This window comes from Podarcis gaigeae (genome assembly GCF_964106915.1).
Source record: "Podarcis gaigeae genome assembly, chromosome: 14".
NCBI classification, from domain to species: Eukaryota; Metazoa; Chordata; class Lepidosauria; order Squamata; family Lacertidae; genus Podarcis; species Podarcis gaigeae.
The window spans coordinates 50,574,369-50,635,316 of NC_139690.1; the positions used below are offsets into that span (position 1 = coordinate 50,574,369).

At 47.6% G+C, this 60,948-nt stretch overlaps 1 protein-coding gene and 1 long non-coding RNA gene across 2 annotated transcripts; both read left to right on the forward strand.

The window, feature by feature from the left end:
• Positions 1-26,001: 26,001 nt before the first annotated feature.
• On the forward strand, positions 26,002-60,709 carry LFNG (LFNG O-fucosylpeptide 3-beta-N-acetylglucosaminyltransferase). Its single transcript, XM_083711726.1, has 9 exons — positions 26,002-26,633; positions 50,423-50,471; positions 51,292-51,391; positions 53,269-53,422; positions 54,653-54,738; positions 55,466-55,631; positions 57,432-57,517; positions 58,194-59,883; positions 60,022-60,709. Exons 1-8 carry the CDS (start codon positions 26,205-26,207, stop codon positions 58,258-58,260), a joined length of 1,137 nt encoding a protein of 378 aa, XP_083567852.1. The 5' UTR covers positions 26,002-26,204; the 3' UTR covers positions 58,261-59,883; positions 60,022-60,709.
• Positions 39,835-47,657, forward strand: LOC310831387. Its single transcript, XR_014557840.1, has 3 exons — positions 39,835-45,540; positions 45,765-47,329; positions 47,537-47,657. It is a non-coding gene; the product is annotated as an uncharacterized lncRNA (long non-coding RNA).
• Positions 60,710-60,948: the final 239 nt, after the last annotated feature.

Genomic DNA, 60,948 nt, shown 5'->3' on the forward strand with positions numbered 1-60,948 from the left:
AGGGGGGGCCGGCCGCACCAGGCGCAACATCTGGGGGTTAGGGTTAGGGGGCGCAAATCCACGGGTTAGGGGGTGCAAATTACTTGCCTTCCCCTGGGTGCTGACAACCCACGCTACGCCACTGGCTCTGGATGGGGAATAAGGGGATCTCCTAGCAACTCCCAGCATCTTTATCAAACCTCAGCTCCCATAATTCTTTGGGGGGGGGGGGAAGCCATGACTCTTTGAAGTGGCATCGTAGCACGTTAAACGGGTGCTATGCGTGTGACCTCAGATTCAGAACTGGTTTCTGTAATGAGTGCAGAACGGAGGCAGCAGGCAAAGGTTGCTGCAGAGTCCAGAAATGTCTCCTGCCCCATCTTTCCAGCTCACCAGCTCCCTGGATGGAGTTGGATGGAGTTAGCCTCTCTTCCTTCTTCTTCTTCTTCTTCTTCTTCTTCTTCTTCTTCTTCTTCTTCTTCTTCTTCTTCTTCTTCTTCTCTCTCTCTAATTCATCTGTGCTGTCCGTTCCCCCCCCTCTTTTCTCCCCAAGGAGATCCGTGAGTTGTTCGCCTGTTTGTTTTCCTTTTCAGTTTGAGGCTTTGCAGATATTAAAATATAATCCAGGAAGAATTTGCTTTCTGGAGGATTATTTGATGAAGGAGGAGGTCATCTGGGAGCTGGAAGGAGGGGAGCAAGGAGAGGTTTTAATTTCCCCTCCATGTCCCTTTTGGGTTCCGTGTTTACGCTTCCCTAGAAACAATAGCAGCTGTGATGGGAACAAAGTCGGAGCCTTTAAAATATTCCTGGCATTACAGGAGGCTGTGATCAAAGAATTCTGATCTGAAGTAGTAACACTAGACAGGGGTGCATTGGGGTTCAAGGCTAAAATAGTTGACATTGCTCAAACAGTGTGTTTGTCATTATGCAGGGGATTGATAGTTTAGAGGTGGCAAGACAGACGGGTAATTTAGAAGGGCAGGTGATGGGGGAACACAAATAAACATGCACTGCATATGTACAAGTTCCTAGGTCCCACTGCCTTGTCACATTCTGGTGCGACAAAGAGATGGAACCCAGGGTGGAGCTATGCTGAGGTCATGCAACACAGACTCACGTCTGAGCTCAGCCTCTCGTAGGTGAACATAGGAAGCTGTCGCGTACTGAGTCAGACCACTGGTCCATCTAGTCCAGTATTGTCTACACTGACTGGCAGCAGCTCTGCAAGATTTCAGGCAGAAGTCTCTCCGAACACAACCTGGAGATGTTGGGTATCAAACCTGGGACTTTCTTCTTGCAAGGCAGACATTCTGCCTTCTCCCAACCGGGGGCTTTCCAGATGTGTTGGACTACAACTCCCATCCTTCCTGACCATTAGGCATGCTGGCTGGGGCTGAGGGGAGTCTGAGAACATCTGGTGGGCATCAGGCCAGGGGATACTGCCTTAGGGGCTTCCACAGAGATCTAACAGATCAACCCAGTGTGCAGCAGCTGTGAAGAAAAGGCAAATTCCATGCAAGGGATCATTAGGAACGGAATACTGTACAGAACTGGTTGCCTCGCCTCAAAAAGGATATTGCAGATCTGGAAAAGGTTGAGAAGGAGCAACCAAAATCATTCAGGGAATGGAGAAACTTTTTAGTTTAGTGAAAAGACTGAACTGGAGGCAATGTGATATGAGCTTATAAAATTATGCATTGGATACAGAAAAGGTTTTCTCCCACTCTCAGAACACCAGAAACTGTGGACATACAGTACAATGAAGCTGAATGTTGGAAGGTTCCGGTTGGAGGCAGTAACAAATCTTCTTCTTCTTCTTCTTCTTCTTCTTCTTCTTCTTCTTCTTCTTCTTCTTCTTCGAGCCCTCATAGCCGAGTAAGACTGATTTCCATGAACACAATCTTAACAGTGAGGCCTTATGTGACTGTGGAGGCCAATTCTGGATCCACATGTCCTTCATAGAATCATAGAATCATAGAATCATAGAGTTGGAAGAGACCACAAGGGCCATCGAGTCCAACCCCCTGCCAAGCAGGAAACACCATCAGAGCACTCCTGACATATGGTTGTCAAGCCTCTGCTTAAAGACCTCCAAAGAAGGAGACTCCACCACACTCCTTGGCAGAAAATTCCACTGTCGAACAGCTCTTACTGTCAGGAAGTTCTTCCTAATGTTTAGGTGGAATCTTCTTTCTTGTAGTTTGGATCCATTGCTCCGTGTCCGCTTCTCTGGAGCAGCAGAAAACAACCTTTCTCCCTCCTCTATGTGACATCCTTTGATATATTTGAACATGGCTATCATATCAACCCTTAACCTCCTCTTCTCCAGGCTAAACATGCCCAGCTCCCTTAGCCGTTCCTCATAAGGCATCGTTTCCAGGCCTTTGACCATTTTGGTTGCCCTCCTCTGGACACGTTCCAGTTTGTCAGTGTCCTTCTTGAACTGTGGTGCCCAGAACTGGACACAGTACTCCAGGTGAGGTCTGACCAGAGCAGAATACAGTGGCACTATTACTTCCCTTGATCTAGATGCTATACTCCTATTGATGCAGCCCAGAATTGCATTGGCTTTTTTAGCTGCCGCGTCACACTGTTGGCTCATGTCAAGTTTGTGGTCAACCAAGACTCCTAGATCCTTTTCACATGTACTGCTCTCAAGCCAGGTGTCACCCATCTTGTATTTGTGCCTCTCATTTTTTTTGCCCAAGTGCAATACTTTACATTTCTCCCTGTTAAAATTCATCTTGTTTGTTTTGGCCCAGTTCTCTAATCTGTCAAGGTCGTTTTGAAGTGTGATCCTGTCCTCTGGGGTGTTAGCCACCCCTCCCAGTTTGGTGTCATCTGCAAATTTGATCAGGATGCCCTTGAGTCCATCATCCAAGTCGTTGATAAAGATGTTGAATAAGACCGGGCCCAAGACAGAACCCTGTGGCACCCCACTAGTCACTCTTCTCCAGGATGAAGAGGAACCATTGATGAGCACCCTTTGAGTTCGGTCAGTCAGCCAGTTACAAATCCACTGAGTGGTAGCATAGTCAAGTCCGCATTTTACCAGCTTCTTTACAAGAATATCATGGGGCACCTTGTCAAATGCCTTGCTGAAATCAAGGTAGGCTACATCCACTGCGTTCCCTTCATCTACCAGGCTTGTAATTCTTCTTCTTCTTCTTCGATCCCTCATAGCCGAGTAAGACTGATTTCCATGAACACAATCTTAACAGTGAGGCCTTATGTGACTGTGGAGGCCAATTCTGGATCCACACGTCCTTCCCCAGTGAAGACATAGGTTTCTGGGCAGGAGTTGATCACGGTGAAGGTTTGCCAAATGTGCCTTCCTCTTAGCATGTTTCTCCCTTTCGTCCTGAGTTCGAGTGTCTTCAAAGTCTATGACACCTTTGGTAAAGGCTGTTCTCCAATCAGAGCACTCACAGGCCAGGCCAGTGTTTCCCAGTTGTCGGTGTTTATACTACATTTTTAAAGATTTGCCTTGACCACCAGCATTACACTTTCCATTTTTAAGTTTGGAATAGAGTAGTTGCTTTGGAAGACGATCATCAGGCGTCCGCACAACATGACTAGTCCAACGAAGTTGATGTTGAAGAATCATTGCTTCAACATGGGTGATCTTTGCTTCTTCCACTACATGGACCTTAGTTTGCCTGCCTTCCCAGGTCACTTGTAAATTTTTCGGAGACACCATTGATGGAATCTTTTGAGGAGTTGGAGATGGCGTTTGTAAGTGGTCCATGTTTCTCAAGCATACAGTAAGATTGGTAATACAATAGCTTTGTAGACAAGCATATTGGTTTCGCTGCGAATGTCCCTGGACAGTAACGAAGACCATTGGGACATCTTGCTGGCCAATGTGAGAACGGGATTCTGGGCTCAATGGCCCATTGATGTGATCCAGCAAGGTTCTTCTTATGCTCTTTTGCTCTTAAGGAATATATACGAAGCTGAAGAGACTGCTGTGCAGTGGTTAGGGCGTCAGACTAGGATCAAGTCCCCACTTGTCCATAAAGCTTGGTGAAATGTCCTTAGACCTCATAGCATATTCCCAACGGGAAACTAAGCCACAAATTACTGTTCCTTTTTTTTTTTTAAGGGGGGGAAGAATTCCCATCTTTGTTTTCTCCTCTCTTTCTTAGAAACCACTTTCTAGACATTTCTATCCTTTCCCAATACAGACTGATTTCAAAGTGTATATTTGTATGTGGTTAAGCGATTAAATAACTCTTTCCCCAGGGAAAGAGCTGGGAAGGTTAGCTCCCCTTGGTTAGCCACGGGGAAAACATTCCATCATGGTGACAGATTAGAATGACTCAGTTTTTAAGGACTTTTCGGTAAAAAATATAACCCAAGTCCTTGAAAAATTAAAAAAGCCAACCTTTAATTATTATTATTTTTTTACTGCTTCCCCCTCTCTCCCCCCTTTCACTGTTTGGGTGTTTCAGGAATGGAATCTCGTTGCAACTGAAACCCCCAGAGAGGTATAATTAAGGCTCCGTTTAAAATCTGCCTCTCCAGGCTGGTTTGCCCATGTGAGCTTTCGTCACTTGATGACTGCAGCCATCAAGTGATTACATTCACGTGCAAACAGAGCCATTGCAGAGAGCGGGTGTAGAGGTTCTACTCCTCTCCTGACACCCCATATGTCAATAAAACTACTATATATCCTACAGACACCATAGTCTGCATTGATCTGCATTGTAAGGAAACTGAACCCTGGGAAAGCGCAGGCAGCAGGCATGCTATATGTGGGGAGCTCGGGGGTGGAGCCCCCCCAATAAATGTTCAATGAGGGCCCTTGCACGGCTGTGACTAGGCCCCACCAGGCCTTTTGGAGGCCACGCCAGGTCCTGTGGGGCCTCCCCCTGCCATGTGACGTCATGCACACTGCATGTGTGACGTCACATGTGCTGCCCCCCCCAACGTTGCACAGAACCCGGCACGCCAGGCAGGCACCCCTAAAGCCCCTTGCTGCTTGGACGTTGGTGTTGGGCCTGACAATATGTCAAAGCCATCAGAAGCTCATTGTCCAGCACCTCTTGTGGCAGGGAGTTCCGTAAACCATTTACATGGTCGAAAGAAGTCCTTTCTCTGCAGCTCCTTTGCAAAAGCGAGCGTTAATTTGGCTCGAAACCTTCAGAGGTGCTGAGATGTTCGCAAGTTTCACTGGCTCCCTTTTGGGTGGGAAAAACAGTTTGTGTCGTTTCCGGCATGAGCAGGGAGGTGACTTGAAGGAGAAGATTCCACCGAGGATTTTTGCTTCTCAAAAGCCCTTAAAAAACGTTGAAGGTTAGCATGATTAAGGGAGAACGCAAATGTCAGCCCTCCAGTGTAATCAGGGCCCGAGTATCTGCCAGGAACTGACTAAGCCCCTCTTGAAGGCAACAGTTAAAGTGGCCCGTTGCCCACATTCCAGTGTTAATTGCTCCCTTTGCTTAACTGCGCAGGCGAAATGTGCTCCGTGGGCTGGGCTGGGTCCCAAACAAGGGCTTCCTCATGGAACTGGAGAAATGCAATCAGAGCAACAGATCCAGGCTTGGGCAAGGAAGAAGCCAGTAGATCTGAAAATGACCTGGAGGTCCATCCAGCATGGAACACATTCTTAGTCAGTGATGGTGCAGACAACTAAAGGCTGCACCTATCAAATTTCCTGCGTGTTGGAAGTTTGGGTGCAACTCAGATCGTTGAGATGGGTTTGCAGATAGAGCACGGAGCCTTCAGTTTTCCAGATTATCCCTGTACCTTTATTGCTATGCCGACTTCTCTTTATCTCTTTGGTGTTTAGACTGATATGTCTTGCTTCTGAAAAATTGGGGGAGAAATTCATATATACCGTACTTTTCCGTGTATAAGACTAGGTTTTTTAATTTAATGCTAAAAAATGGGGGTCGTCTTATACACGGGTAGTGCATAGGGCGGATGTTTGATTGGTTGCTGCCACAGCTGTTAGCGGCCATTGTGTGTGTGATTGGTTGCTGCGTGAATGGCTGGTGTTGATTGGCTGAAGCTGCAGTAATTGGGTGGTTGGTTGGCAGCTTGTGTTGGCGAGGGAACAGACAAGAGCTGGATTTTGCAACATGTGCGGGTGAGCTCAACAACTCAGGGCAATCCTCCGCAAAAAAAGATCAACAACTCTGTGCCACCTCCCTCCATTTTCTTAAATTTGAGTCCCCCAAAATAGGGGGCGTCTTATACACGGAAAAGTAGGGTAAATATCTGGACAAGAGGAGAGAGGTCATTGTGAATCTGCCTTCTGAAAACAAAGGGGCAAGCATGGAACTCTTTCCTATCAAGAATGACCTTCCTTTAGTCATGTTGTTGTTTAGCCATGTCCGACTCTTCGTGACCCCATGGACACCTAGACACTCCTGTCTTCCACTGCCTTCCGCAATTTGGTCAAACTCATGCTGGTAGCTTCAAGAACACTGTCCAACCACTTCGTCCTCCATCGTCCCCTTCTCCTTCGTCGTCCTCTTTCCCAACGTCAGGGTCTTTTCCAGGGAGTCTTCTCTTCTCATGAGGTGGCCAAAGTATTGGAGCCTCAGCTTCAGGATCTGTCCTTCCAGTGAGCACTCAGGGCTGATTTCCTTCAGAATGGAGAGGTTTGATCTTCTTGCAGTCCATGGGACTCTCAAGAGTCTCCTCCAGCACCGGAATTCAAAAGCATCAATTCTTCGGTGATCAGCCTTCTTTATGGTCCAGCTCTCACTTCCATGCATCACTACTGGGAAAACCATGGCTTTAACTATACGGACCTTTGTCAGCAAGGTGATGTCTCTGCTTTTTAAGATAGAATCATACAATTGTAGAGTTGGAAGGGACCCTGAGGGTCATCTAGTCCAACCCCCTGCAATGAAGGAATCTTTTGCCCAACCTGGGGCTCAAATCCATGTTCCTGATATTAAGAGCCTCCTGCTCTACTGACTGAGCTATCAATGGCTACTAATAAACATATGCTTTATTGTTTTATATTAAGCCTGAGTCTGAATACTTTTCAACTAAAGGTGTGCTCCAAGCATTTAACTGAAGTTAACTTCTGCCCTTGCATTTAAATGCTAACAGTTTGTGTTTTGTGTGATCTGTACTGTAATTCAAGGCTCACCCATTCATCCAACTTTCCGTACTTTGAAGCATCCCCCTGCCCCTCCAGCTTTTTCACCTCATCAACACCTGGAAAAGCGAAAGTTATCCAAAGACTCTTCAGATTAAAGCATTATTACCTCTGGGGAAGATTTTAATCATGCTGTAGTGTATATCAACCTTCTTACTATTTACAGCCTACAAAGATTTGTTTATTTCATTTCTAACATTTCGATCCCTGATAATAGCCTTCAGCCCCCAAAATTAAATAAGATGGAAAGCACTTATATGAAACGTGCTAATTTATGTATTGGAATTATTTTAGCTGTGAAGTACAAATCGCATACCTTTTCATATTAAATATGTTCACTGAACTATATATCATTGTATTATATTAATAACAAGTTGTAAATCAAAGGAAACGTGAAAAGTTAATTGGAGCGGAGGAGGATTTCAAAGAAGCTTGCAACATGTGTGTTGTACAATGCAAACATTCCAAGAACCATTGAAGACCATAAATGTACAGGGAACCCTTTGTTGCTGAAGGTCCGGGGTGTAAATATTTGTTTTGTTTATTTACCGCATATACATACAACCTTTCCTCTGAGGAGCTTGGAGCGGTGCACAAAGTTGTTGGGTCTGCTAATCAGACCTTTTTATTGTCCCAGGCGCTGCTAATGCCAATAAGAGCCTGTAGACAGGAGATCCAATATACTTTTGTTTATTCAATTGAATAAAGCGCACAAACATCTCCAAAGAAAGGGAAGGAAAACACTTGATAGGTCTCCAGCAGGGAAACAGAGACAGCAAGCACAATTTTATACAGAAGTGAATATAGCTGGTTATTATATATAAAAACAGGATCGCTAATAATTTCTGACCCCACATAGTTCTCCTCCTGCCCTGTTTATCCTCACGACAACCCTGTGAAGTAGGTTAGGCTGAGACTGAGTGACTGGCCCCCAAGGTCACCCAGGAAGCTTCAGGGCTGAGTTGTGAATTTGAACCCTGTCCTGCCAGGTCCTAGTCCAACGCTCCAACCAGTAAACAAATCAACAAATTTATAGAGAAACATACATTCACGAAACTCTCAGCAGAACTCACACTCGACTCCTTCCAAGGCACAACAACAAAATCCACACTATACTTTTAAAGCAATATCATTCCACTTTAAAAACTCATGACTTCCCCCAAAGAATCTTGGGAAGTGTAGTTGTTAGGCACACTGAAGGGTGTTCAGGAGACCCCTATTCCCTTCCCAGAGTTCCCTGGGAAGAGGGATTAGTTGTTAAACTAAATCTGAATAGGCATATGTTTAAAGGTTAATTTGCCACCTGAAAGATTTTGAAGAAAGCTTTCTTCCTTTTTTTTAATTGTAAAATTGGCTTGGGGAGATTTCCTGCTGACATCACAGCAGACAGCCAATCGGCACTGGGCACAGCTGGTGGATGCTTCAGACTTGCAGAACTGTGCCTTGTTGTTATTCCAAACTTGAGCCTGGAGAGGTCAGACACATCTGGCTTGACTACAGCTTCTAAGTTCGCCTCCCACCCTATAAAAACATTATACATCTCCTTTCACACTGTGGCAAAATGGAGATAGGAAATCGTCAGGAGAAGGCCGACTATTCTGTCTCTTGGAAACAGAGTGGTATTTGGGCTGCCTATCAAGTGTCGCGGGGAGGCTCTGGATGCAAAAATAAAACCATGAAAGAGCCTTTATCTGCTTGCAAGACAGAAAAAGGAAATATATTTTCTTAAGGAGAAGCAGGCCTAAGGATGAGGCATGTCTTCGCAGATGTTCTGTTCATCCCTGTGAGTGTGATACAGGATTCGGCCCCCTTTGGGAGCCCTTGGATCCATTTGCAACAGAATTAATTAATGGGCTGGGGGCAGGGGACCCTGCGGGTGGCACATTAGCAAATACTGGCATACATCAGCCTAGAGCAAAAGGTTTATTCTGCAAAGTAAATACAGAATTTGAGTGTGTTCTTAAAAAGCCTTTAGGACAGGCTGTTCCAGTGGAAACATTATACAAAGGAGAGTCAGGAAATGGCTTTTGTTGAAAAAGACCTATATTTCCTAATGGGGGAAAAATTCACCTCATTCATTTGCTGGAACAAGGGGGGGGGGTCCATTGAATACTCTGGCAAATGGCATCACCGCTATTGCACTAATTTTTTTTTTAAAAGCCCTGAATCTGCATTCCCTCCTCCTCTACAGCACTGATACTGCGGCTCAATGGACTGGTGATTTGCCAGTATAAAGCAGCTTTGTTGTTCATAAGCAGGCAGCTTCCCCAGAAATCTGAGCTTCCTTTGAAAAGCGCAACTTTCTAGTCCTCATTGATGTTCACTGGAAGCGCTACCGTTTTCTTCTGCTCATATGTTGGGGGAGCCATCGTGCCACAGATGCAAGCTGCATGTGTGGACAAGGCCACCGGTATCTCCCACTTGGCAACAACACAAAGCTGAACAAGTTAATTAAGGCAAAGAATGAAGGACAGAGAGCGTTTCCTTCTAAGCAACGTGCTGCCTTCGGATTTCGCTGCATGTCCCAGCAGGGCTGGGAGCATGCCTTGGGATCATTTCAAGAAGGCGGTCGCTGTTGGCTGAGTTCTTTGCTGTCATCCGAAAAGCTGCTGGGTGAAAACACTCATTTCCAAAAGGAAACTGTTGGCAAAGGGCACAGCTGGATTAACCCCAATAAACATGGGCATGGGGTTCTTAAGAAACTGTGTTACAGCAGTGCTGACTGCAATGGCATCGCCCCTCCACCCAACCCCAGACGGGAAGAGGAATTTGCCTTCTACCAAACGTGGCCCCTGGGAGTCTCTCGAGGTGGCCCTCAGATCTCTCCCTAGCCCACACTACCCCTCACTGGCCCATGTTTTTGCTTAGAGCATGCACCACTCTGGCAAGACAGTCTGTGAGCAGATAGGGTCTCATTCTGTGTACCAGATGGAGCTGGTAAACAGCTGCCCTGGACACAGAATTGACCTGCGCCTCCATAGACAGCTGTGAGCCCAAAATGACTCCCAGGCTGCGCACCTGGTCCTTCAGGGGCACAGTTACCCCATTCCAGTGGCGTAGCGTGGGGGGTGCAGGGGGGCCCGGCCGCACCGGGCACAACATCTGGGGGGGCGCGCTCGCACTCGCAGCTCTCTGCCCCTACTAAAATCCACAAGTTAGGGAGTGCAGATTACTTGCCTTGCCCCGGGTGCTGACAACCCACGCTACACCACTGCCCCATTCAGGACCAGGGAGTCCTCAACACCTGCCCACCCCCTGTCTCCCAAAAACAGTACTTCTGTCTTGTCAGGATTCAGCCTCAATCCATTAGCTGCCATCCATTCTCCAACCGCCTCCAGGACCTTCACTGCCTTCACTGGTTCCAATTTAAAAGAGAGATAGAGCTGGGTATCATCCGCATATTGATGGACACCCAGCCAGCTCTACTCTCTAGTGGAAGCTCAGGTGGCCTCTGAGACAAAGCCAATATTCCCACAGCATGCTGGTTAAATAAATTGTTGATTCCAAACCGGTTATCTGAGAGTGCCAAGCCTTATGTTCTCATGAGCAAAAAATGAATGGCTGTAGCTCAGTGGCAGATCATTTGCTCTGACTGCAGAAAGGACACGAGATTCGACCATTGGTTTCTTCAGGTAAGGTTGGGGAAGTCTTCTAAAACTGTGATGTTATGAGAAAAATTATAACACAGACTAGAGCTGTCAGCCAGCATAGAACAGGAACAGGGGAACCTCTGGCCCCTCCAGATGTTGCTGGATTATAAACAGGGGTCAGAAATCTATCTGGGAAAGGATACATCTAAATGGTGTGCTCATCACACAATTTTTAGCTTATAGCTAAAACTGCCTTCTGTTGGTTTCACTGCGACATTCCTCTGCTATCTCTCCTTTCCGAAACACTTTCGGAATTGCTCCCTTTGGAAGCTTGAGTTGGGAATGCAAATGCATTGTGAAGTAAAACTGTCTTATTGGACAAAACCCTTAAAGAGATGAAGCGTAAGCTGAGCCTGTTTGACTGGGAGCCAAATTGCGTGGGACGTTCCAGTAAGGGCACTGCTTCTGACACAGGGCAGGTGATGGCACAGTGATGGCACAGGAGGTCCTGTCCATCACCCAAGAGTGTCAGAAACAGCAGGGGAAAATTCTGGAGCCAGCACTGGCTGGCGGCAGTTGTCTCTTGATAGCATCCAGCTACGAAAGTGTTAAGGCAGAGCAAGTGAAGCCTTTGAGAAACCAGGCCAGAGCATCTGACAGCCGCCATCTCCCTCCTCTTCCCCCTGCTTGCCTATTTATTTTTCCACTCCTGATGTGAAAAGTCACCCTGAATGACATGCATGAGAAACCAGGCAGGGCGGGGGACCCCCACCTTACGCCACCCGCTTTCAGGCGGGCTCAAAAGCTTTCGTGGGCCCATTTGCGCCCCTCCGACCCACCTCTCCCCCGCCCCACGGCAACAATGGCGGCTGCAATGGCAGCTCTGCGAGGGGCTTGTTTGCCGTTGCCGGGGAGAGAAGAATGTGCTGGGCCAGGGGGCTGACCCACTCCTGCCACCAAAGGGAGAGAAATCTTAGCCTTGAAGGAGTCACCACTGAATTCCATTCAAGGGACAGAAAAGAAGCGAAATCCTTTTAAAGAGAGCCCAAGAATGCTTCTCTCTGGCTTTTGTCTCGCTCTGCTTGGCTTTTATGCAAGGATGCTAAGGAAGCCGCCCCAATACATTAACCAGTTTAACTTGTTGGTGACCCTTTTTTTGTGCTGAGGACACAATGGGGATCCTCTCCAGCTTTTTCTTCTTCTTCTTTTTCAATAGATTGGCCCCCCGTTGTTCCCTCTCCCTCCTGCCTCCCTTTCTCTGGGTCTCCTCACCAACCTTTCTCAGGCTCCTCTTTGAGGGGCCTATTCAATGCCACCACTCTGCGTTTCCGTAGAGAATTTTCCCCCTCCAGGAACTTTCCCTTCATACAAGGATGGATTGTTCCATTCACTGCTGCCCGTTGGGACATCGCCTTCCATTGACATGAAGGACGTTTAGCGGCAGGATCGAAATTTGTAAGTTTATAAAATGACGCCTGGCATGGAGAAAGCAGGTGGAGAAAAGTTTTCCTCCCTCTCTTCCAACACTAGAACTCCTGGGCATCCAATGATGCTGAATGTTGGAAGACTCAGGAAAGATAAAATGAATGGCTTCTCTTTCTTTCTTTCTTTCTTTCTTTCTTTCTCTCTTTCTCTCTTTCTCTCTTTCTCTCTTTCTCTTTCTCTCTTTCTCTCTTTCTTTTAAAATACAGTTGAACCTTGGAAGTCAAATGGAATCTGTTCTGGAAGTCTGTTCGACTTCCAAAATATTCGAAAACCAAATCATAGCTTCTGATTGGCTGCAAGAAGCTCCTGCAACCAATCAGAAGCCTTGTCGAACGTCGGTTTCCAAAAGAACATTCGCAAACCGGAACAATCACTTCCGGGTTTGCTGCATTCAGGAGCCAAAACGTCCAAGTTCCTGGGCGTTCGGGATCCAAGGTACGACTGTAAAGTTATATCAACACTTTTCACAACACGAAAAAAGGCAAACTAATCTACGTGGAAAATAACAAAGGAAAGAAAAGAAATAGGAGAATACAGGAAGGATCCTATCTCGCAAATGTTTCCTAACTTTGGTCCCATACTGAAAAGCTGTGTACTCCTGTTACCTGGGAGCATCCCTCTCTTCTCCCAGCCTCTCACTCTGAGAGATCTCCCCTTCCCTGTGTCTCACACAGCCTCCTTCAGACTGAGAGCCAGTGTGGTGTAGTGGTTAAGAGCTATGGACTCGTAATCTGGTGAAGTGGGTTCGATTCCCCGCTCTTCCACATGCAGCTGCTGGGTGACCTTGGGCTAGTCACGCTTCTGTGAAGTTTCTCAGCCCCACTCACCTCACAGAGTGTCTGTTGTTGGGGAGGAAGGAAAAGGAGATCGTTGGCTGCTTAGGGTAGTGATAAAGTGGATTGTTAGGGTAGTGATATCCGGGATTTGATATCCCGCTTTATCACTACCCTACTCCTTAGGGTAGTGATAAAGCGGGATATCAAATCCAAACTCTTCTTCTTCTTCTTCTTCTTCTTCTTCTTCTTCTTCTTCTTCTTCTTCTTCTGTACATCCCCTTCATGCAGTTCTTACCTAAATACAGCAAGAAAAAAATGATGAATGTTGGAAGACTCAGGACAGGTAAAATAAATGACTTCTTCATGCAGGGCAGAGTTGACCTGTGGAATCTGTGGAATAGGAGGCACTGAGGACCACCAACCGAGATGGCTCTCAAAGAGGATTGGACAAATTCATGGAGGTCTGTTGATGGCTCCTAGCCATAATAGTTGTGCTTTGCCTCCGTGGTTGGAGGCAATATTGATTCTGAATGCCAGGTGCTGGAGACCCCAGGAGGGGAGAGGGCTTCTGTGCTCAAGTCTCGTTGCGGGTTTCCCACAGGCATCTGATTGGCCACTGTGAGAACAGGATGTTGGACTAGATGGGCCCTTGGCCTGATCCAGCCAGCAGGCTCTTCTAATGTTCCTCCTGGAAAGACCCCAAAGGCCCATTACTGATGGGATTGCAAGGGAATGTTTGAGTTCTGGCTCTTCCCGAGCATCTAATGCAACACAGAAGGGTTTTTAAGAGGCCAAGCTAAGCACGATCATTTTGATAAGGTCTGGTTCCCATGTATCTTGCTATGTAAACAGAAGTGATGTCAGTGTCGGACCTCCAGACTCTCACACTTAATTAGGCCATCAATAGCAGAAGCCTTGGTGCTGCATTCAACGGTTCAGTTCTTTGGCAGCGCCCCTGATCAGGTTTCTTTCTTGTATATGTGATTGGCATAAGCATGTCACACTCCACAGGTCTTGATCGATGACATTTTATCGTAAAACCATATATATATATATGGATTGTTTGAAATGCAGTTGTGCTTCCAAGTTCACATCTGACCTCATCTCTGGTTCGCTAGCTGTTTTGTCTTTATTACCTGCTCAGCAGTTTAGAAACAACCACCACCAAATTGAATTATTTGCTGTTAGACAGTGGTACCTCAGGTTGTTATACAGTGGTATCTCAGGTTGTTATGTTGTTATACAGTGGTACCTCTGGCTATACAGTGGTAACTCGGGTTAAGTACTTAATTCGTTCTGGAGGTCCATTCTTAACCTGAAACTGTTCTTAACCTGAAGTACCACTTTAGCTAATGGGGCCTCCCGCTGCCACCGCGCCACCGGAGCACGATTTCTGTTCTCATCCTGAAGCAAAGTTCTTCACCCAAGGTGCTATTTCTGGGTTGGCGGAGTCTGTAACCTGAAGCGTCTGTAACCCGAGGTACCACTGTATTTTAATTCCATGCAAGCTGGTGGATGGGGTTCTCTCCTTGCCTCACGCATACAAGAAAACCGACTCTGTGAGGCAGATCAGACCAGGGGGGGGCAACTTGAATAAAATATTGGGGGGCCCAGGTAAGCCCCATCCCAAATAATCAGTCACATTTTTATCAGTCACACATAAACCATTTGAATGGCAATGCCCATCAGTTTTGGGGAGCCCAGCTCCTTGAAATATTTTATTGGGGGACTGAAGGGGCCCTGGCCCCTAGGAGTTAGCTCCTATGGGTCAGACTGAGAGACAGAGACCGGCCTAAGAGCAGCCAGTGAGCTTCATGGCTGAGGGGGAATTTCAGCCCAGCCCTCCCAAAGTCTCTCCCCCCTATGTCTTGGTTGCTTAACAACCCATCCCTCTTCACAGGGTATTCTGGGAATTGTAGTTCTGGGAGGGCAATAGGAAGGTCTCCTAACAACACTCAGCACCCTTAACAGACTACAACTCCCAATATGCTTTGGTGGTGGTGGGGGGAACCATAACTACTTAAAGTGGAATTGGAGAGTTTTCAATATACAGTCATACCTTGGTTGTCAAACAGAATCTGTTCCCGAAGTCCGTTCAACATTTGACAACCAAGGCGCGGCTTCTGATTGGCTGCAGGAGCTTCCTGCACTCAATCGGAAGCCGCATTGGACGTTTGGGTTCCAAAGAGCGTTTGCAAACCAAAACACTCCCTTCTGGGTTTGTGGCATTTGGGAGCCAAAACGTTTGAGTCGCAAGGCGTTCGGGACCCAAGGTATGACTGTATGGTATAAATGTGGCCTCTAAGATACGCAGCCACAATCTGTGCATCGTTCTCCACCCCAAACGAGAAGGCAAAACTCTAGGAAGGCAGAAATAAATAAATAAAAATGTCCTTCCAGATAAAACACACGCAAACATTGCACATGCGTTTGAAATCCATTGTTCTCCTTTACTCTCCTTCCCTTTCCCAACCAGGCCAGCCACATCCACCTGTTCTTTTCTAATCCTGCACTGAGCCACAAACCCCTTTTGAAGCAGGACAGGTGGCAAGGAGGCAGCAGGCGGGGGGGGCAGGTGGGGGCCATTTGCGTTCCTTTGTCTCGTGTGCTGCGTGTGGCTCCCCACAGAAAGCTAGCAAACAATCCCAACTAAAATAACAATAAAGTGAGCAGCATATTTGGGTGTCTGGATACAGAGTGGAGAAGCAAGTGGATTCATTTGCGACGTTTTTGCCTACGGGGCTGGACAAAAAGCTTGCATGCTGTCGTGTGTGAGGTACAGGATGAGACCCCACTTACAATCTAGGCAGCTGGTGTGCAGGGAGGAGAAGCTTAATCCCTGCGTGGGCCGCAAAATAAACATTTTCGCTACAGGGAAGGGCTTTGGCCCAGTAAACAGAGTATCTCCTTTGCATGCAGAACATCCCAGGTTTGATCCCTGATGCCTCTGAAAGGCACCATGTTGGCTTTTCCTCCAATAGCACAGAACAATAGAGTTGGAAGGGACCATGAGGGCCATCTAGTCCAACCCGCTGCAATGCAGGAATGTTTTGCCCAAACCCATGACCCTAAGATTCAGAGTCTCATGCTCTACCGATGGAGCCATGCATAGTTCCCTGCTGCTTATGAATGTCAAGTGGTGGCCTGCATCATTTACGAAATGCTTTAAAATGGGATTAAGCCAGACTTCACCAGCCTAGTGGCCTCCAGATGTTTGGCACTACAACTCCCATCACCCTGACCATTGGCTGTTGTGGCTGAGGCTGATGGGAGTTGTAGTTCAAAACATCACAAGGGCACCAGGTTGGTGAAGGAGGTTTTTTTAATAATAATTTTTATTGCATTTTCAATTTTATCATAATCCCAGTTTCAATACACAATTCAAAAAACTCAAATATCACTCTAACAGAGCATTGACCTCCTCCCGCCCCTCTTTCTGACTTCCATAGATAATTACTTTATTCTCAGCCTTTCTATAACTACTTTTTTGCCTTCTCTCTTATTTTGTATTTCCCCTCATTAAATGTAAATCAGTTCCTTATATTCTCATTACAAAACATTTCAACTCAAACCTACAAACATATTCAGATGTTTACAATGTTCTTTCATATATAATATAAATTTGCTCCAGTCCCTTTGAAACAGTTCGTCGCGCTGATTCCGGATCTTCCCCATCAGCTTTGCTAACTCTACGTATTCCACCATCTTGCTCTGCCATTCTTCCAATGTTGGAAGTTCCTGAAGTTTCCATTTCTGAGCCAGGAGTATCCTTGCAGCCGTTGTTGCATACATAAACAAATTCACATTTTTTTTCTTCTCCAATTAAACCTAATAAAAACACCTCCGCTTTTTTATTGAAATTGTATTTAGAAACTTTTTTTAATTCATTATATATTATGTCAAGGTAGGCTTTCACCTTGGTACACATCCACCACATATGAAGGAAATTCCCCTGAAGGAGGTTCAGCCTACTAACAGTTATTACCTGTGGTAGCTATATGGACATCTCCCCCCCCACATTTTTAGAGGCAGTATACCTGGAAAGTAGCCTCAAACCCTACTTGCAATTGTGCTGCCGCATCAGGTCGAACCTTGGGTACCGAAATCAGGTTTCACACAGGTGCCTCTTACTAGATTTACAAGGTTATATACAGATCCCTGGCAGGGCTCCTAATACAGGCCTGCATCAGGTTTTCTGCTAGGCCAGGGATGGTGAATCCATGGCCCTCTAAGGGGCTGTTGGCCTTCCAATGCCCATCACTCCCATGTTGGCTGGGGCTGATGGGATATGGAGTCCAACAGTGCCTGGAAGGCAACATGTTCCCAAACAAAAGGAAGAGAGGCAGCAGAGGAATCTGGAACCTGGGTCGTTGTTCAAGGTATGGTGCACAGTTATCTAACAGTAAAGGTAAAGGGACCCCTGGCCATTAGGTCCAGTCATGACTGACTCTGGGGTTGCGGCGCTCATCTCACTTTATTGGCTGAGGCAGCCAGCATACAGCTTCCTGGTCATGTGGCCAGCATGACTAAGCGGCTTCTGGCGAACCAGAGCAGTGCACAGAAACACCGTTTACCTTCCTGCTGGAGCAGTACCTATTTATCTACTTGCACTTTGACGTGCTTTCAAACTGCTAGGTTGGCAGGAGCAGGGACTGAGCAACGGGAGCTCACCCCGTTGCAGGGATTCGAACCGCTGACCTTCTGATCGGCAAGTCCTAGGCTCTGTGGTTTAACCCACAGCACCACCCGCGTCCCTTAACTCACAGTACCTGAATGCAAAGTGTTATCTCTGTGGCCGGTTTGGGTCCTGAATTTCGTGCTGAAGAAGATGTTCTGCAGGGAGAAGAGGCAACGGCCTTTGATGCATTCATTCATCTTCTCTGGGTTCAGCAGACAGTCACATTTTCAGCCCAAGCCAAAAACCAGAGCCGACGCCTGAAGGGGAAGTCTGGGGAGGGGACGTGCGCCTGGAGTCCACCGTATTCTCTAGGGAGCTGCACTCTGGTGAAACAATTAGTCAGAGATGAAAGGGGGTGTCTCCTGCCCTCCAGAAGGGCCTGCTGCTGCTGGCATGCATGCTCTCCAGAGCCAGCGCAGTAAAAATACGGTCTGCACACCAACCGCAATCACTGTCTTTTGCCTGCAGCTAAAGAGGGAAACTTTGGGTAATTCATTTATCTGGGGCCTTGAAGACTGGAAGGCTTTGTGGAGCTGACAGCCCACAGACCCTGGACATGCCAAGCTGGACAGACAGGGCATTGTGGCTGACACTGTGTAGCAACGGCAAGGAGCAGGTTGGCAATGCGGCGAAAGCAGCAGCTGGCCTGACAGGGACCCAAACATCTGTCTGATGTTTCTCCAGTCATCTGGGAGATTTCCAGAGAGCTGTTGCCAAGGCACTGGGAGAGAGGACATCCTTCTGGTCTGATGTCCTTTTGAAAAGGGTCTTTGATTTGTATCTGCGTTCCTATTTCAGCATCTCTGCAGATAAGGCTCCATGCAGTGTGTTTCCTCCAGGGATTTTAAGCATTCTGAATACAGAATCCCTAAAAATTAAGATTGCACCCGTCTCTCTCTCTCTCTCTCTCTCTCTCTCCTTGACCCCAGCTTGCTAAAAGAACCAGCATTTTGCCACAATGAGTTTAGATTAAGTGAAAAGTTAATGGCTTTTAAAATTCCACATGGAACCACCTTGTGTTAAAATCTCTTACCAAAAAAAAGCACTTCTGCTTCATATGTGAAAATTCCCACACCCTTATTAACTGGTCAACATTGGTTTCCAGATCTAAGCAGCCCAAACCTTCATGTGGACATGAACTTTTCGTCCAATATATTGTTGCAGGCATTGTATGAGAGAATCTAGGCTTTTGTTTAGCACATTGATTTGTTTGATACACCGTTAAGATTGAAGCTGCTTGCCTAACTGAGCAGCGATGGCCTTGGACGGCTGATAGCAAATCTCATTTGCTTTGATGAGGGCTAGAAAGGAGTTTGGAATGCAGCCACCCAAGGAAACATTAAATATTGTTAGAAGCATGCTACATATTGTTAAGGCACTTGGGATATTTTGTGGATTTTCCCCCAGAGAAATAAATAAGTCTGGGTTTTATTTCCCTAACTGGTTGGCAAGAAGGCTGCTTGGGAATAGAGACCTCAAAAGCATGCTTTTTGCTTTTGAGAAACTGATGCTGTTTCCAAAACAGCTTGTCTGCTTGACTACACTCTTCAGCTTATTGGCATGCATCCTCAGGACATGCACTCATTTATAACAATCATCATTCAGTGTGCAGAATCAGCAGTAGATAATGTAGTGTCTGGATGATACCCTGGCTGGGTCCCTTCCAGACCTCCTTAGAATCTAGTAGAAGAGGCTGCTGAACAAGTTCCTTTGTTACGATAATGGCTTTGGCTGGCCAGTTAAGTATTGTGATTTGACATATCCAAAGAACGTGCTCTGTTGCCATAGAGACAAAGGGGTGGGCCTTTTCCCACCTCACCTAACTGGATGCCACACCATCCTAGGATGGAGAACAAGAGGCCAAGAGACCTGTGTATAGGAGGGTTGGGTGCGAGTTTTGAGCAAGGCTGGAAGCTGGGGACATAGAGACATGTCTGCTCCGTGCTGAACCCAAGCTTCTAGCTTGGGATTCCCTTGGAACCCTTATGGGGAAGCAGGATCTTTTTGGGTGTTAAAGCTGTGAGCCACTTCATCCTACCCTCAGGCTGTATATATGTATAAAGAAAACCATGTATCCTAAAGACTCCACAGTCTCCATTGACCTTCATTGCAAGGAAACCAAAATTGCAGTACAGTGGTGCCTCGCAAGACAAAATTAATCCGTTCCGCGAGTCTCTTCGTCTAGCGGTTTTTTCGTCTTGCGAAGCAAGCCCATTGATGGCTTAGCGGATTAGCGCTATTAGCGGCTTAGCGGCTTTTAGCGGCTTAGCAGCTTAGCGGAACAGCTGATAAGCGGCTTAGCGGCTTAGAAAAAGGGGGGGGGAGGAAAAAACCCCGCAGGAACTCGCAAGACATTTTCGTCTTGCGAAGCAAGCCCATAGGGAAATTCGTTTTGTGAAGCGCCTCCAAAACGGAAAAACCTTTCGTCTAGCGGGTTTTCCATCTTGCGAGGCATTCGTCTTGCGGGCCACCACTGTAATTGTAGGCACCGCTGGAGTCTCTTGCTGCCTGGAGATTGGGGATGAACACAACAGTAGATTACCAAACACAAGCACACTCACCCACATGGTGCAGTGTTTGTGATTTCCCTCAGGAGCTGTCTCTTATCCCAATGTTGCTGGACTCCAACTCCCATCAGCTGCATCTACCACAGCCAACTGTCAGGGATGATGGGAGTTGTGATCTAAAGCACAGAGATGGCACCAGCTCAGGGAAGGGCTGCCTTAGGAGAACACAACTGGTTCTGTGCTATTTCTGAGCTCGAGGCCTAACCAAAATGTGTTTGGCAGCACAGCTCATTCTCCTGCGTGAATTATCTCCGAGCCTCCCCACTTGAAATGTGCATCCAGCTCATTCCAGGAATAGAGTCCACACTTGTGACTTGGCTCGTCATTAAATGTTCAACTCCCAGGGCTATCAACCGACAGTGTGCTTCTAGCTAGCAAACAGCCCTGCCTTGAAAGGATTTATCAAGGAATTAACCCAGTTAACAATGCAGTATTATGGATGTTTACCCAGATGTGCATCCCACTGAGTCTAATGGAGCCTACCTCATTTATTACAACATTTTGACAGAGGTAGCGTTTGGCTAAAGGTCTTCAGAACACGGCAGTTTCTTTCCGCTCAATAACAAAACACAAAGCTTTTTATGCATAGATTGAGAGATAATCTTAAACACATTTCTCCAATCAGGAGATACACCAAGATTCTTACAGGGGGAAGTTTGGCAATCCAACATCCTTTGGGGGCTTCCTATAAAGGGTAGTCGCTTAGGCATCACTTAAGAAGAGACGAAAGGATGCAAATTTGCAGAACATTAGTGTGTGATTGTGTGCACGCATGCACACAAAATTTAGAATACTCACTGCATGTATAGAAATGTATGACATCTTGCCATAGTGGGGAACTGTGTGCCATAGAATCATAGAATCTTTGAGCTGCACCTACATGGATGGAAATGATCAGGAAGATAAAGAAGCCTCTGGCTCAGATGCTGAAGTAGATGGCGTTGATGTTTAGTCGTGTCTGACTCTTTGTGACTCCATGGACCAGAGCACGCCAGGCCCTCCTGTCTTCCACTGCCTCCCACAGTTTGGTCAAACTCACGTTAGCAGCTTCAAGAACACTGTCCAACTACCTTGTCCTCTGTCATCCTCTTCTCCTTGTGCCCTCCATCTTTCCCAACATCAGGGTCTTTTCCAGGGAGTCTTCTCTTCTCATGAGGTGGCCAAAGTATTGGAGCTTCAGCTTCAGGATCTGTCCCTCCAGTGAGCACTCAGGGCTGATTTCCTTCAGAATGGAGAGGTTGGATCTTCTTGCAGTCCATGGGACTCTCAAGAGTCTCCTCCAGCACCATAATTCAAAAGCATCAATTCTTCGGCAATCAGCCTTCTTTATGGTCCAGCTCTCAAATCCATACATCACTACTGGGAAAACCAGAGCTTGAACTAAACAGAGCATGAGTGAGGAAGCTGCGGCCCAAGATGCTGCTGGACTCCAGCTCCCATCAGCCCCAGCCAGCACAGCCAATGAAATAACATGATACCCTCACATTTTATTTGCTTATTTGGGTATCTAAACTGCTCAAAGAGTACATAATTTTATAGCTTGGAACAACAAACCTATTAAGAAAAGAAGGATACATCAAATAAAAGGCTGTCCTCTGTAAAGTAGGATACAGGGCCATCCTAGGCACACCTCTGGCCGTCTTTAGTCCGAATCAATGCTGTTGTTACATCATAGTATTGTAATGAGTTTGGCAGGGTCAGTTTGGATGATGCTATGGGGTACCTTCCAAACTTGCTATTCTGAATCTGTGAGGGCAGGGTCTATAAGAGGAAACCTGTCAGACCAGTTCCTTTGTCTAAGTACTGACATCTGCATCTTAAAAGAGTGAGTTCTGTTGCCATAGAGACAGATTTGTGGGCATTTCCCCACCTCACCTGGCTAGATGCCACAGTCATCCTAGGATGGAGAACAATGGGGGGGTGGAGTTGTTGTGTGTGAGCTTGACTGATGCTGGAAGCTGGAGACACAGAGGCCTTGCTCTGTGCTGGGCAGTGGTCTCCTTTGGAAACATGAGGGAGAAGCAAGATCTACTGAGGGGATAATGCTCTTTGCCCCCGGAGCCTCTTGGAACTTGGAGATTGAGGTCTGCACAACAGTATTTTAGCCAATGGGAGGTGGCAAAAAAGATAGTAAACATTTGGAAAACTAGTTACAGGTAGGTAGCCGTGTTGGTCTGCCGTAGTCGAAACAAAATAAAAAAAATCATTCCAGTAGCACCTTAGAGACCAACTAAGTTTGTTATTGGTATGAGCTTTCATGTGCACACACACTTCTTCAGATACTGGGCATGTGGCAGGTGGAATGGGAGTAATTACAGGTCTAAAAACAGCCAGTTCATCAACATGCCATATGTCTACCACATTGCTGCAGCTTAATATATTTTTTTATCATTCATCACAAAGTGACTGTGCTCATTATATCCATCTCCATTTCCACTGAGAAATGATCTTCGTATAACACTGGGATGCATTAAGGAAGAGACATCTGTTTGCCAGGCTGGTAAACGCAAATGTTTGGTTTACACTGTGCCTGCAGATTTCTTCTTTTTAACTTCAAATGGCACAAGTCCCTTGCAAAGTGCCCAGCAAGTCGTTTAAGTAACAGAGTCCTGGTCAGTTCAAGGAGGACTATCAGGGTCTGCCTTTGGAGAGATTACCAAAATAAGGTTGGTGTCTTATGCCAACTGCAAGCAGCTCCAATCACTAGGGTCAAGCCTGATAAAAACTGTGGTCCAAAAACATCTGGGCAGCCACATGTTCCCTTATGCAAAAGGGGCAGAGGTTCAACCACTGACATCTCCAGGCATGGCTGCAAATGTCCCAAATGAAACTCTGGAGAATCAGTGTAAACAACACTCAGGGACGGATTAAGACCTTTAGAGGCCTCAAGCACCTAAAATATTTTGGTGCACCCATATATATATATATCTATTTCAAATTGTAAACAATAAGAAACCATAAAATAAAATTTTATTTTTTGAAATGAAATGAAACCTACAGTAAGATGTTTGGTTTTATATACTTCCACTTTATTTATATTTGATAATTTTTCTCCTACTTTCTCTATTTGCAAAGCCTCTGATTAGATTCTCAAAACTTATGTAACACATCTGCTTCTATGCTTGGTAGAGATCAGGCACCCAGCCTGCCTAGTTGCGTAGTTGTTCTGTTGGGATTTTTAATAGACTTCAACTGAGAAAATGAACGCTCAGCTGAGCAACTTGTGACCATTAATGTTAACAATCTGGCAATGGGAAATTTCTTTGGTGCCCCCGCCCTTCCCTTGATGCCCTAAGCATGTGCTTATTTTGCTTAATGGTTAATCCAACCTTTGCAACACTTAGTTAGGTGAACCAATGGGTCTGACCACATGCAGTTCTGGTCGCCTCACTTGAAAATGGATATTGTAGAGTTGGAAAAGGGCAATGAAAATGATCAAGGGGAGGGCGTGACGGCCTTTTGTGGGAGCCAGTTCCATAGTTTAACTCTGCACTATGTGACATCATACATTTGTATCTTACTTTTCCACCCAGCAGGTCGTGAACATTATCCTCTTCTCTCCCCGCTTTTATATTTGCAGCAGTCCTGCAAGGCAGGCTTCACTACAGTTGATGCATATACATTTGTCGTGTCCGACTCTTCATGACCCCCTGGACCAGAGCATGCCAGGCACTTCTGTCTTCCACTGCCTCCCGCAGTTTGGTCAAACTCATGCTGGTAGCTTCGCGAACACTGTCCCACCATCTCGTCCTCTGCTGTCCCCTTCTCCTTGTGCCCTCCATCTTTCCCAACATCAGGGTCTTTTCCAGGGAGTCTTCTCTTCTCATGAGGTGGCCTCAGCTTCAGGATCTGTCCTTCCAGTGAGCACTCAGGGCTGATTTCCTTTAGAATGGATAGGTTTGATCTTCTTGCAGCCCATGGGACTCTCAGGAGTCTCCTCCAGCACCAGAATTCAAAAGCATCAATTCTTCGGCGATCAGCCTTCTTTATGGTCCAGCTTTCACTTCCATACATCACAACTGGGAAAAGCATAGCCTTAACTATATGGACCTTTGTTGGGAAGGTGATGTCTCTCCTTTTTAAGATCCATGTACAGAAGCAGCAGTTATTCTCAATAGGGTGGGATGGGGAGTGCAGGGGCCCTAATCCACATACAGCGTCTGACGCCCAGGAAATCCTGTTGGCAGCCTTGGAAAGACCTCCTTGGGTGACCTAATCACACCTTGTTTGCCTCTTATGCTGAATCCTCACTCCGCTATGAAACTCACTGGGTGACTTACACCAGTCACATCTCCCAGACCTTGCAGGGTCATGGAGCGGGAATAAAATGAAGGCGGAGGAAAACCATGCAGCCATCCATGGTGACCATCATCCAGCCACAATCTGACCCTCTAGCCCCAGAGTATGGCCTTCTACTCTTTCCAGAGGGATGTTTTCCAACCTGCTGAGCTTCAGAACTTCTGGACTGCCTCTTCCTCACCTCCCCAGAAGGACTTTTTGGGCAAGGAAATTGAGGCATCCTTTCCCCCCAAAGCGCCTGACCCTTAACACGCAGTCACACCATTTGGAACAGCTATCTAAAAGGGCACAATAATAATAATAATACACTGCACATCTGGCTGGGTTTCCCCAGCCACTCCGGGCGGCTTACACATAGCTGTCAACTTTCAGATTTGAAAATAAGGGATCAGCAGCTTCACCTGTCTATGGGATATCTAACAGTCCAGGATAGCAGTGGGAAGCGGTGCTGGAATAAGGAGATTTCCTGCAAAAAAAGGGGAAGATTGACAGCTATGGGCTTAAAGGTAAAGGTAAAGATACCCCTGCCCGTACGGGCCAGTCTTGACAGACTCTGGGGTTGTGCGCCCATCTCACTTAAGAGGCCAGGGGCCAGCGCTGTCCGGAGACACTTCCGGGTCACGTGGCCAGCGTGACATCGCTGCTCTGGCGAGCCAGAGCTGCACACGGAAACGCTGTTTACCTTCCCGCTGGTAAGCGGTCCCTATTTATCTACTTGCACCCGGAGGTGCTTTCGAACTGCTAGGTTGGCAGGCGCTGGGACCGAGCAGCGGGAGCGCACCCCGCCGCGGGGATTCGAACCGCCGACCTTTCGATCGGCAAGTCCTAGGCGCTGAGGCTTTAACGCACAGCGCCACCTGCGTCCCGTTATGGGCTTACAGGACATATAAAAGCAAAGTAAAACGTCAAACATTAACAACTTCCTGATACGCCTTCAGACCAAGCTAATCTTCTCTGTGTCCTTCCAATTTTAGTGTATGTGCTGCCAAAGGGAGCACATTTTACACATGCTCAGAGAACCGCTCTCCACCGAGTCCAGCACAGAGAACGGGCTTTTAGCTTGCAGGGTGTGCGTGTTTTCCCTGTTTCAAAGCAGACAAAACAAACAAAAAAATATTCTAGTGGCTGTTTTGCGAATGGCAGGAGCGAGGAAGAATGCCTTTCCAACACTTTTTTTTTTTAAAGCACGATTTATCTACAAGCGTGGGCTGGTCCCCTTCCGCATAAAACCCCACCGCGTCGCTTTGCCTTGTTGCAAGCGAGCTTTACGACCAGGGAGACCCTCCCTCCCTTTAATAGCCTCCGTCCTCCCCGCCCCGCTTTTCCAAGCTAAGCCACGTGGGAGACCCGCCGCTACCTTCCAGCCCGGGGGCCCCGCGTCCCGCAATGTTGCAACGTTCTGAGCCCGCCCCCTCCCTCGGTGGGCGCGGCCTAAGCCAGCCACTCAGAGCAAAGGGGCGGGGCCGCGGAGAGAGGAGTTTTTAAATCGCGGCTGAGTCGCTGCCTCGAAGCGATCGGCGCTGAGCTCGGCGCGCTGGGAGGAAGGGGAGACCCGGGACGGGGTGGCTGGTGCTGCTGCTGTTTCTGCTGGAGCGAGCGAGGCAGGGGAAGTCTTGGCAGGGCTGTTGTGCCTCGCGCGCACCTGGGCAGCGGTTGTCCCCCCCCCAAAAAAAAATTGCACTTAAAACTGCAAAACCTCCGAAATCCGCGATGCTGAAAAGCTGCGGGAAGAAGCTTTTGCTGTCTCTGGTGGGCTCCATGCTGACCTGCTTCCTGGTGCTGGTGGTGGACCAGCAGAAGGGGCAGGTGCTGAGCCTGGGGGGCGGCGGCGCCGGCCTCCTCCTGCAGCCCTTCGAAGGCTCCCGCGGCGACGCGGCGGGCTTGCGAGCTGCATTGCCCTCGGGGCAGAGCCACCACGACGTGCGGAGCTTCAGCGCGTACTTCTCCAAGCTGGCCCGGGGGAAGGCGGAGGCTGCCTCGGCGGTGGGAGGCGGCCCGGAGGAAGGGAAGGCGGCCAGGCCGCAGCTGGAGGACATTTCGCCCCAGGATGTCTTCATCGCCGTCAAGACCACCAAGAAGTTCCACAAGTCGAGGCTGGAGCTGCTGCTGGATACGTGGATCTCGCGCAACAAGGACATGGTAAGGAGATGGGGCCGCGGGGGCGGGTCTCTTCCCACCTCCCAGTTATGGGATGGATGCTGTGCATTTATTTTTAAAAAAGATGACTGCCAACAAAACAAAAACCCGATCCCCTGTTGCTGGAAGACTTGTGGTGGTGTTGGATGAATGCACTCTGTGCATGCTCAAGGGTACACTCGGCTTCCAGCATTGCTGGCGGTGCCAAAGCTGAGCTTTGGGACGGGAAATAGGTTGAGGAGTTGTGCTGTGGAAACTCCCTCTTTTGGGGGTGCTGTGTTCCCGGGCAGCGTATCTTCCAGGCTGAGCCTTGACCTGGAAACGAGTTTGTGGTGGTGGCAAGGAAGCCCCGGGGAACCCGCTTCCGCGCGCGCAGAGGCCCCTCGGATCGCTAGCACCCATCCAGAAAAGCGCGGGTTGCCTGCAGCGAGTGGGCGGCTGCCGCACGGTGCCAGCCCGTGCCAACGGCGTGCTAATGAGCAGGAAGGATGCGGGCTGGCGAGTAACTGCAAGCCCAGCGCCTTGATCTGTGCCGTCTCCGCCCTTGCCCCCCAGGGAGGGAAAGTGAGGCACGCTCCTCTGCCACAAGCCCACACAGCCAGCCTCCCTCCCTCCCTCTTTTGCTGCCCTCCTATAAATGGTTTCCGTCAAGGGAGGCTTATTTCGCTTGCTTGAGTGCATACACACACAGGTTTTCGTTTTGTGGCTTTCATTGTTTCCACGCGTTGCAGTAGTGCTTGCTTCAAAAGAGAGGCGTGTATCTGAAACTTGACATGCAATCCCTACTCTGAAATGGGCAGAACCGCTCTGTGGTTGACTCAATGGTTAGAGAAAGGCACTCTGCACATGCTCAAGCTGTCCCTTCCTCCTCGACAAACCCTTTTCAGAGTGTGGATGCCCGTCAGTTACTCTAAATGCATTTCTCCCCTGCAAATGGAGGCAACGGGGCAACGTTATCAGTTGAGATTCTCTGATAAACTGAGAAGGGTGTTGAATGGGGTGAGAGATGCCTTGTTCTCTATCGGGAGTCTAGTTTGCTCTAGGCAATTGCTACAAAGTTGGTCAAAGGGGATGTGTGTGTGTTTGTGTGTGTGTGTGCACAGACACCCATATTGGATACCTGTTAGGGCAGACAGGCGTGCAAGGTTTTGAGTAGAAGAGGTTTCTATTCAAAACTTTGCATGCCTGTCTGTTCTCCCAGCAAGAAAGCATTGCACTGCACCACTGCAAGCAAATGTGCATGCGATTCCCCCACCTGAGCTGTATGCGGTTCTTGCCACTGTGGCTGTGAATGCTACCCTTGAACTGCTTTGCCTAGGAATTAACTTCTGCCAAGTACAGACCAGATATGATAATAGCACTTCAGAGACAGTGTGTCTCTGCCAGGGCCAGTCCAAGACATTTGGCACCTGAGGTGGACTCCCAGACTGGTTTCTCCCCCCCCCCCCCCAGAGAAGAAGGGGTGAGGAAAGATCTACATCAGGATCTGCTGTCCCTGTGGATCCTGCCACTTGAGGTGGTCACCTTAATTGTCTCATGGGTGGATCAGCCCTGGTTTCTGCTGCATTTTTTAAACCACTTTCAGGCTTGATTGAGGGAATGCTAGGGGACTGTCTGTCCTTCTGTCAAAAGGCTTAAGGCACTCTGAAAACAAGGCTTCTCAGCCTGAAATGGCAATTCTAAGGGGAATGGTTAACTGGTTGAATCTGGTGTCAGACCAGCTTACAAGGTGGAGAGTAGAGGGATTATTATTATTTAACACATTGGCTTGTGTAGCTGAGCATTCCTGTGACTGTTAGGTTATGTGGACTTGGCCTCGTTCCCCTTAGTTCAGGCTTTGCAACGTGGTGGCAGCTTCCAGATGTTTTGGACCACAGCTCCCATCAGCATCACTCAGCCAAAACATCTGGAAAAGGCCAGGTTGGCAAAGCCTGTCCTATATAGCATCTCTGCAAGGGATCTTTGCAAAGGTTCCCCCTTGGTGTACTGCTGGAGAGCTGCTTCATTATTTAAATCTGCTCCCTAACAAACTGATGGCTTTAATGATTCCCTCTTCTCAGGCTCCGGTGCCTGTTTATTCCCTCCTCCCCAAATCTTTCCCTCCCTCTTTCTCTTCTCTGTGTTCTCTCTCTCAGGAAGATTGGAGACTGAGGAGCATGAAATGCAATTTGTGTCGCTGGACTGAGCTTTGTCAGATGTAAAGCAGAGACTTAAGACCAGGCTCATTTGCATAAAGAAAAAGGGGAGGGAGGAAAAAAAAAAAGAATTCTCAGGCTTGTTTTAGAGCCAAGAGGGGGGATGTCTTCAGTCACCAAGTGCTCCCCTTTCCTAAACTGTGACTGGAATTCCAGGATGCCCCCAAAGCAACTGGAGATGAAGAATTGGGAAGTTTCGTGGCTTAAAAAATTAGCATTAAAGTGCTAGTGATTTTCAAAAATTATTATTTATACAACCATCTTAATTCTCAAAATGTGGGTTCTTTTTTCATTCTGCCTCTGTATACCAACACAGGATGGGTTTCTTTTTACAGGTGGAGAAACTAAGGCAGGACAGAGAGAATGACTAAGCCCATTGCTGATGGTGAATTTTAGCACTGGTTTGATCCATTTTTGTCCTGCGGATCAAATTAGTGCCTGATGTTGCATCTATACAACTCCAGAAAAATCTAACTGCTACCCTAATTATTTTTAAAGAAACCGGGTGCAAAAGATACACGGAGGCAGTCACTTGCGCAGCACTTTGTAAACCCCCAGTTTTACAGTTTCCCCCGAACTCAGAGGAGTGCAAAAGCCAAAGGACAACTGCTTTCTGCTCCATGTATTACCGTGGAGAAGGCAGCTATCATTGACCACAATCCACAGTATCTATGATCTCCCTCTGCTGTTGGAGGCCGGGAATCCCAGGTGAGCGGAAGCAGAGAGCTGTTGCTCCTTCTTTCTGGCTATCCACAGGCACCTGTGAGAACAGGATGCTGGTCTCGATGGGCATTTGATCTGGCAGGGCTCTCCTCATGCCCTTGCGCAGGGAGTAGGAATTGGGTCTGTTTGCTTCAAACTGAGGAATGAGCAAAACATCCCTAGTGGTTCAAGCATCCCTAGTGATAACTCCCTTAGCCTGTGGCAGCCGTGTCTTGCTACTGCCGAGCCATTGGTGACCCAGCTGGGTAGCCGGGTCTTTAGAGCATCCTTCCATCTCTCTCATGGGCCATTTCTCAAGGTCACCTTGCATCTTGGCCACCCAGCAGAGACGCTCCAGCATGGATCTCTAGCCGCTACGCATGTCTGGGAGCCCGGAGGTGGGCGATGCCCCCAATACCTACCGACAATCCTGGGAAAAGCTGGCCCCTTTTCCCCCTTCACGGATTCCGTCTTTCTTCTGGGTTTTTTGTTCCGCCTTGTTTGTCCTCTCGGCCTTCCCAGAGCCTAGCGGCTCTGCTCTCACGCTGTCTCCCCAGGCAAGCTAACAAAGCCCCTTTTCTCCCGGGGGCTGAGAAAAGACTCGGCAGCCGCTTGTGTGGTGCTTTTCCGTGGGAACGGAGCGGAGGAGCTCGCCGGAGCTCACAGTGGCCAGGTCAGGTTGCCTAGAGATGTTGTGGGGTGGGGGGTGTCGGGGGGAAGTGGGGCAAAAATCCAGATTGCCTCTTCTTGGCGGGGTGTCTGAGTGACACCTCTCTCCTCCAGTGCTTGAGGGGTAGGCAAACTGAATTTCCCAAAGCCCGCCTTGCATCACAGCAGACAGGGTGGGGAACTGGTGATATGTTCCAACCTCTCCGTGCAGATTTGCATTCTCAGATTCAAACGCTGAGTGACCTTCAGAATCCTGAAAGTTTTGCATAATACAATGGCCCCTGGGGAAGACTGTAAACTCGCCTTGCCCACCCCCCAGATTATTTTTGAGACTACAGCTCCCATTAGCCCCAGGCAGCATGACCAAAATATCCAAAATATCTGAAGGGCACCAGGATGAGGAAAGTGCTGTAAGCCAAAGCTTTGTTCAAAGGAACTCCTTTGATGGATGGCGCTGGGCTGCGAAGGGTCAGAAAATCTTGGCCTTGCTACAGTGCAGACTTAGACTAGTTTAGGGGTGACTGGCACTGTAGTTTTGTGCAGGGGGGGGGGGACCAGAGCTAGGGACCTCTAATAGAACGATCAGCTGGCTGCCTTGTCAAAATGCCTGGCATTCTCTGGGATAAACTCTTACAGTTAAAAACTAGCCTGTAAGCTCCACTGATTTGTAGCGTAGAAAGCAGCTGACTCTTTGCTCGGAGATAGCCTAAGTTTACAACAGTCTTTTCTCTCTGCACCCCCAAGATGTGTTCTGTTTTTAAGTGGATCGGGGCTCCCACACTTCCAGATCAGTGCTGATGTGCTGCAACAGTAGCAGGTGATGGTCCTTTGTGGATATATCTAAAACTTGAGCATGTCACATTGTGAACTGGATCAGACAAGCGGCCAGGCTCACAGACTTTTCTTCCTCCTCTTTCGTGGAAGAGGTTTAGAAAAGGGAAAGCCAAATAAATCAGGTTGGGAAGCAAACTCCGCTGGGGGGAAAGGTTACAACATCTTGGGCTTCCTGGTTGCTGGGGGGAAATGAGGTGAATAAGGGAGCATGGTGGCAGAGGTGTGTCGTGGTGAAAGTGGATTGGGAGAAGCTTTTCTCTGCATTGGAGGACAACCTGAACACTGGGAGATTCAGCACAGACCAAAGGAAGTTCTTCACAGAATGCTATTTTGTTGTTGTTTAGTCATTTAGTCGTGTCCACCTCTTCGTGATCCCATGGACCAGAGCACGCCAGGCACTCCTGTCTTCCACTGCCTCCCGCAGTTTGGTCAAACTCATGCTGGTAGCTTCGAGAACACTGTCCAACCATCTTGTCCTCTGTCCTCCCCTTCTCCTTGTGCCCTCCATCTTTCCCAATGTCAGGGTCTTTTCCAGGGAGTCTTCTCTTCTCATGAGGTGGCTATGGAATCTGCCAACACCACATGTAGGGATGATCGCCCACATGGATGGCTTTGGAAAAGAGTATTAGAGCAATTCATGAAGGATAATCAGTGGCCATTGGCCATGATTGCATCCTGTCTCGTCTGTCTCAGGCTGAATGCCAGTTGCGGGAAATCTCAGGTGGGGAGACATTGTGCTCAGGTCTCACTTGTGGGCTTTCAAGAGGCACCTGGTTGCGCCCCCCCCCCCGGGGAGAACAGGAAGCAGGGCTATGTGGGCCTTCGGCTGGATCCAGCAGCCAAGCTCTTCCTACAACCTTTTAACGGTTGATCTCTTGCTAATCATGATGTACCCTCTTTCTCAGGGGGGGAATCGAGTTGACTGTAGCCGTGGGGCCTCTCTTCCACCTCCTTGTCTTTGTTCCACATTCGCACAGCTTCTCTGTGGCATGGAGCCTTTTTCAGGCTTCAAGCAGAGCAGGGATTTCCTTGGGAATTGCCACAATTGCATCTTCCCATGTGGGTGGAATCCCTTTTCACGTTCTGTAATGATGAGGGATGTCTCCCCTGGACTCAAGACATGCTTCAGTTCACGTACGTTGCTATTGTACACATGTTCTGCTTCAAAAGTCAACTCTGCCATCATAAGAGCATGAGAAGAAGGTCCATCAAGCCCACCCTCCGGTTCTCACAGTGGCCAACCAGATGCCGGTGGGACACCAGCAAAGCCAGACCTGAGCACAAGAGCAACTCTCAACTCCCGTGACTTCCAGCAAATGGGATTCAGAAGCATCACCATGGAGGCAGAGCAGGGCAGCCCCAAGACATTTGGGTATCTGAGGTGAACCACAGAATGGCAGCCCCTTTCCCTCCAGGGATGGTGGGGTGAGTGAAGATCTACCTCAGTACATGGAAGGAATGGTTGGCAAAAGGCCCCCTGTGAGAGGCAGGGAAGGAAAAATCTCCCAGAGTGAAGGAAGAAAGGGAAGCGCGCTCTCTGCGTGAGACGAGGGTCTCGGACACTGAAGTCCAGCTCTGAGGGCCTTCTGGCGGTTCCCTCGCTGCGAGAAGCCAAGTTACAGGGAACCAGGCAGAGGGCCTTCTCGGTAGTGGCGCCCTCCCTGTGGAATGCCCTCCAACCAGATGTCAAAGAGAACAACAACTACCAGACTTTTAGACGACACCTGAAGGCAGCCCTGTTTAGGGAAGCTTTTAATGTTTAATAGGTTATTGTATTTTAGTGTTCTGTTGGAAGCCACCCAGAGTGGCTGGGGAAACCCAGCCAGATCGGCGGGGTACAAAGAAATTATTATTATTATTATTATTATTATTATTATTATTATTATTAAGATTTACTATTAGGAAAGGGCAGAGCCTAGTCTAGTAGCCATTGATAGCCTTCTCTCTCTTGAGTTTGCTCATCCTCTTCTAAAGTTTGGTGACCCGTTGTTGCTTCCTGCGGGAGTGAGTTCCACAGTTTAACTAGGCACGGAAAAAGAATCTCTCTCATCCTGGATCTTCCAACTTTCAGTTTCAATGGATGTCCATGATTTGGAGTTCGAGAGAAGCTTTTCTCTGTCCACTTCATCCATGCCTTGTGTACATCTATAAACTTGCCGTTTCTTTGAACAAAAGAGTTCCAAGCGCTGCAACCTTTCTTCACAGGGAAATGTCTCCTTGAAGATTGTGTCAATGAAACAGCTTTCCCCCTGGCCTGTCCCAGCTGCTGACTTAGACTGTTCTTCAGCTACACTGGCACACTGCCCTACCATGGTGTGTTGGGTGGCATCCTGGTATGGCCCTTTCCACATTGCCGCCTCTTTAGTGAAGCCAACCAGCCGGCCAGGGGGGGAAATCATGTCAGCTTCACTGAAGTTCCTACACTGTCTTGTTTTCAAACTATTGCCGTGTGTTCCAGTTCTGATGTGCCTACCTGCCCTTTCCTTGTGTTTGTGTGTAAAGGGAAATGACTGGGGCGTAGATCACAGGGGGAGCTATTTTGGAGTCGAGACCGAAAAGGAGAGCTTAACATGTGGAAAAAGCCGTTTGCAAATGTTTGAGGGAAAGCTGCATGTTTGTTTTCCAAGTATGCACACCGGAAGCAGAAGGTGGGGGAGTCTGCCTTAAGGGGTTTATCTAAAACACGAGGTCTTTCTGCCCTCCCCCATCAACCTGCCATTTATTAAACATCTCCCTGAAGCTTATCCTTCCTCTTTTAGCTGCATTCAGGCTGTTTGCAAAAGTGGTTGTGAGATGTTAAGATCTAAAACCGAACATCCTTCCTTCCTGTAGTTTGAATGCAAAGAGTAGGCAGCATGTTCAGAACCCACAAATGTGCTGTTGACTTACCCTATTCATGCAGAATGAGCAAAATGTGTAATTTGGCAAATGAGTCCTCTCTCCATTCGACCTGGCATTCCTCAGAACCAGTTAATTCCCCAAATCATGAGAAGGGCTTCCTAAACGAGCCTTTTGGGGATGCTGGTTCACATGGTCTTTTTTTAATTGCACACACATAGGTAGGTCAGGAGAATGACCTCTTGGTCCCCTGTTGGTTGAGACCATCCCTGAGCAGGCCTGGACAAGTGAGCTTTGTGACCTTGGTCCTGTTGTGAGGGGGGGAAAGAGTAACACAATGAACTTTGTTTCAGGCTTGTAAGTGGTGACTAGCCTGATCGCCTGCATGGTGAGGAAGAATCTCCTCTGGGTGACGAGGCAGTGAGAGCTTTACAAGAGGGTCCTACTTTGGCCAAATACCAATAGCTCTTTCCTGCAGATGCTCAGTGCATTTGTATTTACAGTGGTACCTTGGGTTACATATGCTTCAGGTTACAGACTCCACTAACCCAGAAATAGTACTTCGGGTTAAGAACTTTGCTTCAGGATGAGAACAGAAATTGTGCTCTGGCGGCATGGCAGCACCGGGAGGCCCCATTAGCTAAAGTGGTGCTTCAGGTTAAGAACGGACCTCCGGAACAAATTAAGTACTTAACCCGAGGTACCACTGTATTTGATGAAATTTATATACTGTTTGATTGTTATAAAACCATGATGGTTTACAAGAAATAGGAAAATTTTAGATAAAAACCAGTTAAAACCAATTTAAAACACTTAAAGGAATTTTCAGTTAACAGTAGAAAAGACTGTTGTGCAGTCTTTTTTCATGATTTTATGACCCGGAGATGGTGGAGGACTTTGCAGTAAGCTTGTAACTTACGTTTAGCTTTATCCACTAGGCAATAAATAAGGGGGGGGGGGGCAGCCAGGAAAAAGGCTTTGGCAAACCCACCCACCATTGCACCCAATCTGTTTTGAATATATATAATTTGGGCTTTAGGCGCGACCCCCACAACGTAACCTCCACATCAATTGAGGGCATACTGTACTTCCCCACAGGGTCTTGCAACAACCGTCCAAATATATAGCCAGAACGCAACTGTTTAGTTCCAGTAAATCAGCTCTGACTGTGTATGGTTCCCCTTTTACTGCCACCCTGCCAGGGTTTGCTGCCACGTAAACTGCTTACGGAAATACCCTCCCAGACACCAAAGCTGCTAATAACTTGAGGGCTTGGTATTTTTCTAGCAACTCTCAGCAGGCACCGCCAGTGGTTGACCGCCACAGTTAGAATAACTTTCAGATGAGAACCCATAAAGAATTACTTTACGTATGGAGTGTAGGCGGTTGCATTTGACACAATGCATGCACAGGGACTAGCGGTTAACACACTGTGCAATGGGATCCTGCCCCTTGTTTTGTGCACAAAGCAACTTTCTGACCCCGCACCTATCAGTTTCCTGCTCTGCCTCTAAACGAAGATTTTGCACTTATAGTAATGGGATAGCAGGATCGGCCTATTGCAACCGTTTCAAGAGTGAGCAGCCCTTAAATGAGTGAAGCTTTGTTAAAGAGCAGACTCTGCTCATGGCAAACACACACTCAGAGATGCTCATAGGTAAGGAAGCAATAAAGTTGTCCATTGTAGGACATACATAACTTGGAGAAAAGAGTTTGTGGTTCTAGTCTCACCAGCTGGTCTAGAGAAGAACAAGACAGCCATGCTTGCTCCTCTGCTCTCTGAAGATTGAGAAATGTGAGGAGGAGGAAGTTGTGAGCAGGATGCAACCCGAGAATATCGGTCTCATATGAGAGAGGGCGGGAGAGGGTTCGTTTCAAGAGGTTAAAGATATCTGTCCCTCACCCCATCGGTTTAAACCATGGGTAGGCAAACGAAGGCTGGATCCAGCCCAATTGCCTTCTAAATCCGGCCCGCAAACGGTCCAGGAATCAGTGTGTTTTTACATGAGTAGAATGTGTCTCGGTTACTTGTGGGGCATAGGAATTCATTCATATTTTTTTTCAAAATATAGTCCGGCCCCCCACAAGGTGTGGGGGACAGTGGACCAGCTCCCTGCTGAAAAGGTTTGCTGACCCCTGGTTTAAACCCATGAGAAAAATCATATGCTCTAAAGTGAGTTGTACCCAAACTTCCAACAGCTGGACTACTTAACTCCCATTTCTGCAACACACACCAGCCATCATTTCCAACTTTACCATTGTGAGCCTTGTGATGTTTTGGCCTACACCAGCGTTCCCACTTGGGTTCCCAGCTGTTTTTGGACTACAACTCCCATCATCACTACCTAGCAAGACCAGTTGCCAGGGATGATGGGAATTGTAGTCCAGAACACCTGGAGGGTGCCAGGATGGCGAAAAACTGGCAATGAGGACTCACATTTTCTCCCCTTCCTAGCTTCTCTTTTGCATCTCAACTGTAATCCAACTCTGGCAGAAGCTCTTCTGATGATCTAGCCCCGAGGGGAGAGTCCAGTCTGTGGTTTGGGGCTGCGGTTGTTTTTTTGGAAGTGGTTTCTTAAGAATTGTGGCCGATTCAGTGTGGAAATACTCGGAAGCCAGAGGAGAGGGGAGAGGACTTCAATGCCAGGGAGCACTTGGGGGGAGGGAAGGAGATGAATACAGATGCAAGCTAATCCAAACTTAGCAAATTCCTGCTGAGTCGAGGGATTTGCCTTAACAGGATCACACAAGAAATCGTCTTAGTGTGCAGAGCCGAAGAAGAGAGACCTCAGCGCCGAGGAAAGCGGGTGGTCTGGGTTTTCTGCCACTTGCAGGCAGCGCCAGCTGCGGATCTGGGTCTGCCCTGGGTCCAATGGTGTGGAAATAAAGCTGGCCCGGCCCTGGGATAGCCAGCCCTCCTGGCAGAAGACTTTGTAGCAGGAACCCCCCCACCCCAATCATTCTGTTTGTATAAACTACACACTCACACACTACATACGCCACATTTCTGTTATAAATTCATAGAAAATTATGTTAAAGAAGGACCAAACATTCTTTATGTATGCAACAACGGCAGCAAGGATACTCATCGCTAAGAGTTGGAAAACTCAAGATCTACCTACACTGGAAGAGTGGCAGATGCATCTGATGGACTATATGCAACTGGCCGAGATGACTGGCAGAATCCGGGACCTGGGAGAAGAGAGGGTTGAAGAAGACTGGAAGAAATTTAAGATTTATTTACAAAAATATTGTAATTTGGTTGAATGTTAAGAAGGATAAAGGTAAAGGTAAAGGTACCCCTGCCCGTACGGGCCAGTCTTGACAGACTCTGGGGTTGTGCGCCCATCTCACTCAAGAGGCCGGGGGCCAGCGCTGTCCGGAGACACTTCCGGGTCACGTGGCCAGTGTGACATCGCTGCTCTGGCGAGCCAGAGCCGCACACGGAAACGCCGTTTACCTTCCCGCTGGTAAGTGGTCCCTATTTATCTACTTGCACCCGGAGGTGCTTTCGAACTGCTAGGTTGGCAGGCGCTGGGACCGAGCAGCGGGAGCGCACCCCGCCGCAGGGATTCGAACCGCCGACCTTTCGATCGGCAAGTCCTAGGCGCTGAGGCTTTAACCCACAGCGCCACCTGCCCACCACTGAATTAGATCCGAATTCGACGATAAGTGAGATTAAGGAAAATATAAATCTTTTGGAGAACTGCTAGATCCTATTTAAATGAGCGGATATAAGATTGTAAACAAGATGGTAATTTGCTTGGAAAAACCTTTTTTAACGATGTAAGTGAGAGCGGGAGACGTGAGGGAGTCCAAAGAAGTGATGAAATTATGTTATGATATAAATAATGTTTATTGTTTATGCATTTGTATTCAAAAACCTTAATAAATATATTTTTTTTTAAAAAAATAAATTCATAGAAAATCAACCATACATCGGATGTGCACTGTTCCATTTTTATTTTTACTCCATATGACAAGAACTAACAAAGGGGGGTGGCTTAGTCCTGGTCAGCCATAATCCCTTCACTGTCTCAGCACATCCACAGGAGCCCTGCCCATGCCAACCCTGATGATCCCAAACAGAAGACAATCAAGATCACAAAGAACTTGCATATGGGAGTTGATTCAGTATGGACTGAAACAAAGGACAATGATCAGATCTTCCCTCAGGGGGCAGGAAACTGCCAACTCCCCTCTGTCACCTGGAAAGTACTCATGGGGAGGGGGAAAGGGGGAACCAGCCAGGTGACAAGACACTCAGGTTACCACCAACTCCTCCCATAGCCCCTCCTTTCTGTAATGTATGCCTCCCTCAGCCCCTCTCTGTAATGTATGCCTCCCTCAACCCCTCCTTTCTGTAATGTATGCATGATGTTTCTGGGGGTGGGCTTGATCTAGAGGAGGGGAATTTCAAAATTTTTTATAAGACCTTGCACACTATTCTTCTGGGTCTTTTCTCTCTCCTGCAAGTGAGGGGAATACCCTGTTGCAACAGTTCAATAAAGGCCAAGCCTACAGGCTGCTGTTTTGCTCCAAGTTATCCTGGTTGGTGTCTTTGTTTTGTCCAAGGGAGCCCTCGGATTTTTCCTGTAACAACTTGGTCGCTGGAATGGAATATTGTTCGATCTTTAAGCAGCTTTTTTTTTTTTTTTTGGACTAGCTTCTCCCTGGCTGCCATGTATATCTGCTTCATCTTATTCGAGCTGCCAAGAGTCAGGCCTGCAGGGGGTCCCTGCTGCCACCCCCAAAGCACATTTGCGCTCCTTAGTCCTAAAATGACCACTTTAACTGTAGCTCAGCAGAAAAAACACCACCTGCTTTGCATGGTTCAATCTCTAGCATCTAGGGCTGCGGAAAACTCCCCACCTGAAATCCTGGGGAGGTGCTGCCGGTCAGAGTGGGCAATGCCAGCAGTCTGATCCAGCATAAGGCAGCCTTATGGGTTCCTATAAAGAAGGGCCCATAGCTTAGGGGTAGAGCATCTGATTTGCATGCAGGAAATCCCTGGCATCTCCTATGGGGCTGGGAATGTCCCCTGCCCGAAACCCTGGCTGCCAGTCAGTGTGGTCACAACTGAGATTGGTGCAAGAGCAGCCTTTAGAAGCCATGAGAGCTTAAGATTTTGCTTTTGTGTGCATTGATTCAGTCCCACATCCTATGCTCATCCAGACACGTGATGGAATACAAGTGTACACACTCACGCCCATCATGACTGACCTGCTCCATGTTTTCTTTTGCAGAACGGTTAAATACCATATTTTTTGCACTCACTTTTTTCCTCCTAGAAAGTAAGGGGAAATGTCTGTGCGTGTTATGGAGGAAATGCCTACGGGTGGCATGCCTACGGATTTTCCTCCTCTAAAAACTATGTGCGTGTTATGGTCGGGTGCGTGCTATAGCGCGAAAAATACGGTAATTGCCTTGCCCTCCCCTTACTTTCCTCTCTCCGCAAGCCATGCATTTGCCTTCGGGACAGCGCATTCCTAAGCAGCTGCGGCTCCCAAATTTTCATAGCGCCTTGGCTGGAGTCCCTGCCCTGGGGGTTAATAGCTAGCTAGGGTGCGTGCCATGCGCTCCGCACATGCCCCACAAAGCCCGGTGCGCTTCTGTGTACAGAAGAAACAGTGCTGTGTTTACTGTTTACACTCCAAACACAGGTGTGGGCCCCGCCCGACCGGATCCAGTGACCCAGTGCTCCCAACCAGTTCTGGCCACTTTGCTGGGGCAGAGTGGGAAGGACTTTTCAGTGGGTGCCCAGATCCTGTCTCCCTACGGTCCTAGGTCTGGGGGTGGAGGGTGGGGGCTGCTAAGTGCCAGCGATTCCAGCTAAATTTAGGAGTGGGAGATTCCCAGAGCTGCGCCCCCACCCTCATTCCAGGATAATGGAGCCTTTGCATAGATTGCACCTCCCTTTTGCACAGCTCCAAGCCTGGCCAGCTTCAAAGGGGTGGGGGGAGATAGGAGATCTGGGCAGGCCAAGGGAAGGGCTTCTTTGCACAGTGTGGAGTTAACCCTATGGAGTGCTTTTCCCACCTATGGTGGAACTGCCCACCAGTATTCAAATTCTGGACTATAGTTTGTCAGGAAATGAGCAAAATGATCAAGCATCCCAGTCCAGCTTCATAGAACTGTAGCGTTGGGAGGCACCCCCTGCGATGCAGAAATCTCAACTAGAGCCCCCATGGCAAATGGATTTGTTTAGTAAGTCTATGAGGGATGATCAGCTGAAAGCTTTGAGCCCTCAGGAACTGTTGACATGGATGCTGGCAGCTGCCAGAACCTCAGTTGCCCCCAAATGGAAAACCTTCCTGGATTTGCGACTTTTGCTTTGTTGTGAAAATATGTGGAGTTTAGCATTAGCTGAAAAAACAACAACTCATAAATGACATGTTGCCCAAAGCTCGGAGGACCTGGAAAAATTAATTCTGGGATTTCATTTTACATGCAGCAAATAGACACATAGGACTCCCTCCCCATGACAAAATGTAAAATTTTGGCTTACCCAATAGTCTCAAGTCCTTTGCCGACCGAATATTAAGACTCTCACAGGTATACTGCACTGTTTTTTTGTAGCTGTAGTATTCCTATTGTATTAATTGGTCGGATTTACTTCAATAAAACATTTCGTTTAGACACATCCGTGGGAAAGAGAAGGCTACCTGTGACTACTGGTCTCATTCCCACTGGTCCATCTGTAGCTCAAGGTTGCCTACACTGGTTGGCAGCAGCACTCCAGGGTTTCAGGAAGTCCCTGCCTTGATGTTGAACCCAGGAGGTCTTGCGTGTGCAGAGCAGGTGCTGGACTGCTGAGATGCAGTTTGTTCAGCACGGTTGGCTTGCCACAGCCTCCCCTTCCAGGCTGGCTTCCCGGCCCAGTTCCCCCATTGCCTTCATGCTTTGCCAGCACCCTATCCATGGAGCGGGCGAGGGTTTGATCTGTGCATAGTGTCAGCACTGCTAATCGGCTGCCCTAGGCGATGTGGCATTTCCATTCAGGGCTCCATAATAGCTCTTGAAACCAAAGTCCTGGAGAGGCATCTGTGGAGTGTGGGGTGTGTGTGTGGGGGGGGGGAGAGATGTGTGGGCATCTAATTGCACAATGCCCTTCATTGTCCTGCACTGGGGGTGGGGGGTTATTAAACATAATAGCACTTAAAATTAGAGGGTCTTCCAGCTTCTCAAGAGCAGAGGAGCAGAAAGAGAGGGAGGGAGGCAAGGATCAGGGGCACCTGTGTCTCTTTAGCAATGCCTTGCAGCCCCATGGCTCAGGATCAAATCCTGAGAGGGGTTGCAAAAAAGGGTTTTGCTTTTTGCAAAGAGAAAACGGACTGCTCCAAAACGGATGTCTGCGTCAGCCTGTTTTGTACACAAGGGCTGGGTTCGAGTTCTGTCTTTTCAGTAAACAATGCCCCAGGCAGAATACTTTGTTCCTCCAGCTGCTGATGTCTTCCTCCCCCCCCCCCCTTTTCTTGGCACCAGGGACTTTTCCAGCTGTCCGGGAGAGAGACTGCAAAAGGGACTAGAACTATCCAGCCCAACTGGTCCGCCCATCCAGTGGGAATTTCAAAAGTGCAAGCATTCTTGTAGAAATATCTGCTTGGAGCCATTTGGGGTTTAAATCTGCAGCCTCCCCCCACTCATGATTAGTGCTAAAGGTGTTAGCAGAGGTGGGGATAATCTTCGGAAAGAATAATTCTGGGAGAAGTCCAGACTTTTCTTCTATGCAGGACTGCGCAAATCAGAATACATATCCCCCTTCATCTTTTTTGTTATTAGGAACTAATTTCACTGGTGGAAAAGCTGCTTTCAGGCATGTGTGGGTGATTGTGGGGTTCACAACTGAGGGAGTTAGTGGGGGTGCCTTGGTCTGAGGTTGTGGGAGGTCAAAGACCCATTACAATTTCTGCAGCAGGGTCTAGGGCTGGTATTTTCCATGAGGTCTAGAAACTTTTGTCCTTTCAAAACCAAAGCAGGTTCTCCGAGAGCCAAGTCCTTTGCCAGACCCTGTTCAAATTTGTTTCAAGCATCACATCAGGAAAATGGTTCTTCTCGGACCTTGAGCACAGACACCACAGATCTACAAAGGACAGTGGTACCTCTGGTTATAGATTTAATTCATTTCAGGGTGCTGTGTGCACCCTGAAAAATCTGTAACTAGAGGTAATGCTTCTGTGCACGCACATGGCGCGATAGAGCATTTCTGCGCATGCCTATACACTTCCGGGTTTGCCGCGGCCGTGACCCGAAGATTCTGCAACCTGGAGGTTACGCAACACGAGGTACCACTGTCAAGACAGCAGGCAATTTTGAGCCCCCGGGGCACTGACAGATCTAGCTGGGAGCACGTTGTCCTCCTACGGAGATCAAAATGGGGTGCGCGAGAGAGACTGTGCGTCATGCAGTTCTGCGGAAAGGCAGGTCATGGGGTTAATTTCATCACACTAAATTGCTTCAGTTCCTTAAACTGAGATTGCTGTCTCTGCAGAAGTGGGCAAGGAGGGGGAAGATTTCTGTAATCGCAAGCTGGTCACATGGCTTGATAAATCTTGCGTGCGTCTTCCACCTTCCTGTAGATACTTTCGATGGCTGCTGTGAAATGTGACCGCAAATGGCAAGAAGATGAAAAATCCCACCCCCCTTGTACCCGTCCGCTGCCGCCTCCCTGGGGCCTCGCTGCTCCCTGCTAGGAGGGGGGGTGCCCTTTGCCAGTCCTCTTGCAGGACTTTTTCTCTACTTGCAGCTTCTTGGCCTTTGCCTCTACCAGGAAGGGGAAATGAATCACAAACCAAAAGAGAAATGGGACCAGTACAAGGGCACGGGGAGAGGGAGGGAAACAGGCTCTCATTGCTCAGCTGGGCGTAAGTCATTCTGCTTACCTAGTGGCAGAGCTGGTGGAGCTGTGGTCCTGCAGCTGCTGTCTGCCAGACACAACTGAGGCAGCCCCAAGTATCCCTGGAAGAGCCTCTCCACCCCCATCGTCTAGCCCAGACACTGAGGTCCAGTGCCAAGGGCCTTCTGGCGGTTCCCTCCCTGCGAGAATTGAGGTTACAGGGAACCAGGCAGAGGACCTTCTCGGTTGTGGCTCCCGCCCTGTGTAACGTCCTCCTGTCACATGTCAAGGAAATAAACAACTATCTGACTTTTAGAAGACATCTGAAGGCAGCCCTGTTTAGGGAAGTTTTAATGTTTGATGTTTTTTGTGTTTTTAATACTTTGTTGGGAGCCGCCCAGAGTGGCTGAGGAAACCCAGCCAGATGGGTGGGAATAAATAATAAATTATTATTTATAAGTAAAGGACTGGTTGATCAACCAACCAACCTTGTCCTGGGGTTAACAAATGACACTGCTGAACGGCAGTTGATTGAGGGCAGCTGGGTGCATTATCTATAAGTTGTCGCCCCCCACCAAAATATACCAACCTCTTCTCACTGCCCACTTTCAGTATGGATCTACTATTTTGAGTGTGTGTGTGTGTTGGGGTGGGGGTGTTAACTTACTGGTTTTTCTGCAGACATGACAAATCTGGATTAAATGGGGAAGTAAAGGCACTTTGATAACGGTGACATTTGCAAGAAAATGTGCATGCATGTGCAGCCCCCAGGTCCAGGATAAAGTGACAAGGAGTGTGGATGCTTCTGGTTCTGTTCATGCAGATTCATGTACCCAATGCAGGCACATCAGTGCACTATGAAGACTACAGCCTGCCGTTTCAGCAGGCCAGCCTTCATACAACTGTGGCGTATGATATAGCACACCATATAGGAGAAGGGGCGAAGTGTTGTCTTTGCCTCCTTCTGGCCCTGCTCTGCGCTCTCTCCCAATTCTTTTGCCTGGCTGGAATGTGTCCTTGAACTAATGCCCCTGGTTTGCCTGGATGGAGAGAGAGAGAGAGTGAGAAAGAGTGTAGAAACCTTTGCGATTTTTGCAAGGCTGCTGCATGAAAGTTAAGAGATGCATCCATTGCTCTGCTTCAGATCTTGCCCACAGCTGGCACACAGCCCCCCCCCCAAAGAGTTGCCCCACAAGCAAACACAGCCCTTGGGCTGAAGGAAGCTTCCCCCTTCCTGGGCTGCTCCCTCCTGTTGCAGAGAAGATCCAGGCAGAGAGGAACTTTTTGCACGGACAGCAGCGGAGGTGGAGTTCTTTGGCCTGGGAACGTGGGTGCTCAAAGCGTGCAAGAGAGGCCCATTGCTTTACCCGGCCAGGGATTGACCACCGTGTTTTCTTTTATATATTTTAGAAAATGCTTGGTGGTGGAAAATGCTCCAAGCAGAGTTTGGAGCAAAGGAACAAGAAGCTGGAAGGTTTCTGCTGCTTTAAGAGAGCGCAGGGGGGTCTGTGGAGCCTGGCATCTCCCTGAAGGTCTGCTGCCCCAGTGGAGTTCGGCTGGCTCTGTAGCAGCATTGTCCTGGGCTTTCTTCTGGTGGGTGTCTGCTATTGTTCCTCGGGGCTCTTTTCTTTTTTTGCATCCTGTGTTTCTTTAAATTGCAGCCTTCAGAAACAATGAAGTTTCCTGCGTGTCCCCAGGCCAGGGTCCTCAGACAATGCCGCCCACTGAGTAAGCACCAGAGAGGAAAGAGAAACCCTTTTTCTTCAGCTTTAAAAGCTCTCGCTTGGGATGGGGAGGGGAGAACAGCAGCCGAGAGCTGCACCAGGATCCTTGCTGGGAGGGCCCTGGCCTCCAGTTTAAAGGCTGCTTCCCAGCTGGGAAGGTGAAAAAGCTGCCTGAAACCTCCCTCATGCGTTGGGCCAGATCCAGAGCAGGGACAGTTGCATTTGACTTCAATAGGTCTTAAGTCATAACTAACCTTCCCCCATTAATTTCAGTGGCCTTCGCTTTAAAGAAACTTAAATTTAACTTTTTATTTGGTGGGGGAGGCCGTAGCTCAGTGGTAGAGCATTTGCTCTGCAAGCAGGAGGTCCCAGGTTCGATTCCTGGGGACTCTCCCCTGCCTGACACCTGTTGTAAACAAAATCTGCCCTTTTTCCCTTATGGGGTATCCAAGAGCCCATATAGAGTCATTACGTGGGTTCCCTGTTGGTAGGAGAAAACAACAGAGGCCAACCAGCGAATATTGAGAAGCAGAGCAGCTAGTAAGCTTGATCTTTATTGATCTATTGCAACAGGGTGCCCCCTTCACACACAGGAGAAGGAGGAGGAACCCAGAACAAAGGTGTGCCTGCCCTTATATAGAAATTTTAAATTCCCTGCCCTGGAGCTCCAGACCACCCCTCCATACATCATGCATACATCACAGAAGGGGTGTAACCCAAGACCACCACCCCCAGATACATCATACCTACATCACAGAAAAGGGCGTCTACAGCAGAAATCTGAGTGCTTTGTTTATCTCAGATTACCTGTAAATGCTCACTTGATTGGATACCCTGGGGAGCCTGGCCAGTCTTTTGTAATGATAAATACTTAGTTCCTGAGCCAGGTCACAGGCTCACCCTATTCAAACACAGACAGACATACTCTTAAGACAGGATTTGTGAAGGAAAAGACAATGGAGAGGCTTTTCCATTTTTCTTTGACCTGCAGAGAAAAACATTTAGTCAGGTTGGGAATCAAAAATGGTTTCAGGTCGGTCTTCCTGTGCTGATCTATGTAGGTGCTTGGTTGGCACATTTATTATATATCTAAGACTTTAAGACTGCTGGCAGTACAGTGGTGCTTCGGGTTACATACGCTTCAGGTTACACACTCCGCTAACCTAGAAATAGTGCTTCAGGTTAAGAACTTTGCTTCAGGATAAGAACAGAAATTGGGCTCCGGCGGCACGGCAGCAGCAGGAGGCCCCATTAGCTAAAGTGGTGCTTCAGGTTAAGAACAGTTTCAGGTTAAGTACAGACCTCCGGAACAAATTAAGTACTTAACCCGAGGTAGCACTGTACTGAGCTGGATAGACCAAGAACCCAGGCAGTATCCTGTGTTCTTTTAAGTGCATGCTTAAAAATGCATGTGCATCATCCAGGTATATTTGTTCGAGTGCTGGGCTGGATTTGTTGCTTTCATAAAGTCTAACTGGCTCTCGTGAGCATGCCTCTTGCATTTCAGTCCAGTTGCACAATGTTGTCATCTCCCCATCTTCGGGACAACAAAGGAGGCCAGGTTAAATTTTACATGCGGCCTTCAGGATTACCTGCATTCTACCTGCCTGTGTGTAATGGCTGAGCTGTAAGAAACACAAGTAGATGACGTGTAAAAGAGTGGGTGACATTGGGAGAGACAGAGAGAAAGAGCAATTGTTCAGATTTTAATTGAATTTCCTGGCTGGGTTCCTGCTGAGCAGCAGGAAGGGGCTGGATGGAGAGGGTGGGAGGCAGGGAGCCTGCAGAGACAAGATTGTTCTCAGAGGTGACACTGAGGGTTGTGGACAGGCTGTACCCTTCCTGTCCAGGCAGCGGGGGAGCCAAGCAGGGAGGCTGCTGCATCTCTCCAGCACTGGCTTCCAAAGCCTTGCAGGGTCTCTTCCTGTTGCAAGAACTTGACAGAGGGTCCTCTTGGCCTACTGGACTCTCCCAGGGTGCAAGTTCGGTGCTGCTGGTGGCATGTTCAGGATGAACTGTTCCAAAGCAGTCCAGTAAAAAAAAAAAATTGGCAAAATAGTAATCTCCTCCTGGTCTTTTTATAGCAGCAGGAGGATTAGCTAAGGGGCTATTTTGGGAGCAGGCTAACGAAGACACAGTCGCTGGAGACGGCACATGCCTGATCTAACCATGTAAACATTTCCCTGTTTTTTCAATGAAGTTCCCAGTCAAGGCTCGCAAGCTGATGCCGATCTCTGATCTCTTTCTCCCTGCTGCTGTTTCCGCTTTCCCCATCCATGTTCCACATTTTGGGGGGGGGGTGATTTTTTTTTAAAAAAAACCCATGTTGAAAGAATGTGCAGGACGGGCGGTGGTGGTGCCTCTGCCGCCTAGCCCTGCTTTGCCACTAACCCACACATTCAGTAGACATCAGGTACCACATCCCACATGTTTCTGTGAGGTTTTTTTTTTTTGGGGGGGGGGAGAAGAGCCAAGCCAGGCCTCAAAGGGTCTTCTCCCCCTCCACCTGGTACTGATGGGGAAAGCAGAGTCTGCATTGCACACACCCCAGCAAAATCTGCTCCTGAGATATTACTAGGTCCTGTAGCCAATAAGAACTAGAACCTTAGTTTTTTTAAAAAGGAAAGAGGAAAGGAAGAACAATTAGAATTGAGACAGGAGGGCAAATTCTGTACCCACAATTACCAAATTCCACTCCTGGGGGACACACAAGAATTGATACATGCCACTCCTGAAGATAAGCTATAAGGATGAAAAAAGCATCATCCTATCTTCCTAATATGTGGACCTGTTCCTTGGAAGTCACTTTTACCTTCACCGAACAAGTCCTGCGGTACCCCAAATCTGTTTGAGTGTGTACTCATAAGAACTAGAGTGTTGCTTTTAAAAGAAAATACAGTGGTACCTTGGGTTACATACGCTTCAGGTTACAGACTCCGCTAACCCAGAAATAGTACCTCGGGTTAAGAACTTTACTTCAGGATAAGAACGGAAATTGTGCTCCGGCGGTACAGCAGCAGCAGAAGGCCCCATTAGCTAAAGTGGTGTTTCAGGTTAAGAACGGACCTACAAAACGAATTAAGTACTTAACCCGAGGTACCACTGTAGAACTGAGAGTTGCAATGGTCAGGGTGCTGAATTCTGTCTGGCTCTGGCCTATTTGCACCCCCTCCTTTGTCTCCATGTCTGGGGTGGGGGTGGGGAGTGTCTGCTCTCTTCCTCCTCTCCCCACCCTCCGGATGAAACCAAGTTGCTTGAATGCTGCCTCTCCTCCCCCCTCCCTCAGCCCAGCCCTGTTAACCAGCCCAGCTGTATGCTAATAGAGAGCAAACACCATTTCAGCCTCCAGCTTGCATTAAGTTGGCTGCAAGAATCTATTGTTAACCAGCCCCATGCTTCCCTACCCCCTGCCAGCTACATTCTTCAATGGGGGGGGGGGGAGAGACCACAAAGCAAGCTGGAGTGAATGATGTTTGGGCGCAGGCTGACAGCTCAGATTGTACTCCCCCTCCCCATCTCCTTTTGTGTGCCTCCCCCTTTTTGCTTTTGACTATTTTTTTTGTGTGGGGGGTGCATCTGGCTGCTGTTTCTTCCTTCCCTCCCTCCCTTTTCTGTCCTTTGTTTTGTGTTGCTCTGAATTATTTGAGATTCCCCCGCCCCTCCCACCAGGCAGCACACAGACAGGCAACAGATGCCAGGAATTACCTGTGTCAATAAGGAAGTGCAGCCAGGCAGGTGGCAGGGCTCAGAAGGCGGGGCGGAGACTGTTCCCTTGGCTCAGGTTCCCCTGGCAGTTGGAGCTGAATCAGTTGCAGGCGAGGGGGGGGGGCTGTTTTGTGGTTCTTGTTCTCCATCATGCTTAGGGGGCAGGTGGGGAGAAGCCTCGCAGTATGGAGAGGGGCAGGACTTTGGGGGCAGGGGCCTGCGACCCCTCTTGGTAGAATGAGCAGCCTTCCAGCCTCATAGATGCAGCACATTTTGAGGGGTGAAGGAATGCACATTCCTATCCAGGCTGGATTCGCAGAGCAGTTTGCAGTCATACCTCGGGTTACAGAAACTTCAGGGTGCGTTTTTCGGGTTACGGACCCGCCCAAACCCGGAAGTACTGGAACGGGGTACTTCCAGGTTTCGGCGGTTGTGCATGCGCAGAAGCGCTAAATCGCGCTTTGCGCAGAAGTGTGCATAGACGCACCGCTGTGGGTTGCAAACGTGCATCCCGCACGGATCATGTTCACAACCCGAGCATCCACTGTATTCTGTCTCCCCGGCTGTAAATTTGCACACTGTGTCTGAGCTTTCGCACAGTGTGAAAGCCGCTTCTGGAAAGCCAAAGGATATTGTGGGAGTTTTGGAGTGTGAAAAGAACGTTAGGAAGTTGGACAGAAGCACTGGCATTATAACCGGGAAAATTGGCGCAACATTTCCCACTTCCGAAATGCACCCTTAGGGCGCCCACCCCCAAACAAAAGCCTCATGTCTTAAGATTGCCCAAGGGCGGCACAGCCAGCGTGATGAGCAGGTCTCTGGTTGGTGATCTGTGAGGGGGTCTAGCGCAGCCGGGTTCATGGTGGCGAGTTGAATTTCTGGCACAGGAAGAGAGGCCAGAGCAGGAAAGCACAACAGCAAAGTTCTGTAGGCTTGGACCAGGGGTCAGCTACCTTTTCCAGCCATGGGCCGGACCACCGTCCCTCAGACCTTGTGGGGGCCCAGACTATATTTTGGAAAAAATATATGAACAAATTCCTATGCCTCACAAATAACCCAGAGATGCGTTTTAAATAAAAGGACACATTCTATTCATGTAAAAATGCGCTGATTCCCGGACCGTCAACAGGCCAGATTGAGAAGGCGATTGGGCCGCACCCAGCCCCCGGGCCTTAGGCTGCCTACCCCTGGCTTGGACTCTGCTATTGCAACAGGTGCTCTTAGTATGCAGATGTATTAATTCAGAATGTTTCTGGGATGGCTCAGTTAGTAGACATGAGATTCTTCATCTCAAGGTTGTGGGGGGTGGACTAGAATGACCCTCGTGGTCCCTTCCAACTCTAGAATTCTGTGATTCTCTGGATATCAGTTGCTCAAAGCTGCAGGAGGCAAGAATGCTCTTGTGCTTGCACTGTGAGAACAGGATACTGGACTCGATGGGTCATTGGCCTGATTCAGAGGTGGTTCCTATGTCCTAATGTGCTCAGACTGACGGGCGCAGGAGAAGGTGGTTGGAGGAGCAATGCTGAACAGGTTGTGTGTGAGAGACACAAGACTAAAACATCTACTCAAGGGCACTTCATGAAAATTGTTGGAGGCTGGGGTTTTGCATTCTCCTCTGTTACATTTAAGATCATTTACCCCCCCCCCCTTACAGTGAATGATTTCTCTCTCCGGCAGGAATGAGAAAATTCCCAAAAGTTGATTGCCATTGTCATGAAACCTCAGGGCAACCAACGCCCAACACAAAAGGGGGAAGTGAGCTCAGGCAAATATTTCTCTTGCCTGAACTGCATTTTTATAGCCGGATAGATGTTAGAAAATCTGGGTGCATTCATCACATCCAAATCCAGTGCTTGGTCTCTGGGCCGATGACTGGCCAGAATAATCTTTTTATTTCTAGTTGATAAAATCCAATCTCGCTACAAAATTGCATGTTGGTGTTTTTTTCTTTTAATGTTTGATGTAGTACAGTATTTTAATATTTTTTTGGAAGCTGCCCAGAGTGGCTGGGGAAGCCCAGCCAGATGGGCAGGGGTATAAATAATAAATTATTATTATTATTATTATTATTATTATTATTATTATTATTATTATTATTTTATTTTTGCAGATTAGATTAGGTTGCACTGATTTCCGGCAAGGTGAGACATGCTTGTTTGCACAGTGTTAGCTAGAAAGGTTTGGGGGCATTCAAAAGTTACAGTGGTTCAGATAAAACTTTTATTATTATTATTATTATTATTATTATTATTATTATTATTTTAAAAATCTCCCTTTCTCTTTTAGACATTTATCTTCACGGATGGTGAGGACGATGAACTGAAGAAGAGGACAGGTGAGCTGGTTGAATGCATTTTGGCAGATGGGGAAGGGAGCTTCTTAAATATCCCTTCATCTGGAGGCTGTTCATGGGAGGGTGAAGGAAGATAACCTCCTGCTCATTAACTCTCTGGAGTTGCTGGGGGGGAGAGGGGGGACTTACTCAGCTATTTATTAAGCCGCCCTTCCCCTGCCCTTGGGAGACTGAATCAGATCAGTCTATTCTTATGCTAATGCCTCTATTCATGATTCCCCTCAAGACATCCCAGAGAGTAACAGGTGGCAGCTGATGGGAAAATGCTGGTTGAATAGGCAGATGAGAGCCTCTCCTTAACATTCCCCCAGCCCATCAGGGCCCAGTTTGCATGGAAGGCTTTCTGCCCCTCTCTGAGTTAACACTCAGCGGAGTGAAACAGCCTAGCAGCCTTTAGATGTAGCCCGTAATCCCTTCCCTGACATTTGTCTATCCAAAGAATTTTTTATCCTGCTCTTCAGCCAGAAAAAAGGCTCCCAGAGCAATGTATAAATTACTAAAAGGGAAGAAGGGGGGGGGGGGGAGAGAGAAAGGCAGGCTTCTAGTCTTTAAAAAAAATAAAGGCATGGCACAAAAAGAAAGTGGAGGGGAGGGAGAAGGAGATAAACAAACTCAAGTTCTGAGTTGCAGGTTCTTCTAGCGACCTGCTGGGGTGGGAAGTAAAAGGGGAGAAGGTATGTTAGTAGGGTTGTGGTTGTGATCTTGCGATGCATTTTGTTGACGTATTTATATTTTCAAGCAAGGCACAAACTTGTCAGGCAAGCCATGTCCTTCCATTCATTCTTCTTCCTCTCTCCTTCAGGGAACGTCATCAACACCAATTGCTCCGCTGCCCACAGCCGCCAAGCCCTGTCCTGCAAGATGGCTGTGGAATATGACAAGTTCATCGAATCTGGGAGAAAGTAAGCGCAGGGAGTGGGCTGTGGAGGAAAGGCAACTTTGTTAAGCCAGTGTAAGGAGGGGCAATGTAGAGGGTGTGCTCTGCAGGCTGATGGGGCATCTCCAACTAGGCAGGAAGGGCCCATAGCTCAGGGCAGAGCAGCAGGTCCTGGGTTCAAATTCTGACATCTCCAGGTGAGAATGAGAATTGTCCTCTGTGCAGACAGTACTGAGATAGAGGGACCAATAGGCTGGCTCTGTATAAGGCAGCTTCCTACATCTCAGCTTGAATCATAGAATTTTAAAGTTGGAAGGGACCACGAAGGTCATCTTAGTTCAACCCTCTGCAAAGTTGGACCTTTTTTTTTTGCCCGGTGTGCGACTTGAACCCATGACCTTGAGAATGAAGAGCCTCATGCTCTACTAATGGAGCTATTCCTCATCTTCTTGTCCTCCAGATGTTCTGGAGAGCAACTTCCATAAGTTCCAAGCCAACCTTAATCAGGCTAACAGGACCAGTGGTCAGGGATTATGGGAGTTGTAGGCTAGAACCTTTGGAACGGCTAAGGTAGCTGGGCATGTTTAGCCTGGAGAAGAGGGGGTTAAGGGGTGATATGATAGCCATGTTCAAATATATAAAAGGATGTCACATAGAGGAGGGAGAAAGGTTGTTTTCTGCTGCTCCAGAGAAGCGGACACAGAGCAGTGGATCCAAACTACAAGAAAGAAGATTCCACCTAAACATTAGGAAGAACTTCCTGACAGTAAGAGCTTTTCGACAGTGGAATTTGCTGCCAAGGAGCGTGGTGGAGTCTCCTTCTTTGGAGGTCTTTAAGCAGAGGCTTGACAACCATATGTCAGGAGTGCTCTGATGGTGTTTCCTGCTTGGCAGGGGGTTGGACTCGATGGCCCTTGTGGTCTCTTCCAACTCTATGATTCTATGAGGACACCAGATTTTGGGAAGACTGGACAGTCCTGAGCCAGATGGACTAGTGATGGCTCTGAATATGGCAGCTTCCTAAGATGCTAATTCTTTCTGAAATTGCCCAACTGAATGTAATGTGTAAGCTTTTTAGGGCAGGAGGATCACGGCCTCGGTTGTAGTGAAATTTTATTGCATCCTTGATAGGTCCCTTTCCCAGTTAGTTGTCCTAAGTGATGTTCAGAATTAAAACCACTAGTAAAAGGATTTTAAAAAATGGCAACTTTAGATAAGGGCTGAGGAAAGGGTCCTTTTTAAGGCAGGCATGGCCAAACTTGGCCCTCCAGATGTTTTGGGACTACAGTTCCCATCATCCCTGACCACTGGTCCTGTTAGCTAGGGATGGTGGGAGTTGTAGTCCCAAAACATCTGGAGGGCCAAGTTTGGCCATGCCTGTTTAAGGAGTTGAGTGGCCCACATCTGGGAAAAGAGACTTTTTTGCCCCATGAAGCTGCCACATGATAGGCAGAACAAACAGTTCTTGTTTAGATAAAAACTATTTGTATATATAAATACCTATAAATAGTTAGAGCTTCACAGGTACCAACCCAGGAAAATATAGCAATTGGAATTGATTGTGAATTCATTAAGACTCCTGGTGCAAACATGCAAAAGGAAATAATTTGTTTTGGTTCTTAAGGCTGATGTTTAAGCCTGTGAAAAAGGAGTGTCCCCAAATTTGCTTACAAATCTGAAATAAAATCTCTATATTTCTGTTCTTTTGTCTTTTATGATTCATTCTTGGAATGTATTTAATCCCAGCAATAAAAATAAATAAAGCTAAGACACTCCTGTTTTGCACTAAAGTTTGAAAATGCGTTTTGGCTACGAATCCTGGTCAACTCATGACAAACCAAAGTTGAATTTATTTCGCCCCCTCTTAACCTGTTCACCTCTTCTTGTCGTTTGATGCATCAGGTGGTTTTGCCACATGGACGATGACAATTATGTCAATGTTCGAGCGCTGATCAAACTGCTCTCCAGTTATCCTCACACGCAAGACATCTACATCGGAAAACCAAGCCTGGATAGGCCCATCCAGGCCACAGAGAGGATTAGCGAGAACAAGATGGTAAGCGAACAGGGGAGCTGGAGAAAAATAAAAGGCTGTTTCACTTAGACCACATTCGCATTCCTCATACATTTAAAGCACTATGATACCACTTTTATATAGTTGATTCTTTAACTGTCAGGTATCTATAGAAAATTATTCTAAAAAACCAATCCTGTGGGAATGTTCAGGGAGGCAGGAGAGGATATATTGCTTATTAATATCCTTCCTAATTTACACTAGCAAGTTCTATAATTTAGCAGAGTTTTACACTCCCCTTTTTAAACGTACAACAGATAGCTGGTTGCAGGCTTAAGCCTTTCACTATTAGGTTCCTGGTAAGTTCCCTTATGGGACGTGGGTGGTGCTGTGTCTAAACCACAAAGCCTAGGGTTTGCCGATCAGAAGGTCGGTGGTTCGAATCCCCTCGACAGGGTGAGCTCCCGTTGCTCGGTCCCTGCTCCTGCCAACCTAGCAGTTCGAAAGCACGTCAAAGTGCATGTAGATAAATAGGTACCACTCCGGCCGGAAGGTAAACGGTGTTTTCATGCGCTGCTCTGGTTCGCCAGAAGCGGCTTAGTCATGCTGGCCACATGACCTGGAAGCTGTCTGCGGACAAACGCCGGCTCCCTTGGCCTATAGAGCGAAATGAGCATGCAACCCCAGAGTTGTCCGCAACTGGACCTAACGATCAGGTTTACCTTTACTAAGTTCCCTTATATCCCTCTTAAAAGAATGAACACGGCACAATCTTGTATAAAGTACATAAAAGAAGTTTACTCACATCATCAGTTCACAGTTGGATCCCTGAAGGCAAACTTAGTTACATATACATGTGGGTCTGTCCCATATGGAGATAGCCCCTTTGTCCTCTGTTGTCTGAAAGCTGAGCCAACAGAGCATCTCTAGCTAAAAATCTGCTGGTCCAACGATGGAGGAAGTCAAGGAGGAGGGGTACTGCTGCGTGCCTTGTCCTTTTTGTTACCTGGACAGGTTAGGTCACGCCCACCTCTAGTCACATGCTAAAGGAAGTATGTCTCAGTCAGGAGGAAACAGAAAGTTTTTGACTGACTGGACCAAACATTCCCCCCGCATGTCCACTCTAGGAGAACAAGGAATGTTGTACTTGACTGCTACTTGTGTATCACATCCCACAAATACAAGATGATACCCAACACATTCCACTTTCTCTAGACCAGTATTTTCTTCCGGATTGGTTTTGACTCTTGACCCTTTTCTTGCCCCACACAGCATCCGGTCCACTTCTGGTTTGCCACGGGGGGCGCTGGTTTCTGCATCAGCCGTGGGCTGGCGTTAAAGATGAGCCCTTGGGCAAGGTGAGTGGTTGACATTTGGAGGGCGCTGTGTTTGCTGGTCGTGAACATGAGTGCTTGTTCCCACCTTGCAAGTAAAAAAACATCGGTGGGTCAGAGGATATTTTTTGGGGGGGACCACCTAAGAAAGAGGTCAGCCCACCCCTTTCCTTTTTTATTGCAGTTGTTAGAATTATTTTTGTTACTATTTAACACCCATAAAGCACCTAATATTTTCTTAAGTGCTGTACGTGTAATAAATGTTGTACAGTCGTACCTTGGAATCCGTTCCAGAAGTCTGTTCGACTTCCAAAACATTTGGAAACTAAAGCGTGCCTTCTGATTGGCTGCAGGAAGCTCCTGCAGCCAATCGGAAGCCGCGCCGGACGTTCGGCTTCCGAAAACCGTTCGAAAACCAGGACACTCACGTCCGGGTTTCGATTGTTTGGGAGCTGATCTGTTCGGGAGCCAAGGCGTTTGAGATTGAAGGTACGGCTGTACAGGGGAATTCCCTGCTTATGTGAGGATTCAATTCTGGGTTCCCTGCAAGTCCTTTGCCCCTGGAGGTGCCTGTAGATTTTTTTTAAAAAGCTGTATGTAATATTGAGGGTTTTTATGTTATTTTTCATATTTTAAAAAATAAGGTTTTGGTAAATTGGGGTGGGGGAAAGCAATTCTCCTATCTTCGTTAGGGAGCCTTGCCCGTTGTTAAGTCCCCCACCATATCAAAGTCTTGCTTCTTCCTCTATAGCGGCGGACACTTCATGAGCACAGCAGAAAAGATTCGCCTCCCGGACGACTGCACCATCGGCTACATCATAGAATCTGTGCTGGGGGTGAAGCTGATCCGAAGTAATCTCTTCCATTCCCATTTAGAGAACCTCCACCAAGTGCCCAAGACAGAGATTCACGTTCAGGTAAAAAACGAGAAACCTTTTAATAGACCAGTGTTTCCCAAACTTAAGTTTGATTGCGTACTCCTTTTGAGTGTTTTTGTCTTTCCAGCGTATCCCTTCCCAGGTGTGGATAATTTGAGGGCAGTTTCAATAATGCTATTGTTTTCTGTAGGGGGGGGGAATGCAACACGATGACCAAGTACAACAATGCAATATCAATATAAACTCTTTATGTAGTCTATACGGAACATTGAACAATATGAGAAACCAAATAAACAGAAATCTTATAAATCTCTGAAAGTCACTAAATGTGCACTAAATGTGCACTCTTGAAAACATAGAACCAAATAAACATAAGTCTTATAAGTCTCTGAAAGTCTTTGTAGACTATGCAAGTCTCTGAAAGAAGCAATGGGTCAGATTCTTATCTGATGAGAACAAGCCGTAAAGCTTTGTTTGATGACATCCAATGCTGCTGAAGTGGTCCGCAGACAGACGTAGTGAACAGGGATTCCGGATATACCCACTGTTTCGTAGAATTCTTCTTCAGCACAGCAGAAGGATACAGAAATGCTTCGTAAACCCATCTATATGGTGAATGGAATTGTATAACAACAATATCTATGGAGCAGTGGTCATAAAGTATTGTACTTGGTCATCGTGTTGCCTTGGATATTACTGACAATTGTTTGCAACACAGGTGTTTAATTGTGTGGTTACTCGTGGTTGCATTGTGTCAGAATTATCCTCAAACATAAGTTTTCAGTGATGCTGCTTTAAATCACAGGGGCACCGGGTCCAGTGTCTAAAAGCTGGGATCCCCAACATGGCAATTGTGGGCACCGTGGTACCCTAGACACCCCCACGATGTCCCCAAAGCTCCCTTGCTCATTACTATTTTTTAATTTTTTTAATTAAGCTCTTTTGGCTCTTGTTTGGTTGGCAGGGACTGGAGGGGTTGTTATTTTGTCTGTGTTACATTTTGTGGTTGGCACAGGCATTTTGTCTGTTTGGGGGAAGGGCTTCCTATCAGTTTTTCCTTCCTTTCCTGTGTGTGTGTGTGTGTGTGTGTGTGTGTGTGTGTGTGAGAGAGAGAGAGAGAGAGAGAGAGAGAGAGAGAGAGAATGAATGAATGAATGAATGAATGACACATGGAAATCTTGGTAGCTTTAAACATATATACGGCCTAGGACCCTACGGGACCGCCTCTCCTGGTATGTCCCACAGAGGACCTTACAGTCTCTCAAATAAAAACATCTTGGAGATCCTGGGCCACAGGGAGGTTAGGCTGGCCTCAACCAGAGCCAGGGCTTTTTCGGCCGTGGCCCCGGTCTGGTGGAACACTTTGTCACAAGAGACTATGGCCCTGCGGGACTTGACATCTTTCTGCAGGGCCTGCAAGACAGAGCTGTTCCACCAGGCCTTTGGCCAAGGCACAGTCTGACTCCCTCCTTCTGTAATCCTCATAGAACTCTAGCTCAATGGTTGCCATTAATTTGATTTTGAATTGGTTTTAAATTGAATTGATTTTAGAATGCTGTGTTACTTTTATTGTTGTTAGCCGCTCTGAGCCCGGCTTTGGCTGGGGAGGGCGGGATATAAATATTATTATTATTATTATTATTATTATTATTATTATTATTATTATTACTTTATATATATTTAAAGCTCCGAAGATTTCCAGATGTATTCTTTCTTTGTTCCCAACATGTCGGGAACCTTAAGTCTTGAGAGAAAGATCTTAATTCAGCCAAGTGGACATACGAGCCCCTTCCTCATTTCATCATGTCAATCTTTCTGTGCTCTCTCTCCCCTGCCCAGGTGACCTTGAGCTATGGAATGTTTGAAAACAAGAGGAACTCCATCCATATCAAGGGAGCTTTCTCCGTGGAGGAGGATCCGTCCAGGTGAGCAGCGGGTGTCCCTCCCCTCGTGCATACTAGTTGTTGAAACAGTCCCTATCCACAGGTTTGCATTCTGAAAATATACACGACACGCAAGGGGAAAGGGACAGTGAGGGAAGAGCAACTGTGGCTTCCTCCAAAGAATTCTGGGAGCTGTAGTTTATCAAAGGTGCTGAGAGTTGTTCAGAGGCTCCTATTCCTCTCCCAGATCTACAGTTCCTTGCGGAGAGGAATTGATTGTTAAACAGCTCTGGGAAGAGATTGGGGCCTCCTAACAACTCTCAGCACCCTTGATAAACTACAGCTCCCAGAATTCTTTGTGGGGGGAAGCCATGCCTGCTTGAAGTGGTATCATAGTGCCTTAAATGTAAGGTGTGAATGTGTCCAAATCTCTTGGCCTAACCTACCTCAAAAGGTGATCATTAGGAATAAAACAGGGCAGGGGAGAGAGACAAAGAACCACAAGCTCTTTAAAGGGGAAATACTGGATCTAAAAGCTATAGATAACTTGCTCTATAATTAGAAAGGTACCACTGATTTTCATCAGGGAGCAGATTTTAAATCTGTTTGAACCACCCCTGGCTAAATGTTACAGCCCTAATCAATACTGTGCCACTGATTATGGGGATTATAATTTTTGGGATGTGGCTGATATACCTCCTTCTCCTCTCTCTCGCAGGTTCCGTACCGTCCACTGTATGCTGTATCCGGACACTCCGTGGTGCCCTCGCAATGCAGTTTACTAAGAGACAAGGTGTCCCCTTCTTAACCTCGTCCCGAGTTTTCCCGGTATCCGAAGAGCTCGTGGGACCTGTGCATTTGCGTGTGTGTGTGTTTGTTTCCTTTGCTGTGAGGCTGTTGGCGCTTAATTACTGTGGTTAATTCACAGTGTGCGTGTGTTTTATAGGCTGCTGTGCGGCCCCTTCTTCTCTCATCCGGCTCTGAGAAGCTGAGACGTTTTTGGGCTCCCCCTGCTATTTGCCCCTGTTGATGGGGCAAGCAGGTTTTACTCTGGACAAGAAGGAACTGCCCTTACAACCCTCATTTCTTAGGTGAGTGGTTCTGGCTGTTTGTACAGGTGTAAACTGACCGAAAACCCCCACCTGAACAAGCAGCCTGGGCATTTCTGAATATTGCTTTGCAGTGTTCTTGTAAGAAGTTGTTTGTTTGCTTTTCCACGACCACCATTACTGCTGTGTTCCCCCCTCCCCCCGCTCCCTTGCTGCTGAATTTGTAAAAGCAGTGTTGGAATGAACGAACAAAAACACAGGGTGCAATTCAGCCCAGAGTTAAAGCACTAAAGGGAAAAAACAAAATCAAAACCTATGGACTTCATGGGGAAAAACTGAGCATCTTCATAGATCTCACCCATTAACGATCAATTGGGTGCTTCCCAAGTGCCAAACACTGAGCTGGGGTATGCCTTAAATCGGTGGCAGAGAACCTATGGCCATGTCCCAGATGTGCTTGAACTCCCAACCAAGAAGCCCAGCAGCCAACATGGCCAATGGGCAGAGATGATGGGGAACTGAATCTAGCAACACCTGTAGGACCACAGGCTAGCCACCTGTTGCTTTAAACCAGGTGCAGGGAATCTGCAGCCTTCCAGATGTTGCTGGACTACAACTCTCGGTCAGCAAGCATAGCCAGTACTGATGGGAGTTGTAGTTCAGGAACATCTGGGGCTCCGTGGGTTCCCTGCACCTGCCTCAAACTTTTCACTGCCTTCCCCTCTCCATCCTGGATTCCTAAACGCCCCTTTAATTGTTCCTCCCTGCTTATTAGGCTCCGGATAACTGTTCAGATGAAGGTTTACAAACTAAAGTTTGTAATTTTTAAAAAATGCTCCTTTTTGGAATTTCCCCCCTCTCCATAGTGAATGAGTGAGTGAGTGTGTTCTGTATTTTATACATATAATGCTCAGTTTTCTGAACTGTTGCTTCTAGAGCTGGTCCCTTGGACTCCCAGCTTTTATGGTTGCACTGAAGGGAGAAAGTCTGGACTCAGCCTCTTGGCAAACTCTACTTCCTTGCCTACAGCTCAATTGCACGAGGATTTATGCTCCACTGAATATGGCGGGGACTTCCTTGGAAGTAAACAGGTGTAGGATTCAGTGTTTCTGAAACTCGGGTACCCAGCTGTTGTTGGATTACAACTCCCACCCTCCCTAGTGATCTGGACCAGTGGCCAGGGATGATGGGAGTTGTAGTCCAACATCTGCTGGGGACCCCAAGTTAGAGAAACACTGAGTTAGCTTTATTGAAGCACTGTAATATTTAGCAGCAGAATTTTGTATACGTTTACTTGGAAGGAAGTCTGGGGCTGTTGATAGGGACTTAGTCTTAGGTAGGATTGTGAATTCCATACAAGTGACTTGACTTTACCCAACGGGTAAGGGTTTCCTTTACAGTTTAATGAGAAGTGGCTTGAATTACTATTTTTCTGCCATGCCTTCTCATATGCGATGAAAACCTTTGGGGGCCTGGTTTTGTGTGACTTCTGCTTAGCAAGCACCTTCTCTCTTCCTTCAGTGCAACATCTTTGGTCCACCTGTCGTTTCCTCTGGAGCATCTTCTCCAGGGGCGATTAAAAAACATCTTACCTGGTTGTCTCTCCTCTTGATGCGGAGACTGCTGCTCTAGCCCAAGCGCTCAACAAGAGGCCACATTCTCGTACGCAAGTGTCCAGCCTCTTGTGCAAAAACCAGGGGAGTGTTTGCTTCTTCGATTCTTGGGCATGTTCAGAGAACTGTAAGCTTCCATTCCAAATGGGAAGGAAAAAGAATTGGCCCACACTGGGTAGTGTTTGTAAATATCTTATTGCAACAGTGTTATTTACTGTGCCCTTTTTGTGTAGCTTTTGTAAATTGTGGATTTTTTATTACATATTTTTTTCCTGTGGATCAGAAAAAAAATAATTTTATAAAAATCTGTTTTTAAAAAAATGAAATGGGGAGGGCCAGGACGTCTTTTGTGACTATCACTTATCCTTAATTTATATGTCCCAGTATCTGGGAATTTGTTTGGGGTGTGTGTATGTATGTTGTGTGTGTTTTTAAATGAGGAAAATAGAGGGGGGGGGATATAACAAGGACAAATGTTCTCAGGGAATTAAACCTGATTGTTACCATGGAAACTGTGGTAACCATCCTTTCTTTTGCTGTTAATAAAGCAGTTTTTCGGCTGATTAATGTCATTTGACTGTGGTGTTTTGTGTGTGGCGCATGTAGGGAATAAGATCACACATCCTTTGCTGCAAGATGTAACGAGAGTAGTGGCCAAACAACAGAAGCTGCAACACAGTGTTGCAGTACTGCCTTTCAGGGTCCCAGCCAGTGGTGAGGTGGAGAAGGAACATTTTGGGGGGGGTTTAGTGGCTGGAGGACTGCAGCAGATATTTCACCTACAGGAGAAATATCTGACTCTATTGTAAGC

Excerpts from the sequence above, each read along its gene's own strand:
- LFNG (XM_083711726.1), top strand. The coding sequence starts at position 26,205 with ATGCTGAAAAGCTGCGGGAAGAAGCTTTTGCTGTCTCTGGTGGGCTCC. Across the intron at positions 50,472-51,291 it reads TGAACTGAAGAAGAGGACAG|GGAACGTCATCAACACCAAT; the intron begins GTGAGCTGGTTG and ends TCTCTCCTTCAG. Across the intron at positions 57,518-58,193 it reads GTGGAGGAGGATCCGTCCAG|GTTCCGTACCGTCCACTGTA; the intron begins GTGAGCAGCGGG and ends TCTCTCTCGCAG.